General features: G+C 39.0%; 1 pseudogene; it reads left to right on the forward strand.

The window, feature by feature from the left end:
• The first annotated feature begins 615 nt into the window (after nucleotides 1–615).
• Nucleotides 616–4,582, forward strand: LOC139464741 (uncharacterized; annotated as a pseudogene).
• Nucleotides 4,583–72,089: the final 67,507 nt, after the last annotated feature.

Genomic DNA, 72,089 nt, shown 5'->3' on the forward strand with positions numbered 1-72,089 from the left:
TGCTAACATCATTGTGAGTGGGCTTCTTTAAGTGCAGAACGAAATTCATGACGCACATGCAGCATGCACTAAAGCAGGAAACATGATGTCAGTGAAAGGCTTATCACTCACCAAAACAAATTATTGCTGCTCTTTATACAGTTAATGTTGTCTGGAATACGTGAAGGAGAATGCCCGAAAACTCGAAATAAGTTTCGCACGTGAAGCAGGTTGGAGGCCTTCTACGGCCTCCAACCTGCTTCACGTGGGAAACTCGTGAAGATTCCGGGGTAGAATACGTCTTCAGCAACCATGCTTGCCGCTAAAGGTGACTACCCTTGTCGTAAAAGGCGACTAACGGGATCGGGTGGTCAGGATCGTTGACTTGGTTGATGCATGTCGATCCCAATTGCGTAGATCGATGCTCATGATAATTATCCCTGGATTGTCTGGTCCAGATTCGATTATTAACAGACCGCCATCACACAGCTGGAATATTGCTGAGTGCGGCGTTAAACAACAAACCAACCAACCAATGTTGAGTTTAAGGATATTCTCCGAACTAATGTACTCGCACAATTATCGTGCGATACTAATGGAGGTCACGTGTACATGTTTCATCACTTCTTCGATCCAATGATTTCATGTCTTGAGTTGATCGTGCTAAACTATTGGGGGACCACATGCATGCGACTCGATCGAAATTAGGTCAAGCTTTCTTTCTGTGACGACTGTATCGGAGACAACATGTCGGATTGTGGTGATGAATTGATCGCGACTCATTTTGTAATCAGTCTGATTTGGTTACAGTACTTTATAGGGTTAACTTACAAGAAAATCATTGTCAGAATTTTGAATTAGGCAGGTTATTTTCTGATGAGGACACTGACATTGAACAGTATAATGCAAGTCAGGATAACGTTGGTGATAATGGCGACACCGAACTATACTTGGCAAGTCAGATGATAGAAGGATCAGGAATTACAGTTAAATTCCGAAATACTAGATTTGTTAAAAGGTCACAATAAAGGTTTTGAGAAAGCTGTACAGGTAACGCAGTTGGAAACCAATCTAGACAATGAAAAGCATTGGTTCGGTACTGCCCTTTCTGTAACGGATATGGTACACATGTGCGATTCGGCATATTCTGTGAACACTGAACATAAGAGTAGGTAATTAAGCTTTGAATATTTCAAGAATTGGTTTGCGAGGCAAAAACGCAGTAATGATGAAATTCCATTGTCAAACCGTAGTGTCGTCAGCTGAAAACGAAAATGATCTGAGTAGAACATTGATGTTATTTCTGACGGAGGTTCTATACCAAAAGCCTGAAGAGTACCGCGGCTAAACTCTTTACGAAATTGTGTCTTCTCTTCAATATTACTTATATAAGACTGAATGGGGTTGTCATCAATTTCTTTGAGATATCTTGTTACACCGGTATGCGATCAGTTCTTGATGCAAAGATGAAATTAATAGCTCAAAAAGGGATAGGCGTTAAATTTTTGTTTGTTTGCTTGTTGTTTAACGCCGCACTCAGCAATGTGACGACGGTCTGTAAATAATCAAGTCGATCAGGAGCATCGATCCACGCAATTGGATCGATGACATGCATCAACCAAGTCAGTGAGCTTGACCACCAGATCTCGTGAGTCGCCTTTTACGACAAGCATAGTCGCCTTTTACGGCAAGCATGGGTTGCTGAAGGCCTATATATTCTTCCCCGGATCTTGACGGGGTTGAAAAACAACAAGCGGATGTTATGACTGAACAGCAGCAACAAGACATATGGTCACACCCTGTGTCAGTATACTATGTAAAATATAAATAGTATACTGACAATGGGTGTGACCATATATATCTTCCCTGAAATAATGGAAATATTATTTGTGATTCAAACCCCGGGACTCTTGATCAAAATTTTGACAATAGCCAAAATGCATGATCGCGTCCTCTAACATCCACGGTAATGTAAGGTACACCACAGAAAGTCTTGGACACCCTCGTCTACTAGTATTTAATGGGGTTGAACTTTGCTCTTAGGACAGGAGATGAACACAGATATTCTTACGCAGTGGTTCAAATTTCACAGTTACAGTTGTTTACGTCAAGCAGTTGAAATAATATACTGAGGACATTTCCAAAACGAACAGAGGGGTGGGGGGTGGTGTGGCTGAAGCACGGGAAGGTAGAAAGAAAACACCTGACCATCACTAGTAATGAGGAACACCCTGGAAGATGCCTTGTCAGACTGTACGAAAAGTACATGTCATTAAGGTAAATATAACTTAAATATAAATGATAAATATAACACAAGTTCACAACTAATTTTGTGTAAAGGAAGAAGTAGTTTCTGTGCGACGTTTCAGTCATTGGAGTTCTACCTGTCTGTGTAACATGCGCCTGAATAATATATATTGGATGACTTTACTTATATACATTCTAATGCTCTTCTGCACAACGAACTGTGTACGGTCAGCTGCATGAACTGATGACAATTCACTTTGTTTTCAGACCAGCACATGGAATGTGTGACGCCTTCAATATACTGCTGGCAAGGTTTGGTATACTATGCTGATGCGGCCGTTGGGATTCACCCACTCCGGTCAACTTTTACCCGTCTCTGTAAGGCCGCTAGGTTTAGCGGATTTTACACAAATCACTCCCTCAGAGCTACAACAGCAACTCGGCTTACGACTGCGGAGTAGACGAACAGCTAATTGCCGAGAAGACGGGACATAAATTGGTTGCAATTCGAAGTTACAAGGTATAAACTTTACCTATACGTTCGTGTATTTCCCACAATTCTTTAATCTGGTACATGGTGTTTTCTCATCGCAACATTACCGTGGATGGTAGAGGACGCGATCAAGCATTTTGGCAATCGCTATACTTGTGATCAAGAGTCCCGGGGTTTGAATCACAAATAATATTTCCATAATTTCAGGGAAGATATATATGGTCACACCCAGTGTCAGTATGCTATGTATATTTTATTAGTATACTGACACTGGGTGGGACCATATGTCTGCTATTTTTGTTACAAGTTCCTGTTGTACTACTAAAACTAAGCTGACGAGGAAATGAAAGTTGTATTTTGATTTAATGGAAAAGTAACAGAATCGAGCAAAATAGTCTTTTCAATTATCAGAGGACGTCCAAGGAAATTGTGAATACAGTATACTCAGTCGTTCAGAGAAAATCAAGACGACCCGGCGCTTCTGTAACTGGTCTCCCGGACGCAACCTTTCAACCACCAGGCATTCAACCACCCACAAGACCGACGCTAAGCCAATTAAGATGTGAGCAGGTTCACGACACAAGTGACAGACGCGATTTCACTATGAAACTTGGTGACGGCACAACATTTTCGTTTATGTTCAGCATAAAAATTTGTGAAATAATTTGTTTTGTTGTCTTTGTTTTATAATTGATTTAGATTGTCAGTTTGTCTGTACCGAAACGCACTACAACTTGCAAGGGCTGAATCTGTTGATTGAAAACGCAGAGCTTTTGCATTACTTATGTCAGAGTTCCAGATAACTTTTTGAGCAACTGAGTTTATATTTCTATTCTAAGGTTTCTATTTTAATTGGTTATTACATTTTTCATTATGTAACCAATATTTTCTTCACTTATCTAATCATCACTCTAATGGGGTTTTTTCCCCAAATTAGTAAACAAAATATGTCAATGTGTTAGATGTATATAAGGGTTCTAAGTATAGGCTTGACCCGGAAAGTAAATTAACGTAACTGTGTTTTAGAAATTAGCTCCGCTGTACGCATGCTGAAAACGCGTCAATGGGTATTTACGCATGCTGTTTTTAAACATTTGAGTATTTCATTTAATGCGTGCGTTTTTGTACGCAAGTTTATTGAAAGTAATTGGGGTCTGGGGGGTATTGTACGCAAATATGCTGCTTGTCTGAAGTTCTGTAATGTACAGTAAATTATTCGACTAATGGGGGGCACGGGTGGCCCAGTTGTCTAAGGCGCCGCCATTCTCTGTGCCGAGTTGCGTCCCTTATGCTCGTCAGAAACCTATGATTGTGGGTTCGAATCCCGGTTCTCCCCGATTATGTTTCTAGGTTTGTCAGCACCATACCCGTGCTCGTTGGTTTCACCGAAGTGGTAAACGTCCGAGACCTGCATCACTTGGGGCTTTCCTCCCACATTAAGCTGACACGCCGTGATATAACTGTAATAATGTTAAAAGCGGCGATAAACCCAACTCACTCACTCAACTAATGGAAGTTGACTATTGGGAGGATTTCTGTACATTATCTCAGTAATGGAGGATGTTGTCCAGTTTTGGAGACCTCTTAAAATGGCTACTGTTCATGTAACTTTGTTTAACTCATAGGATGGTCATGGATTAAGTATGTTAGACCAGTCGGAACCAACTGTCTAATCCTTGAAATGGTTACTTAATTAACCGTTTCAACGATTAGACACTGGGTGCTCGTGGACTAACCTATACTTAAACAGTTTTTCAGCTATATCACATAACGGTGCTTTGGGGAACTTAAATATCATTCCGCACTTTAACAGCAATGATACTAAGTAAATCTGAATCATTTCAGTCTTTTGTGGTTCCTTAGAAAATATAATATTCAAATAGCTCTTTGAAAGACATTTAGAAGTGATACACATAAGGAAGAGAATTTAAGGATGTCAACTTCTATATTATGAGGAACACAACGTTTCGGTTGGTTGGTTGGTTGTTTAACGCCACAATCAGCAATATTCCAGCTTGTATTGACTTGGTTGATACATGCCATCGATCCCAATTGCGTGGGTCGATGTTCATGATGTCAATCACTGGATTGTCTGGTCCAGACTCGATTATTTTACAGACCGCCGTCATATAGTTGGAATATTGCTGAGTGCGGCGTTAAACAACAAACAAAAAAACCGTTTCGGAGTAGAGTACGTACAACATACATGCTTCATCCTTTCACCCAATGAAGGAGTAAGCATGTACTCCGAAGCGTTGTGTTCCTCGTAGTAAAGATGTTGACATCCATAAATTCTCTTCCTCATATTAAAGTAGTTCCCATCACTTATGGGGCTGTGCTTATGTGCATATTTTGTCAGTTTGAATTGAACTGAGAAGGTTATTTCTCACACAAAATGAAACAGGCTATTTTGTATTTGATATTTCTTTGATAAACGTTACTTCGACTATGTTGTTTTCTTACGGATATATCTCAGTTTTTCTTACACATGTATAATGTCTATATCATTTAAGGTATCACACCGGGTGTTCGTGAAAAAAGTGAGTAAGCAAGTCCTGCTCCAACGGTGCACACAAAATAATCATGAAAAAAGTTGCTCAACTGGATAATTCTATGTTGTCAGCAGTTTATAATTTCAATAGAAAGTCACACGTATTAAGAGCTACTGTCAACGCTGATTTTCATTTTCTAAATGAATACTGAGGACTAAACCTTAACACTACAATGTTATGATTTGAACAAAATAGAATATAAATTCAAAAGTACACTTCCTTCAGGCTGGCAATTTTCAGGTAGAACGAGTTTAAGCCATATATTTTATTAGAGAATTTAGGAGCATGGTCGAAACAAGGTCTATACTGAAACTCGCCTCTTGAACAATTATAGGTGTCCTAATTGGTGGGAATAAGTATGTGCAGTTTCAGATTCGTTGGTACAGTGTTTCCGGGGAGAAGAAATGTTTGACAGATCACAATTAGTTTTGTATTTTTCCAATATTGCCACTGGCAGCCATATTTGATTTCCGATAAGATACTTTAACAGATTTCTTACTACATGACGTGACCACCTCATCCACAAAGTTAGCTAACATATGTTCCAGTATGTCAGGAGGAATGGAAAAGTTATAGTATGGGATAGCATCAGGCGTTATGTCGGCAAGCAACGTGTCACATTTGATAACTACCTAAAGAATATCTACCATTACATTTCTGGAATGACATAATCAGGTATTTGATGGTGAAACATTGATTAAAATGTTTGTTGTAAGAATAATGTGTCCATGAAATACTAAGAGAAATGTGCATGCTCTAAAGTACATAAATAAAATTTAAGAACTGTATTCTTCGACATGAAGGGGAAATTCCTTATTGAAAAATCGAAAACGTCCCTCACACATGAGGTTTATAACATAACCATAATTATCACTTGCTTGCTTGCTTTCTTCATCAGTATTCCAACTGTTTCATCGAGGACTACATTATTCATATGGCTTGCACTAGTCTTCTTTAACAGAACACGGAGGTCAAAATCAAATCTCTAAGACCAGGCGCTAATCGGGCCCACACTGGCAAGTTCTCCCATGTCATGAACCCAGGCGTATCTCAACTGACGGCATTCATGAGACGGCTTGACGCGTAGTCCCTTTATTGGCCAGCAGGGATCTACAACTAATCTCCCTTGGCGAAAAATACTTAAATGACCCAGAAACCCTGATGATTGATCACATGAACTGCTTTTTAAAAGAACTCTTTTCAAATTCATTTCATCAGCACGTGGACAAATCGGGTTTGGGAAGTTTTAGGTCAAACAGTGTGAAACAAACATTCCCAAGGAATGGGTTTTACATATGCAATTCAGTTATTTCTTAGTATTCCGCCGGAAAATGTTTATCAAGACGTACGTTGCCTCCAAATACATCTATGGGTTTCGACCAGAACTGTGTTCGCAATAAATAAAAGTTAAATAGAAGTAATCGTGGCGCAAGCCGATCGCAGTCTACATGTATAGAACACTGAAGCGATGACAGCCAAATCTCTCAGGTAGTTTTCTGGAGTATGTTCAAGAATATTTTTCCTGATAAGACTTATGAAGGGATGTTATTTACAAGTATACGGGGTCATAATCATGGCGAATATTGAAGCGCTCAATCACACGAACATGTCACACGTACATGTAAGAGAAGAAACCTGCAAAGAGAATTGCGGTGCCTCAGAGGACTTGGGCGCCCGTGTGCTCTAAACTCCAACAAAAAAAAGGAAATGGTATATTATGTGCATGTTTTATTGTATTAATGTGCATGTTTTATTGTATTAGCGTTCTGTGAGCTATTAGATTTATTCATGGAAAGTCAGCAGGCGTCCCAGTGATGTGAACGCATTGTTGATAGGACATGTTAAGTAAGTTTGTGTGACAGGATTCTTGGATATTAAATTATAGGTGGTGGTGCCGGACGTCGAAAAATACACAGAAGATACGGTGCTTTGTCAGGCTCAACGGATCCAGAAAACATGACAAAGAATACATCTGTAATGTATAAGGCGAGTCACAGCAGACTGTCGAAGTACTGACTGTTATCAGTAGCAACAATTAGTTTGTTTGCTGTTAAACGCCGCACTCAGCTATATGACGGCGGTCTGTAAATAATTGAGTCTGGACCAGACAATCCAGTGACTGATATCATGATCTCAATCCACGCAATTGGAAGGCGTTGATATGCATGAAATAAGTCAGCAAGTCTGACCACCCGATTACGTTAGTCGCCTCTTACGACAAGCAGGCTAGCACATTGAGATACTATGCCGCTGGTTAACATGAAAACCCCACTCAGACACAGTATACTGTCTTCGAGCCGACCAGTCCTTGTTTTAGCCCTTTAATGCCGATCGCCAGACAGGGTAACAACAGGGTCTTTCGGTGTGACGCGACCGGGGATCGTAGACAAGACCTTCTGCTCCCCGTGCGGACGCTATACTACTATACCACGGAGCGATCAAAATGTAATGTGACTTTGTACCAAGGGACCATGGTTGCAAAAATGTGCTCCTTGAAACAGAAACAGAATCCAATGTTGGCAACCTTGCACTCTCCACTAGGTTATATTTTAATGTTTACGGATAATTCCTCTAGACCAAAATGTAACGCTCTTGTCCTCCTGATAGTGTTTGTTTGTTTGTTGTTTAACGCCGCACACAACAATAGTTCAGCTGTATGACGGCGGTCTGTACATAATCAAGACTGCACTGCACCAGACAGTTCAGTGACTGACATCGTGAGCATCGATGATAGGCATCAACCAAGACATTGAGTCTGACCTACCGCTCCCATGAGTCGCCTTGACAAGCATTATCGCCTTTTACGGCATATATGGGCTGCCCAAACCTTTTCTAACCCAGATCTTCACGGGCCTCTCCTGATAATGACACCAAGGTCCTTAAAAGTGAATTTAGTTTCACGTATAAGCACCAGTTACCAGTGAGATGACGTTAATCGTGCTGGGGCGTCAAGTAGGAAGCACAGGTACCGTCAGTCCCTCTGAACCTCAGTCAGGTGGTATAAAATGTACATATAGATATGGATACAAGATATTTGTTTTCAGTTACAGCTGCAAAACCAGATTTACACAATTACAACTATGAGCATAAATCTAAAAAACATTTTGCATTAATGTATTTTTTGTGACAGACAATTCCTTTTTTGCAACAGTCCTAAGCGAAATTATTTTAAGCCAGCATAATATCAAATTGACGATCCTGATTTCTTTCCTCATAGAACACCACTACTGTTAATGGAGCAATGAAGTTTAAGTAGTTGAGAGCGTTTTTGAAATTCCCTTCATCAATTACACCCTAAGGTGCATCCGTGTCATTGTTCATGTATTTATTCAATACTCGTGTGGATGCAAGAGAGCAATTGATATCGTCCCTGAAGGAAGTCATCAAAAAGACCCTGAAAACATCCACTGATGCACTGTAAAATGGTCCTTGGGTACTTTCATTTCCGTGAACTGGATTCAGAAAGACCTTGAAAGGTGAGAAGTACAAAGTAGGGAAGTAGCATTCAGAATAAATACTAAATTAAGACACCAATGCATTTGAGATGTTTCAATATTTCATTTTTTTAAATGGGGTCTGTTTCAAAATAAATATGCTGATTCCAACAGGGTTAGTTTTTTCCCTGAGGAAACAGATTTATTAATAAAGTTAATAATGTTCATCTTCGATTTCATCAGCCTCGTGCACAAACTATTAAACATAGGTTACTTCAAACTGGTATTCTTCGCCCGATGTGCAAACTTCGACTCGGTCAGACATTAAGATCGTATAGTAACTAATTCGTTTGTGAATTTAAATTTTACTAAATTATCATGGTAGAATACATAATTGAGTGGTAACGTTGATCGTGAGCAAAGGTTCAAGTTTGTTATGCATTCGTGCCACACAAACACAACACGATAATTTGAAATAACACATTCAAGAAGAAGCAGCCATGAAGGGGACACATTTTTCAGAGGAATTAGATTTTTCCTACTTCAGTGTTTTCTCGTGGAACTAAACAAAATATCACTCAGAGCATGTAATACTAACTTTTCCATGAGTAATTTTAATTCGGCTCAATCTCTATTTATTTATTTGTCGATGTCATCGTCTTCTTGATTTAGGTTACGTTAAAAAAAGTATAATATTATAAACCTGAACTGACATAATCATTTTACACCTAACAAATATAACTGTGTTTAAGTAAGTTGCGTTGTTATTAATAATACAGGGCGTATAGACAACTGTATCTTCCAATTCTGTGAAGGAAATACACTAAAAAGAAACGGAAGACACAGTTGTCTAAACTAACGGGATCGGGTGTCGAGGCTCGCTGACTTGGTTAATGCATGGCCTCGTACGCCAAAATCGCGAGACCCGTGAAAATTCCGGTGTAGAATAGGTCTTCAGCAACCCATACTTGCCGTAAAAGGCGACTATGCTTGTCGTAAAAGGCGACAAACGGGATCGGGTGGTCAGGCTCGCTAGTTGATACATGTCATCGATCCCATTTGCGTGGATCGATGCTCATGATGTCAATCACTGGATTGTCTGGTCCAGACTCGATTATTTTACAGACCGCTGTCATATAGCTGGAATATTGCTGTGTGCGGCGTTAAAGAACAAACCAACCAACCTTTAAGCAATATTCCTGCAATATCACGGAGGACAACACCAGAAAAGGGCTGCACACATAAAACCCATGTCAGGAATTGAACCCGGCTCTTCGGCGTGACGAGCGAACGCTTTAGCCACTGGTCTACCCGACCGCCTCTAGAAAATAATCGAAGTAACGAGAGAAATATTACAAATTACGAAAAAATAAACAAACATTTGTATGAAAAGAAATTTTGATCTAAGCAAATAAAGATATGCCCCCAAAGTGGAACCATTAGGGTTTCGTAGGATAGTAGGTAACGAAGCTGAAAAATCAAATGTTTTAACATAATTGGCTCCTTTCTGAGATGAGCAAAATCGAAGATGTTTGGAGAGTCCCAGTGGTATTAATTCCACTTGTCTCAAATATTTTCAGTGAATTTAAGTCCTCTATTGAGGATTATAGTCAATCTGTGGGACAGGGATTCGGTGGTACATTTGCTGGATCCAGCTATGTATGTATGGATGGCTTGGGTTTTGGAATCCGGTACAAAAGAGGAATGGGCGCATGTGTGCATGTTTTAGAGTCAAGTCACAAGGTAAAGTACTGACGCGTGGTTTTGGCAGATTTCGAACGTTCCAAATCTTGACATACATTCATTTTATCTGGGCCTATTCATACATAATTTCGTCCTGTCAATCACTTCTACATACATTGGCATAGGTTCCCGGTATTTCAAACTGAACAATGTGTAATCACTCAAGATAAAGATAGCAATTAGAAGAATAACTATCAAAATGGAACATGTCTTGATAGTCTTGCCAAATGTTGACTATCTACATCCTCTTGTCTGTATACACACCAGACATCAGAACATATCAGTCTGATTCATCTGCTACATTGTCTAGGTTCCATCTATTATGTATAAACTCATGACTGCGGCTATGAATGGTTAAGCCCCAAGACAGAATGCCAGTTTGCTATACCGGTCGCGGGAGCTGTATTTGGAGGGACACCCACATGCATGATTATAAGTGTATTCTAAATCCAGAAGTCACATCGTCAAAAAAAACGTGCATATACATCCTCATTAAAGCTGGAAAACTTCAACTGTAGTAAGCATGATTTACTTTTGTTCTCACATGTAAGAGTGTTGTTTAACGCCACACTCAGTAATGTTCCAGCTGTATGACGGAGGCCTGTAAATAATCTAGTCCGGACCAGACAAACCAATAATTGATATAACGAGCAAGAATCCACGATGTCGGGGAGTGTTGACATGTTTGCAATGGTATTATAATGTTTGTGGAAATCTCACTTCAGCGAGGAACAGGTTATTATTTAGTTTGTAAACACCCACGAGAGGCGACGAGAACAGTTGAAACCCAAATATGCGTTACAGGATGTTTCTAAACTGAGCATGTACACACGTGGAAGGAACATGTTGGCTATCATATATCCATGCAAACTGCCAGAAAACAAAGACTATTCATTTTAGCTCACCTGTCCTGAATGACCGTGTGAGGTTATGCCGTTACAAGTCGTCGGTCTTCGTCGAAGTTCATAAACATTTTATATTTCTCCGAAATTGCTTGAAGGTTTCTGCTGACATTTTGTGTATATGTATGGTTCTATAAAGAGGTTCAAGTTTTTTCACGTCCTACAAATTCGAATTTCAAGATGACCACCGGGTAGCCATCGCTGATTATTTAAAATTCAAATATCTTCTTCTCCGAAATCCCGGCCAAGAAATCATATGTAGTTCCTAGTTTGTTCAAAGAATCTTACGCGGAAATCAAGTAAGGCTGCTATCAACCATAATGGAAAATACAAGAAATCATTCGTCTAAAACAGTTTGAAACCTCAAATATTTGTCATTAAACTTTATTTATGTCCATTACTGAGTAATCTTCTTTAAATATATAATGGAATCTGGTTAATGTGTAGCAAGTAGCTATGATAAATTTTGACCTTAATTTGATCTTTGCAATTTGACCACAATGAAAGCTGACACTTCTTAAGGCCATTTTTGTTAGCTTGTAATGAACGTTAGTAAATGTGTTGTTAACAGCGGGCCATATTTGCATATTTTCTTTTTTCGTGATATGTTTTTACGTACTTGTCTCTATTTGACCTTTGCACTTCACCACGTTTTTAAAGTCTCAAAAACATTTTCCTTTCACTGTATACTTTTCAAATGGACATGCTAAAATAGCCAGACTGAGAGCGCTTAGCCTTTCGCATATAGGTTTTCAGTCTTTAGTATTGATTCCGAATATATTTGAATATAAATGCTAACAACAACTTTTGTAAAGTGACTGTCTTTAGTGCCTTTCCATATCGATGTCTACATATCCAGGTGAGCTACAGTGCCGTGACGCTATTTTTAAGAAGAATTGAAATTGAGTGAACTATTTGAGTGTCTAGAATGACATGTGCAAGTATACATATCACTTATAAATCCTCTTATCTATTAGGTTGGCAGTAGTTATGGTTGTGCCAAGCCCCGAGCTCGATTTCCAATATAGTGAGTGAGTGAGTGAGTTGGGTTTAACGCCGCTTTTAACAGTATTCCAGTTATATCGCGGCGTGTCAGCTTAATGTGGGAGGAAAGCCCGAAGTAATGCAGGTCTCAGACGTTTACCACTTCGGTGAAACCCACGAGCACGGGTATGGTGCTGACAAACCTAGAAACATAATCGGAGCGAAACGGGATTCGAACCCACAATCATAGGTTTCTGGCGTGGCCAAGGGACGCAACTCTGCACAGCGAATCGCGGCGCCTTAGACGACTGGGCCACCCGTGCCCCCGATTTCCAATATAATGAAGACCATTTGTATTTTCAGCTATATTACTTACGGCGGTGTAAAAATGTTCACTCAGTCATCGACCTTATCGGTAAGTTTAGGAAAGTTGGAGATTTATTAGAAACTCATTTCTTCACCTTCGAACCTGAAGTGTAAAAATACTCATAGCACCAGTGCTGATGGGGCACTGCCTCACTGTCCTTTTTGGTTTCTTGCCAAGTTCCATTTCTTAAGCACGGATTTTGATCGGTTGTCAAATAATCGCTCCCATAAGCATTAAAGCTCACAGATCATAAACATCAAAGGTATTATAGAGCAGTCTGTTCGTATTGTGAGTAAACACACTGAGATGTCCGATAGACGTTACACGGTTCACTTCAAGATAAAGGTTTGGAAAGATAAATCGAATTGGCCGATTAGTATGGAGAGGATTTGTACCAATGTCACTTAATCAATACGCTTAATATACCCCAACATTCATGTTGCACTCGTAGCTCCGATTATATAGGGATATATGTCATCATGATTATGAAACTCACGGATATGTGCCAGAAGATGCCGGGAACAGAATACGTGTACAAACTGTCTTGGATCATTTTCGATATTCAACGAGTTTACCTTATCTTTCATGTATCAATCACAGACTAGTGTTAACTCCTCGTGATGCTGGTTTTATCAGCATGTCGTTGTCGTGAGAAGCATTGTATTCTAATACTTCGTTATCTCTGAAAACACACGGTTGTACCAAACGCTGAATTAATTGATCTTTAAAAGCTCATTCATGTGTTTTTAGATAGGTCATGTTAATGTAGAGCTACTTGGTCAAGACTAAGTCTTGTACATGTGCATTGCACATTCAAGTCCTGTTTCCATTTTTATAATCAGTGTCGTGTCGTGTTTCTTACAGGCTTCAGGTGCGTGAATCGCTATTTCGTTTAAGGCACTCCAATTCGCACTGCAAAGCTGCGTCCGTTTGAAACCTTTGATCCTGCGTTTGAACCCAGATTCGCCCGGGGGCGGTTGGGTAGCCTAGTGCTTAAAGCGATGACTCGTCACGTTCGATTCCCCACATTGGTACAAAGTGTTAAGCCCATTTCTGTTGTCCCCCGTCATGATATTGCTGGAATATTGTTAAAAGTGGCGTAAGACCATAGCCACCTCACACTGATTTCGTCCCTGGTTGTGTTTTTAGGTTTGTCAAAACCACACCCGTGCCTGTGGCTTTCGCCAAATTTGCTTTCACCCTCTGCATTTGCCTCCCGCGATGGCTTATTTGTTCATAGCAACGTTAAAACACAACTCACTCTTTCATTTTGGTTTGAAAATATTGTTTGCAAGTTTACCCAGGAGTTTCTTGAAATATTAACATTCCCTGATGAAAGAAAACCATTATTGATATTGCGTGTATTTCGTTACATCATTTAATCAATACATATCACATACTCATGGGGCCCCGTATGCTTTCATGATATAGTCGGAATCGTACAATGGAGTTCCATTTCAATGGGAGATGATGGAAGTGTTTTTGTCGTTTTTATAAAATATTTATTTTATATCTGGGATGGTTTCCTGAGGCTTTGGCTGTGAATTGCACATACAGTGTACAACAAGGAAGTTACAACTGTTTACAGCTTCTTTTAATTTATGTTTGTTTGCGTGAATTGTTTCACAAAAGAAATTCCCAAAATTGTTGTTATGCATATCATATTAAAGTAATAATGTAGACAGTGTACAACAAGTATTGTGTTAGATTTGAATAAAACACTTCTAATCCATATGCATATCTAACCCATGTACATGTATACCGGTATACAGCTAAATGTACATATTCCCCAGTATCCCGACCGAGTCCTTAATGTAACATTTAAGCGTACACAAGTATTGAGATTTATAAAGAGAGAAAAAAAAAATTGCATAAAGGATGTTTATCTTACATCGGAACAGGAACAGCCTATGGAACAGTAGTTGGGCTATAAAGAATGTTTTAGTCCATAAAATAGCAAAGCTAGAGGAACAGTTATCTCTTTTAATTATAGTATTACATTTGAAGAATAAACAACCATACATGTTTTACACACTGATACATGTATATGGCACCAACCAGTATAAGCCAGACTTCATCGAAAAAGAGGAATTGGAAAGTGAAAGAATAATTCAATGTAAAGACTGGAAAGCACAGCATGTGGTGCTTATAATATACTTTTGATATTAAACGATGTAAGGGACCCTTTGGGAGAATGGGGCGTCCAATAAGTTTTGCAATTTGGGAATTTGTGTTTACACAAGCAATGTCAACTTGTGGCAGGTGTGACACGTGTCATAACATCAGGTTGACACGTGTCATAACAAGTTCCAGACAACAATAAGTCAGATCTTATGGCTTCATTCACCTAAAGGTGGTCACAATCATGGATTCTCTCAACCATGAACAACGCGCTGTTATAAAGTTCCTCACATGCTCCGACTCACAAGTCGAGAAATGCACAGGCCGCCATATGTGAATGTGGATTCGAACCGTTATATCTACCACCCTACAGCCCGGTCTTTGCCCCTAGTGAATATTTCCTGTCTATGAAATCTGCCCTCCGTTTAAGACGTTTCAAGGATGACGAGGACATAAAGGCTGCCACAGAGGCGTGGTTAGAGGGCTAATCTGCGGATTTCTAATAAAAGTGGTTATAAAGGTTTGAAGGAAAAATGGAATGTGTATTGAGGTGAATTAATTAACAAAATAAAAACACAAGAGATGTCTATAAGATCAAAGGCAATGTGGATTGATCAGGGGAAATACTAAATATATGTAGAGTGAGTGAGTATGGTTTTACGGGGCTTTTAGCAATATTCCAGCAATATCAAGGCGGGGGACACCAGAAATGGGCTTCACACATTGTACCTATGTCGGGAATCGAACCCGGGTCTTCGGCGTGACGAGCGAACGCTTTAACCACTAGGCTACCCGACCGCCCCAAATATATGAAGAAGCCAGACAAGTTCTGAATAATTCTTTTAAGGAACTAAAGGAAGGAATGTAATTCATCAACAGGAAGAAATACTAGAAAGTTGTATTCAAAAGAAAACTGTAAGCAAGTTGATCTTTTCAGAAACTGATGTGCCAAAATTATCTGAGAACATTTGAGTGAGTGAGTTGAGTTGAGTTAAGTTTAACACCGCTTTTAACAGTATTAAAGTTATGCCAGCTTAATATGATGTGAGAGGAAAGCCAGAAGCAGGACTTTTACCACTTTAGTGAAACCCAGGAGCAGTTGTATGGTGCTGACAAACCCAGAAACATAATCTCGGCAAACCGGGATTCGAACTCACAATCATGAGTTTCTTGCATCCAAAATGGACACTACTCTGCGCCTTAGACAACTGGCCTGACTAACCTATACTAGCCACATAAAGAAACTGTGCACGGAGAAAATATATTCTGGATTGAAATACAACACAGCAAGAACAAAATGATGCAGACGCTGTAGCAGCTGAATGATCGGACCATAAGAAAATGTCAACGGGACCTGAACAACATCTGTTACGATGACGTCAGAAGATCAAAATGGAGAAGACAAAGTCACAAAGTCAATAACGGGTATGACCACCCTGTGCGTGAATCACAGCAGTGCATCGGCGACACATGGAGTCCACCAAATGGGCATGGAAGGCTTGGGGAATGGCCTGCCATATCCTCCTCAAATCCTGTGCCAAGTCACGGACGTTATCTGGAGGATGTGGAAGACGACGCAGACGGCGCTCCATTTCATCCCACACATGCTCTTTTGGGGAGAGATCTGGAGAAATTGCAGGCCATGGCAGTATCATGACATTGTTATGGTGAAGGAAATCCATTGCGACCCTAGCCGTGTGAGGACGAGCGTTGTCCTGTTGAAATGTCAATCCCAGACCATGCCGTTGCAGGAAAGGAATGACCACAGGCCTCAGAATCTGATCTCTGTAGCCAACACCGGTGAGATTGCCCTGAACAACCACCAAAGGGGTTCGGTGCCGTGCTGTTATCCCACCCCAAATCATCACAGAGCCACCCCCAAAACGATTCCTCTCCACAATACAGTTGCGGGCATAACGTTCTCCCAAACGCCGGTAGACACGTTGGCGCCCGTCACTGTGGGAAATGTTGAACCTCGATTCATCTGTAAAGACAACATTTTTCCACCATATTCGAGGTTGGCGAACATGATTTCGACACCATCTTAGACGGTTCACTCGATGACGGTGTGTCAGGATGGGAGGTATGGCAGGGCGTCGTGGTCGAATCCCGTACTGACGTAAACGATTCCTGACAGTTTTGGGATGGATACGGCGCAGTCCAGGAATTGTCTGGGACGTCGTTACTGCCGTTTGGAACCTGTGTCGGAGATGTGTAACTCGAATCCATCTGTCCTGTCTTGGCGTCGTTACTCGGGGACGTCCTGAACGTGGGTGGTCGGCAACGTCATTTGTGTTCTGATAACGCCTCACCAATGCCGACATCGTGTTACGATGGCATTGGAAATGTGTTGCCACCTGTTGTTGCCTCATTCCCGCTCGGATCATTCCAATGGCTTCATGACGCTGTGCAGCTGTCAATCTTGGCATGATTTGCTTGTGATATGCTTGTGTCTGCGCCTGAGAAGTTTTGAATTTTTGAATGACCACAGATCATGCTTTCCAAAGTGACAGCGAATTTTGAGTTGCACATGCTGTGTACAGCTGCACAGGATGCACGTGTAGTAACACATTGCACGTCCATAAGCCCCCATCAATGGCGTCATATCGCATGGCACGTGCATGAGCGTTTGAATGTCTCCAATAATTGCTGTGTTCAAACCTATATTTCATATATGGACGGTGTGCCCTTATATCTATATTTTCTTCGTGCACAGTTTCTTTATGTGGCTAGTATATTTAGTAAATGCATCGTCAAATATTATTTCTTTTTATGATGATTATGATTATTTATATTATTATTATTATTCTACTGTCGATACTTTTCCTAAACATCATTCCCGTGATATATTGAAATGAAAGGTTGCTTCCTAACAGTTATTACACTGACAGGGGAGGGTCAACCATTCCATATTCTTTGTCACACGAGACAGGGATATATCCAAGGAAATTGGAGAAAACAAAACTTTCTGCTCCATTTTCTTAAAGAAAATAACTTAAAACTATACTGACTTGTTGACATATTTATGTTAAAGATACATTCAAGTATTCTGCTTCCATCTGACAAAAGGTGTAATGAAACGTAAATCACAGCAGCCTAGCTAGTATGATACAATGATATCACCCTCTCTTATTTTCATGACAGATTAACTTTTGTCGCATTGTACATATATTGGACATTTCACAGTGATTTCTTTTTCAGGCTATCAAATTCAGCCACAGTGAAAACTGCCATCAGAGCTGTCATAGACCTCAGCTGACCTGAACTTGTTTAGTTATCTCCCTTAGGATGTTCTGTCAAATGAGTGCACTCACACCTCCGTCCCCAGAAAGTTCAGATAACACCACATGGTAACATTTAGAGAAAGACACATAAGTCTCCATCCTGTGAAACCAATTTTCATACACAGAATAAGAGAAACCAGACACCTCACAATTTATAAAATTATTTTATTTTGAATAAGATAACAGTGCAATATATTAAAGTTCAATTACATCATATATCCTTCAGCAGTCTATAGGTTTCTCGTTGTGAGTACTACATAGTACAATTAGATGTAATTGTTTTAAGTACATGCACTGTCACTGCACTGTTCCTACCCCTGTTGCAGATGGTTTTGTTGTGGAGTTCATGAGGGTCAGGCATTATCAGTCACCTGTAAAACATAGGGTTATATTATTACATATCAACCCTCCGCTAAAGTAAAGCTTGCCCAAAATGGTATAATTGTCAGTATTAATCATTATTCAACATTATGTATTATTATATGGGCATTCCTTAACTAAATGTTAGTGATGTATTAATGTACGTATTCAGAATTTATAAGCATCTACATACATATTTCCCTAATTTCAACTGACAAATAATGTTGAAGCACCAAACAATTGGGAATTGTTTTCGGTGATCAATTACTTTACACCTCTATTTGCCGTTTACGTCCAATGGAATCTGTTTCGGCAGATCCTCGGGACTGGTTATTGTCTGGCGTAGACGTTTTACATTTATTTGACATGTTATTGTATATTCTAAAAATATATACAATTAATATAGGTTTAATGCTTAAGATCACCCCTTTGAGAATTTATGAAACTTGAATGAAAAATACAAAATATGCATATAAAGCAACCCACAAAATGTAATAACAACTCATTACAGTACATTTTACATGAATTTATTTTACTTTAGTGTGATAAAATGGTATATGTTGTCATTATAAATATTATTACAGAATGAATAAACTTTGTCACATTGTTCTTTTTCTATATGTTGTAACTGAATGGACATACTGCATATGTCGGTTACACTGTGGTTGGTATTCTGGTGTATCCTTCAGCACTTCTGACAGCAAGTCCAAAAGGCGTGAGAAATAAATGAAAAGAGATTATGCTTATTCTCAAAATGATGTAAATCTGTTGCATGCATGCGATGATTTATACTGCAATACAAGATAACTTAGTTACACATCGTCACTCACCTGGAAAGAATATCGTCTTTATATCACACCAGTACGATACTGAAATTTAATTGATGGACTCAGTCTATAAGAATAAATCAGATCTTAGATCTAGTATTCATAAAATTTATATTTTGGCTTACAAGATTCGGATTTTTTTCTTCACGATAATCTTATACATACTGTTAAAAAAGTGAACAAGTCATATTTTTTATGGTAATAACGAAGATGACAACCAGTTTTTCGGAATTCTTTGCTATTATTTCCTTATTTTCAACGGGAGACACGTTGGTTAATCTTCTACCAATACCCCGCCAAATCGAAAAAAACACAACCAAAAATTAGTTTGTGTTTTCATGTAAATTGGCAAAATAGTTTGAATGTGTTAAACAATCCTATAACCGAAGGGCAAAGCGTAACATTGCCCGTTGAAAAAGGTTCAGGTAACGATGAACGTGCTGGTATTCTTAGGACCCGTGAAGATATGGGGTAGAATAGGTCTTCAGCAACCCATGCTTGCTGTGAAAGGCGATTATGCTTATCGTAAGAGGCGTCTAACGGGATCGGGTGGACAGGCTTGCTGACTTAGTTGATGCATGTCATCGTATCCCATTTGCGTGGAACGATGCTCATGATGCCAATCACTGGATTTTCTGGTCCTGACTCGAATATTTACAGTAAGACCGCCGTCATATAGCTGGAATATTGCTGAGTGCAGCGTTAAACAACCAACGAACAAATAAAACAAAACCTAGTTTTAGTTTACAGGCTGACAATATTTTTTATGTGACAGACGTACCTCGACTTTAGCAGACAATTTCACTAATTCATGATGCTGACATTTCAATGCCTGCAGGTTCATCCGAACAGATCATGCCACTCAGTCGATCCGAGCTCCAATCCGATGATATGATCTGACATCTGCAGTTTACTTCCCAGTTGTTGCACACCTTAACATTTACCATAATTACCATCTCATGTTCTCAACACAGCTGTAAAGGATCGGATACCGTTAGCATGGGGGAACAAGATGGCGCCCTAGTGACAAGCTATGCGAAGAGCCGCGCCCTGATTGGTTAAATGGCTTCCTATCGGGTGGTTAGACTCGTTCACTTAGACGATTGCATGTCGTCGTACCCGACGGATTGACTTTGAAGCTCATGCTATGTATATAGCTGGGATATTATTGAGTCTGGCGTTAAACAACAAACGAACAAATCATTTTTACATATTTTTACCATTAGAAGTATGGTTTCACTGTAAACAGATAAGTGACACCGACGTCAGATACATGTAGCTGGAAGATTGCTGAGTGCGGCGTTAAACAACAAACAAAGATAAGTGACATAACCTACGTGATTGCCATGGACACACATCAGGCTCGCTATGCGAGTCACTAGCATACTCCATTACTTTCTGCTCACTAATCCAGCAGGATCGTTATTTCAACCAATTATTGACCAGTAACGGGCACTGCGTTTTTAGAATCACATCAACGATTACCCTCATTTAGGCACATCAATCCAACATTATTCCCACGGGCCTTCAAATAAGTAAATTACCAGGTGTGCGATAATTCAGTGAGGCAGTGTGCCAACCTGTACTTTATTCCTGTAAAGCTCGGGGATCATAAGTTCGTACACGTATATCATTTCGTCGTCTAAAGGCATTTATAAATTCAATTGCAGAAATGTTTATTTTATTTTTGATCAAAACGATTAGAAATTAGCAACAGCATAAATATGTCAGCAGATACTCTGCAATGGTATTATGTATTATGGTCGAAGTACGATATGTGGTACTGAACTACAAAAGAAACACAATTTGTTAGCATTATGAAAATATAATACAGAAAGGTTGTAATCCAAAGCCGACACGAAGTGAGTGAGTGAGTTAAACTTAAACGTCGCATCGGCATTATTTCAGCCATGTAGCGACGAGATCAAGTTAATATATTCACAATCGAGTAATTAATGCAAAGGAATCTTTAAAAACAATTTATGAAATCAATTTCAGCATTCTATGTTTAAAAACAGTTCATGAAACATATTTGAGCATAACAATATCATGTATACAAATTTAAAACAGGGCTATAGGCCACCATGAGTAACCAAAGCTAGGCCCCCTCGTTGGGAATCATGGGAACTTATAGTACCTCGGCTTCCTGCATGATCCCCCAGCAGGATTTACGTCATCACTTTAGCCACTAGTGGTTGTGCATAATGCTAGCCAATACTCATTAAATGCACAGGCACAGCAAGTATAGCATTTGGTCAGCTACCCAATGTCGTGTTGAAGAAGCACTGAAATGGAGCATCGATATGCATAAGCAACTGTTGCTCTTGAAGATCGAAGTGCATGTCATGTCAGGGCAATACAATGTCAGCAAACAATGTGACCCTGTCATTCAGAATAGTGACTTTTTCAAAACAACATCGAGACGTTTACACATCCACTTTAAGGCAAACTATCGCCTCCAGATATTGTTTCTAAACAATTAACTGCATGATGATGAGAGGTAAAGGCCCTCGCCAGGACCGACACATCGATCGTCGGAATCGGTTCGCAATTTACGTAATCGGTTCTGAACTGCCACAGAGAGAGCTGCAAAATGACCTGTTTTGGACACACCCAAACACTACTGAAAATGAGAGTGCGAGAGTGAGTTGGGTTTAACGCCGCTTTTAACAGTATTACAAAGGACGCAACTCTGCCCAGCGAATGGCCCACCTGTGCCCCCCACTACTAAAAGAAATCATATTGACATCATTTTGGTACTTGCGTTTCTTTTGCGGTTCAGTATATATGTATATGGTGCCAATCCCACAATACAACAAGAGCAATCTCGTATTATTGTTATTAGTCTTAATTGGATTCATTCCCATGAGACAAAGCCCGCACGTCATCGAGGAAATCTTCGGGGTGATTTGTATGGTCACAGGCCAAGTGGCCATCAACCTTTCACCCGTCCGGGTTAGGAGCACGGAGGATCAGAAATGAAGGGTCAGGTTCGTGATGTTTCAAAGAGGCCGAAATAGGCACAAAGAACACAACTGTACACGTTCATCTGGACCTCGTATAACTCTGTCGTTTTTTATGAAACAAAATAAAAATCTAGTCCCTTTATCGTGTTCTGAACTTTCTTTAATGACCACAATTAAAGCCTCCAGATTCCATACCAGTTGGCATGTTAACGATGACGCTGCACAGAGAATTGTGGCGTCTTATACGACTTGGGCACCGTTCCCCTTGAAAGAAGAATTTAGGATGATAAATCAGGAAAACACATGTCACTTGAGCAGGATTACAAGTCTTTGATTCAGACAGTATATAACACAAGAGCACATTGTTTTCCATTTGTTTCAGTGTACCGCTTGATGAGCATCCCAAAACCAATAGCACTAAAACCTTATAAACATTTAAACTGATTGGCGTCCTGCAGTCTGACGACTTCATTCTCCATTTCAACAGTCACACATCAGATAACATGTTGCCAATTATGAACCCTCCAAATGTCGGTATCAGAGAATAGTCTTTCACAATTATAACTTTTTCGTTGAACTGCTCTCACGTGTGGTGACGAAGGTTATATGGTTCAGTACAAATACAACCCTTACTGTGATTGAAGTGACGAAGATATTTGATTTGGCCTGTTATCGAACAACAGAGGGACTTAACTACATTATTAAAATGCATTTCCCCTGTCCAGTCCTTGGACGGCTATAATTTGAAACCCTCGGTGAGATACCAGACTTGATTCCGAATATTGTTTGATTAGATCAACTATTAGAGTCCATTTCGATTTGGTTATTAAGTCTTCCTGACAAGCATTTTTGTAGATACTACTATAACTGACAAATTAATGAGTACAATTATATCAATTTCTCGATGCATGGGGACACTATGTCTATCTCTAGAAAGACAAGAATGCATCTTGAATGATATAAATATTTTAAATGCAAAGCACTTTCAGTTTGCAACTACCTCAGCCGACATGTATACCACAGATAGGATCGGCTTTGGCGTACAAGTTATACTCCAAATGATTTGGAATAACGTTAAATGCTGTACTTCATCATTGATAACATATATGTAAACTTTGAGGATGAGACCTTCAGGCAAGTGGTAGGCATCCACATGGGCACCAGTTGTGCTCCCCTTTTGGCGAAAATGTTTTAACTTAACCATCAGGAATATCGATGATCTATTATCATTCAATAACCATCTAACAGCCAATTCCACTGAATTACTCATCTGAACCCGAAATAAAGGAGACCAATGAAGCGGTTCCATATTTAGATCTATGTGAAAAACAAAACAAAAATCTCTCCATAAGACTGTATTACAAGAGGGATTATTTCAATTTTCCAACTGTCAATTTTCCCTTTATGTCGAGATATATTCGAGCAGATTCAACCTTTGATGTTCACATTTCACAACTTTTGAGGCACAGTCGTGCGGCGCTTTTCCCCAAGATTTGAAAGACCGTCATACGATTCAAAAATTGTTTGATCAGGGTTGCAACATTCAATGCCCCAGGTGTATCGCATGTACATATGGAGGACATTTCAGTGACAAAAATGTCCGATTCAATTCCCTTTTTTGAATGGACCACATATTCCCGCGTGATTTTCAGGTGAACAGTTGACGTGCCTTTGCATGTGTTTCACCTTTTCGTGGACACCTTGTATCATCACTATTTGATAGTGATTCCAATCAACACATGCTCATATGATATAGTAGGAATCGTACAATGGTTGGTTGGTTGGATGTTTAACGCTGCACTCACCAACATGCCAGCTGCATGACGACGGTCTGTAAATAATCGAGTCTGGACCAGACAATCCAGTGAATTATATCATGAGCATCGATCCACGCAATTGAGATCGATGACATGCATCAAACCAAGTCAGCGAGCCTGTCCACCCGATCCCGTTAGTCGCCTCTTATAAGCATAGCTGCCTTTTACGGCAAGCATGGGTTCAAGACCTATTCTACCCCGGGTCTTCACGGGTATCGTACAATGAACTCTGCTTTTAGCACAGATTTCTTAAGAATATGGGAAGGGTCTTGTCTCTTTTATTTAAATGCTTACGTCTATTTCGTTCGATTACATACATGTGTATGACGTTTATTTCCAGTGAGACCTCTTATGTTTGAAAACCGTCTTTATTTTCACACAATCTGAAGTTCCGTGTTTTTTTTCTGGTAATATCTACATTTGACATGGGCATCATTTAGATAACCGTGTGCGATATCTCCGTCACGTAAGGGACACTTGGCTCAAGAGCAATGCACGTTACTTCAGATGGTCACAAGGACTGGTGCTCGGCATCAAGGGGATAAAACAAAACCAGGTCGGTTCGGAGTCAGTATACTGTGTGTGAGTGGAATATTGGTGTTACATTGTGGCATGGAATCGCAGTGGGCTAGTGCTATGAAGCCGATGTCGTTCCGAATAGTACTGGAGTGTGCACACACACACGCATGAATGTCGCGATATGCATGTTAGTGCAATAATCTTGAACTCCATTTCACCTCACCTCTTCAGGACTGGGGGGCACGGTGGCCCAGTCGTCTGAAACTCGTCCCAACTCCCTCACTCACTCACTCTTCAGGACTGGATCATTTCGTATGATACAAAGAAGCAGAGGCTTAATCAATTGGAAGAATAGTCAAATAACTAATACCATAGAAAGTAACATTAGTGCGGAATACTACAGGAGTGCGCAGACACAAGTTACATATTATGTCATTACGTAATCGATTATCGTTCGGTTTCTGTATTTCACTAAACATATGCGCATACCACATAGTAAAAAGCATCAAAAGTGTTTCGTCATAAAATAAAAACAAGACACGGTTTTTAAAACCTGTTATAGTTAGTGATACTTAACTGTTTACCCTTTGTATCAGTACAAAAGGCATTTCTCTGTACCAATGATTTGTTATACTGAATTATCATAACTTTGTACGGAATATCGGTTAGAACTGATCCCCTGCTGCCTTTTCTTGTATGAAGGATTTAATGGACCGTGTGGCCGGGTTCGACCACTTCGTTGCTTGTATGTCAACATTCCCCGATGGCGTGGATCTTTGCTTATGTTATCAATGACCGGTCACGGATTTTGTAGCACAGACACGATTATTTACAGGCCGAACTCGTACAGATGGAATATTGCTTTTCAACAAACCAAACCAAAGATAATTCAATGGGGTTCAACTGTGTATGTATTTGTGTTGGAATGAACCATTGGAAAATGAATGGCAACTCGGGCTTTCTTCAGCGTCTATGTGTTTATGTTTATGTGGAGTTTCATATGCGTGTGACATTGAAAGTATTCGTAACCACACAATTTTCGGCGCTCTTGTGATGTTTAGTGTTCTCTTAGTTCGTCTAAATGGATATTCTTCAAACTGACATACTTTGCTGTACTGAACACTGTCACATGTATACAGCTAATTGTGGATCTCCTGCTATTCAGTCGACAGTTAAACCGGTACATGTACAAATCAGAATAAACTCATTTCAGAGTTGTTTTACTAAACCACATATGAATGAAATGTGAGGCAAGTGGGGTTTAATGTTCAAGACGAATTCGCTTATATATACAGGCGATGTGCGTGCACATGTGTTTGTGGCTGCTTGTACTTGTCCAGACCAATCTAAAAGTGCTATCCCACTAAGATACCATACCGCAGTTTTACATGCATACATTAGAACAACTCCGAAAAAGAAAAAGAGCGAGTACCGAGCAGTCATCAAGTTTTTTACTTCAGAGAAAAACTCTCTCAGAAAAATTTATGACCGCATGTCACAAGTGTGTGGGGATAAGTGTCCTAGCTATTTCACTATTAAACCTCGTGCAGCTACATGTATGTTTAAGGCTGGAAGAACAAACCCTGATGACGACCCTAGTTCTGGACGTCCCTTAATACTTCCATCAATGAAGATACAATCAAGGAGATAGAGAAACTGACACTATCATATAAACGTGTTACCATTGCTGAACTTGAGGAAGACATATGTCTAAGCCACTGACCTATTGAAACTATTAGTCTTGAACATTTACAGATGAATAAAACATCTGCATGTTGGATGCCCAAGTTTCTAAATTCTGAAAAAAATTGAAAATGCCAGACAAAATTTAGACCTATTTCAGCAGGATTTCATCAAATTCAAAAGATTAACCGGCGATGAAACGTGGATCTACCACTATGATCCCGAGTCAAAACGTCAATCCACGGAATGGTACAATTCCACTTCTCGGGCACCAAAGAAGTTCAAGTCTTCAAGATCAGTGAAGGAAGTTATGGCCACTGTATTCTGGAATGCAAAGGGTGTGATCCTGATTGATTACTTAGAAAGTCAAAAGACGAATACCCGTGCCTAATGTGCTAATTTTCTTCATCGCCTGAGAGATTCTATCAAAGAAAAACGGCGAGGAAAGCTGACTGCTGGAACTTCTTTTCTCATAACAGTGCCTCTTCTCACACCTCTTCACTTGGCAAAAGGCTGCTGTGAGACAATGTGCACACCCTCCATACTCGCCACACATGGTTCCAAGTGTTTTCCACCTGTTTCTTAAACTGAAGAACACCTTCGTGAAAAGAACTATGACGTCAACGATGACCTCAAAGCTGCCTTGAATGAGTTTTTCAGGGTGGTTTTAGACTTATTCCTGACTGGAAAAGTAGGGAAATTATGTTGAAAAACAAAATAAAAAACACTTGCACAATTGTTTGTTTTGTTTGTAAGGCTTAGAACTTTTCTACTACACCATGAATACGGTAGTCATTTGAACATAACTAAGTTATGAGAGTACGTAATATGTATGATAACGTACCATCGGAAACGCTCAACATGTCGTTATATACATTCATATCAATATTTTGTATTCATGAAAACAAAAGGTGGGGTAAAATGTTCTTCTTTTCATTGTGGGCTTGTAAATCTGCCAATGTTCTGCATTGGAAGTGAAGTGGTTCGTAGTATTATTGGTTTACATAGGCCTGGCGGTCATATTGAATTGTTGCTATGAAGTTATATTGTCGTAAGTCAGTTGCACAAAAATCAAACTGCGCAGATAAATGCTATAATGTCAAAGCAGCGAGGATCCCATTTTCACGGAAAAAGAACATTGATTGTAAACAAGACTTGTTTTTTTTATCCGAAGAAATAGGACTACAGAAGAAACGTTCCCAATGAAGGAGAAGAAAGATTCCCCAGATGTGTGCAAACATGCACTTAAAACCAGACAAATGCTTTAGAATGATCATCAAAGACCAAATTGTGCCACGATAGTGTTTGTCAATGCATGCTTCACACGTTGAACAATTTGTCAAGTACTGTGTGCTCTGATGAAAACATGTACAGCTACACGACATCAACTGGGTCTTAATATGAGGAAATCAAACATTGCATCACATTCAGGAATTGACTCCGTCAAATCTAGAGATTTCTGATAATGGCGAGACTTGTTTGCAGCAGATATTCAGAAACTTAAGGAATCTTTTAAGGCACATTTCACTCTCCACCATTTAAAAGTGAATACAGTAAAAGTTATTAAACTTGACGAATTTTATCCAATGTGAATATAAGTATTCATCTGTTTAAATACATGTAGGTACTCCCATTAGTTGATGAGGTCAGCTGTCATCTCATTGCACATTTCCTTTTAAATGACAACCGAATGCCCCAAATTGAGACAGTGTGTAGATAGTTATTGGGATATCACATGAGACTTTTCTAAATATGTGCTTAGAAAACGTGTGGGTTAAATAATTTGGCTTCTATCACACCTATCCTAATAAGTGTCATCAGTTTAATTATAATATGATTACCATGTGAACTCAAACGAATTCCATCACTTGTGATATCTCTAAGAATTGTCCTGCCAATGCCAAAGGTGTTTACAGAAGTGGATTCCTCATTTAGTTTGACATGTACCATCGATCTACTCAACCTATGCTACTACGCATGTCTTAATGAACGTCTCGAGACGTAAGGAGTAGGACTGCAGTTCTGATAAATCTGACATATGTCTCATTTGCATCTTAACTTAAGGCGGATCGCTCTTCCCTGAAATCTATACGCCAGAGGAGGTCGAAGAACAGATTCACAAAGATCATGTTTGACGGTCCCTTAATATGTAAAGAATACCAAATAACATACTAGTATGTTGAAGCTTGTTTCTGTCCCTTGTTAGACTGTCCCACAGCTATAGCCTATCATTATTACATCATTATCATCGTTATCATCATTGTTATTATCTTTACATTTCAAACTTCAATGCTAAAATCCTTTGCAAAATCAATATCTACAACTTTTTTTTTGTTGGAACCGGCAGCAAAGAAAAAATATATTAAAGTAAAATAAACATTCCTGTACTATTCCAATTACCTTTCTTGTGATGTAATTATTTCAAATGTTTCTTTGAGTTCCTGTGCGCAACGCGTGCAAATGACACTCTATTAATAACTCACAGGAAATAACAACACGTTTTATTACAAATTTCTTACACGCCTACATGAACATGTGATTAGTCAAACTCACGGGTAGGAAGTACAAATATTTATGCTTCTGGGGTTTTTTATGTTAAATTTAATACATTGAGAGAGAAAAGTCCCTGGAATTATTTGATTATCCAGGAAAAGGGGTCTCAGGTTATTTGGCATTCCAGCAAATTTGTATTGTTGCATCTCATAAATCAGGTGTCGCTCAGCAACGTTGGTCGCGGGTGACCCACACAGAAGCACATGTAACACATTTGGAGTCTCCTGCGGCAAATGACTCTCTTCGAAATTTGTCCCTTTTCACTCAACGTTGAAAATATATTTATGTATACCCATCTTACAGTTGTTTATAAACCCTTAATACATGGAAACATTGTTTCAGTGTCATATAAACTGTTAATCATAACGTCAACCATAAATAGAAAATAGGCAACAGAGCATTGCCCAAAAGCTTCCCCAATCCAACGTGGGATACCAGTTATGTCATTCATTCATTGTACCGATGTGCGGAAACCAAGTCTTCAGGGAAAAGACAGAACTATTCAACCAACAGGATACCCTACTGCCCAGTGAAACATTAATGAATATATTTTCCTGTAGAAGGATGTAACGTTCTTCTTACCTTATTCATTTTTTGTGCGTCTTACGGCCACATTGAACAGTATTTCACTTGTATCACAGCGTCTCAGCGAGATTTTGGAGAAAAGCCCGAAGTCATGCAAGTCTTAGACGAGATGAACTGAGATGAACCCGTATTGAAGGAGTGAGTGAGTAAGGCTTTACGCCGCTTTTAGCAATATTCAAGCAATATCACCACGGGGGACACCAGAAATGGGCTTCACACATTGTACCCATGTCGGGATTCGAACCCGGGTCTTCGGCGTGACGAGTGAACGCTCTAACCAGTAGGATACGCGACCGCGCAACCGGAATTGAAACCATGATCATAGGTTTCTGGCACGTGTAAAAGACGAAACTATGCATTGCAAAGTGTGGTGCCTTAAATGACTGTGCTGCGTTTTATTTATAAACATTAATGGCCACAAAGTGGTAATATTCTATTTGACCCCTCCTTCAGCACAAGAGTAGCTTGCTTATTTGTAGAAATCAAGAAAATAACCAGCCAATTCGTTTGAATGCCTTCAACACCACTCGATACAAATCTTTACATGACATAATTATGATTTGTAAATTCTTATTAATAGATGGTTTTGTACACTGATAATTTGTGCATGTAAAATACATATTAAGTTTAGCTGGGGTAAAATTCCCTTGCCAGACTTATGCTAAATTACTAAAAAGACGTAACACCCATACTTCAACAACTTTAGGATATTAATATCTGTCTACAGCAAGTAACACAAAATGTTTTGAATATTTATTGAACAAATGTCAGTAACAACAGTTGTTTGCACAGAACAACATGGTATTATATCAAGCTGAATTACATACAAATGAGATCAGTTCACAGAAGGAACTGAGAAATACGAAGTTGTCAGGGAGAACGGTTCATCGCACGACGAGGAGTACAAGTCTTGTTGAAGTCAATTTGCATCAGCAGTGTCGCTATCATGGCACTGTATGAAACCCTGCAGACGAAAATCAGACTAAACGTTAGATCGTCAAATACAAATGGCGTCCAAGATTATTGCACTTATATAGCGACGTGCATGCACGTGTGTGTATGTGGCTGCTTGTACTAGTCTCAACTGATGCCGATTTATTGTGCTTGCCCACTGAGATACCATGCCAGTTTCACTTGAATACCCCACTCAGACACAGTATACTAACTCCGAGCCGAATAGTCCTTGTTTTAGCCCCTTAATGCCGAGCGCCAAATTGAACAATAACAACAAGTACTATCTTTTACCGTCTTTTGGTAATACGCAGCCGGGGATCGAACCCAGGACCTTCCGCTCTCCGGGCGGACGCTCTACCACTAGACCACGGATGCGGTCAACTGACGCCAGAGCTTCAAGAATATTAGTTCCTTACTCTAATTTAATAATACGAAACGTGACCTGTCGGAAATGAGAATATACAATGTTCTGTTTGATATAATGAGTCGACGTATTTTTGACGATCTCACGTTAAGTCTGATGTTTGTCTGCAGCGTTTTATACAGTTGATACATTAGTATTGCTTATATTTGTCTTTGAAGATTCCCGATACAGGACTCTTAGATTTGTTCAGTCGAATAAAACCCTACCAGTAGACTTCCTCAAGTGGAGGAAGGAAATGTTTCAATACAATACCATATAAGACTGACAGTGCAGGTTATGTCCAACATAAATCCTGAATTACCAGACCCATGAAGATTCCGGGGTAGAATAGGCCTTTAGCAACCCATGCTTGCTGTAAATGGTGACTATGCGTGTCGTCCAAGGCGACTGACGGGATTTTGTGGTCCGGCTCGCTAACTTGGTTGATGCGTGGATCGATGCTCATGATATTAATCACTAGATTATCTGGTCCAGACTCGATTATTTACAGACCGCTGTCATACAGCTGGAATATTGCTGAGTACGGCGTGAACAACAAACCAACCATCCAAACAATCTGAAATACCATGTACGTGGCCATAGGATATCAGACTGTTCAATGGCATACGTGTTTTGTATGTTTTACACATAGGATCGCACATCTATCCGCCTGTCACTTAGAAGAGGTCCATGTTTCACACACAATTTATATTCCCAATCGGTTGGTAAGTGACAAAGTCAGTCTGATGCCTCTTCCCCTCCTCAAAACATTAAGCCTTCCTCACCATCATCGATTAAACCTTGTTCCTTACAATCAAGTAGATCCTACATGTCCCTAAGTGATGATTGCAAGTAAAAACGTCATCATTTGAGGGCATCCCTGGGCTGCTCCATTGTAAGTCGTGTTATGTTTCCTTTCACTCCTTATATTGAGAACTGGTGTAAAGGTATTCCTCGGACAGTTGGATGACTCGATATTTAAACTTGACACCTTGTGCACGTGAATATCGTACTCATCTAGACATTGCCAACTTACACTTAGGCGTTTAATCAGATCCTACTCACGTTCCGAGCTGTCTAATATGTGTTGATAAATACTGACATTCGTGATTGTGGCTGATAGCAACCACCGCGCATGCTAATTGACTTCAACACGACTTGTACTCCTTGTCGTGGAATGAACCTTTCTCCTGGGGTTCATGTCAGAGAAACCCTGACTACTTGTATTTCTCAGTTCCTTATCCAAACTGATCCCATTTGTTTGTAATTCATCTTGATATAATTCCATGACGCAACCCTTCTGTGCAAACAGATGTTGCTACTGACATTTGTTCAATAAGTATGACCATTTAAAATATTTTGTGTGTTTTGACGATTGGTATTAATTTTGGTATTAATTTCGGAAAGCGTTTAGTTCATGAAGTAGTTAAAGTGTGGGTTACGTCTTATGAGTAATTTAGTATACGTCTTACAAGAGAGCTTATTTTACAAGAGAGCTTATTTTACATACACAAATTGTCAGTTTTACGTACGAAAATGTCTATTAATAACAATATCTAAATTATAATTATATCATTTAAATCGAGTGGTGTGTTGAAGCCATTCAAACGAATTACATTCATTCAAAACGGTAACATGCTTGATTTCTACAAATTAGCAAGCTACTCTTGTGGTGGAAGGAAGTGTCAAATAGAATATTACCACTTTGTGACCATTTATGTATATAAATAAAATGCGGCTTTTGAGTACTGGTAGTGAGTTCCTGAGAGCAGGGGCAACAACAGAGGTACTCAGTGAAAAACTGAGCTTTGTGAAAGTCGGCTGATTGGAGAAGTCTGATGTCAGGAAATGAGGTATTTCTGATATAAGTTGGTGATTCTCTTTCATTTATTGGCACATAGGCGAGGTTAGGAATTTTGATGCCTTGGTTTTCAGGAAGCTTGTGACGCTTCTGCAAGACTTGTGTAATGAAAATGTTGGATAAAGCGAAGAAATGGTATAACAAGGGACAGAATTAAACAAGTTTCTACTTGTAGACTTCAGGGAAGATCGATCCGCTTTTAAGTTAAGATGCAAATGATACATATGTCAGATTTATCTTTGCTGCAGTCCCACTCCTAACGTCTCGGGACGTTCATTACTACATGCGAAGGGTTTAGTTGAACACCCAGTTAAAAATAAAAGCGACAAATCCCTTCCCCATACCATAAGTTTTCTTGTTATATCAAGGACGTTTAATATCTAAAAACGATAGTAAAACATCCAGATGATAATAATACATGTGTAACAGTAAATGTTTCTTTAAATTCAATTAATACATGTATGATGACCAGCCAATTAGGTCAAGGGTCAGGACGACAGTTGTCACATGATCAAGAAATGTTCTTTATTGTTATTTTACAAAGACTGCAAATTCAATAGTCAAAAGAGGGTTAAAGGTCAGGCAGACTGAAGGAGGAATTCAAGCAAGACGATGGAATGGTTAGGTTGTTAAAAGAGATATGTCAAGGGGTACACGTAGTCCATTCAAAAGGTTGTCTTTGACATGACATGAGGTTTAGTAGATCGATGGTACATGTCAAACTAAATGAGGAATCCACACCTTTGGCATTGGCAGGGCAATTCTCAGAGATAACACCACTGATGGAATTAGTTCGAGTTCACATGATAATTATGATATAACTAAACTGATGGCATATATAATGATAGGTGTGATAGAAGCAAAACTACTTAACCTACACGTTTTTTCAGCATATAATTAGGAAACGCTCATGTGATATCCAAATAACTCTCTATACACAGTCTTATTTCGGGGCATTCGGTTGTCATTTAAAAGAAAATCTACATTGTGATGACAACTGACCTCATTAACTAATGGGAATACCTACAATGTACATGTATATAAACAGATGAATACCTTTATTCACATTGGATACAATTCGCCAAGGTTAATAACTTTTTACACTTCTAAATTGAATTGACTGATGTTTCATGTATCACTGTTTGTGTAAATGATGTTTTAGGCCTCACAACTGGTCAATCGCTGGCGCTCGTAAATAGTCGACTGACTCTCTCGCTCTGCATTATAATAAGAATTCCTCAAATAACGAGTCCCTTTCGTACCCTATTAAAACATAATGACAGGAGAGTGAAATGTGCCTTATAGGATTCCTGAAGTTTCTGAATATCGGCTGCAAACAAGTCTCGCCATTATCAGAGATCTCTAGATTTGTCATTCAGTTCCTGAATGTGATGCGATGTTTGATTCCCTCACATTAAGACCCAGTTGATGGTGTGTAGCTGTACATGTTTTCATCCGAGCACACAGTAACATTGACAAATTGTTCAATGCGTTAAGTCTGCGTTGACGATCACTATCGTGGCACAACTTGGTCTTTGATGATGATCATTCTAAAGCATTTGTCTGGTTTTAAGTGCATGTTTGCACACATGTGGGGCGTCTTTCTTCTCCTTCATTGGGAACGTTTCTTCTGTAGTCCTATTTCTTTGGATAAAAACACCCGTCTTGCTTACAATCAATGATCTTTTGCCATGAAATCGGGATCCTCGCAGCCTTGACATTATACCATTTATCTGCGCAGTTTGATTTTGGTACAGCCGACCTACGACAATATAACTTCATAGCAAACAACTCAGCATGACTGCCTGGCCTATGTAAACCAAGAATACTATGAACCATCTCACTTTCAATGCAGATCGCAAGGGGCTCGGTGGGCATTGGAAGATGAACAAGTCCACAATGAAAACAACAACATTTTAGCCCACCTTTTGTTTTATGAATACAAAATGTTGACATGAATGTATGTAACGACATGTCGAGCGTTTCCGATGGTACGTTACCATACATATTAGTTCTTCTCATAACTTTGGCATGTTCAAATGACTACCGTATTCGTGGTGTAGTAGATGGAGCGTCTGCCCGGAGAACACGTAGTTCCGTGTTTCGATCCCATGCGGCGTCATACCAAAAGAGATTAACTGCTGGTATTTGCTGTTAATGAGGGCTTGTCGAAAGTTCTAAGCATAATATACAAAACCAACAATTGTTAAAGTGTTTGGGTGTTTTTTTCAACATAATCTCCCTGCTTTTCCAGTCAGGAAGACGTTTTCTCAAACAAATCCTGAAAAGCTCATTCGCGGCAGCTTTGAGGTCATCGTTGACACCATAGTGCTTTCCACAAAGGTTCTCTTTCAGTTTAAGAAACGGGTGAAAAGCACTTGGAACCATGTGTGGCGAGTATGGAGTGTGAGGAAGCACAAGGTGTGCACATTGTCTCTCAGCAGCCATGGTAAGTCAAGAGTCGTGAGAAGAAGCATTGTTATGAGAAAGTAGAACACCAGTTGTCAGCATTCCTCACCACTTTTCTTTGATAGAATCTCTCAGGCGATGACGAAATTCAGCACAGTAGGCACCGGTATTTGTCTTTTGGCTTTCTGAGTAATCAACCAGGATCACACCCTTTGCATCCCAGAATACAGTGGCCATAACTTTTTTTCACTGATCTTGAAGACTTGAAGAAGTGAATTAATCTGGAACGTTAAACCCCACTTGCCTCACATTTCATTTAAATGTTGTTAACTAAAACAACTCTAAATTGATTTTCAGTTCATTCTGATTTGTACATGTACCAGTTTGACTGTCCACTGAATAGCAGGAGAACCACAATTAGTTGTTCGGTGTATTAAACATGTAATAGTTGGGGCATGTCCCAGTAGTTTGAGTCACCGCTGTGCACGTTGCCATCTAAGAAACGGAGATCGTTGGTTTGAATCCAAGTGCGCCGTTAGTTCTAGGTTTGTCGACACCATACCCGTGCTCGTGATAACCGTCGACTTGTATGGCCTCCATCATTTGAGGGTATTTCCCACACCATGATATTACTGAAATACTGTTCGAAACCACGTAAAACACAACTCACTCACTCGCGCTTAACAGTACAGAATAGCGTGTGGTTTTGAAGAATATCCCTTTAGACGAAGTGAATCCTAAACATCACAAGACCGCCTTGAATGTTTCTAAAGGAGATCATGGGGATCGCGTAAATCAAATTAAAGGTTCCTCTCAGATCAGTTGTTGTGAAAAGGAAAGCAATTTCTCTCCTGCACAACGAATATGAAAAGATTAAACACGATTGATCCAACGTTTGAAAGACATTTCTCTCCCTGATCGTTTAATTTTTTTATGTTTATTTCTTTCACCGTTTGACAAAAACTGAAACGTGTGGGGTTATGACTACTTTCAATATCACTCGCATATGAAACTCCACAGAAACGTAATAACTGACAAGATGCGGAAGCAAACCAAGAATTTGCCATACAATTTTCAATGCTTCATTCCAACACTAAAACATACACAGAGGAACCCCATTGAATTATCTTTAGTTTGGTTTGTTGAAAAACATCATGATCACACTCCGCAATATTCAAGCTATATGAGGGTGACCTGTAGATAATCGCGTCTGAGCCACACATTCCGTGGCCGGTCATTGATAATATAAGCAACGATTAAATCCATTAAATCCCTAATACAAGAAAAGTTTTGCAGGGGATCAATTCTAACCAATATTACGTACAAAGTTATGATATTTCACGATAACGAATCATTGGTACAGAGAAATGCCCTTTGTACTGATACATAAGTTAACGTGTTAATATCACTAACTATTGCACGTTATAGAAACCTTGTCTTGTCTTTATTTTATAACGAAACACATTTGCTGTTTTTACAATGTGGCATATTCTTATTGAAATACAGAAACCGAACGATAATCGATTATTTAATGACAAAATGTGTTACTTGTGTGTGCGCACGCCTGTACTATTACGCACTTATGTCGGCTTTATAGCACTAGCCCACTGAGATTCCATGCCACAATGTAACATCAATACTCCACTCACACACAGTATACTGACTCCGAGCCGACCAGTTTTTGTTCTATCTCCTTAATGTCGAGCACCTGTCCTTGTGACTATCTGAAGTAACAAGTGTTCCTTACATGATGGTGCTATCGCACACAGTTATCTACTGGAGGCCTATGCCTATTATAGATATTTCCAAAACAAACACGGAAGTTCGGAATGTGTGAAACTAATGATGGTTTTCAAACAAACAAGTTCTCACTGGAAATACACGTCACATACATGTGTGTGCTTATCAAATGGAACGAAATAGACGTAAGCATTTAAATAAAAGCGACAAGACCCTCCCATATTCATAAAAAATCTGTGCTAAAAGCAGAGTCCATTGTACGATACTCGTGAAGATCCGGGGTAGAATAGGTTTCAGCAACCGGCGCTTGCCGTAAAAGGCGACTATGCTTGTCGTAAGAGGCGACTAACGGGATCGAGTGGACAGGCTCGCTGACTTGGTTGATGCATTGCTGAGTGCGGCGTTAAACAACAAACCAGCCAACCATTGTACGATTCCGGCTATATCATAAGCATGTGTTGATGAACAATATCAAATAGTGATGATACAAGGTGTCCGCGAAAAGGTGAGCATATCCTGCCACACATGCAAAGGCACGTCAACTATTCACCTGAAAAACATATGGTAAAACTTAAAATAGGGAATTGCATCGAATATTGTTGTGACTGAAATGTCCTCCATATATCCATACAATAAATATTTTTGAATGCTTTACTAAGGCATTGAATGGTGCAACCCTGATCAAACAACTTTTGAGTAGTATCATCAGGATGCTCTTTGCAATTGAAATCTTGCTGGTCAACTGTGCCACAAAAGTTGTGAAATGTAGGCACCAAAGGTTGAAATTGCTTTAATTTTGCTCGACATCAAGGGAAAGTTGACAGTTGGAATGTTGAAATAATCCCTTGTCTCTTGTGGAGAGATTTCTGTTTTGTTTTTCACAAAGATCTAAATATGGAACGGCCTCATTGGTCTCCTTTATTTCTGGTTCAGGGGGGTAAATCAGTGGATTTGGCTGTTTGATGGTTATTGAACGATAAAAGATCATCAATATACCTGAAACTTAAGTTTAACATTTTCAAAAGAAATATTATCAATGATGAAGACCAACATTTAACGTTATTCCAAACCGTTTGGAGTATAACTTGTACGCCAAATTAAAGCCGATCCTAGCTGTGGTATACATGTCGGCTGAGGTAGTTGCAAACTGAAAGTGCTTTGCATTTAAATTATTTATATCGATCAAGATGCTTCTTGTCTTTCTAGAAATGGACATAATGTCCCCATGCACCGAGAAATGGATATAATTGTACTCATTAATTTGTCAGTTATAGTAGTATCTACAAAAATGCTTGTCAGGAAGACTAATAATAACCAAAGCGAAATGGATTCTAATAGTTAATCTAATAAAACTATATTCGGAATCAAGTCTGGTATCTCACCGAGGGGTTTCTAATTGTAGCCGTCCCAGGACTGGACAGGGGAAATGCATTTTAATAATGTAGTTAAGTCCCTCTGTTGTTCGATAACAGGCCAAATCAAATATCTTCGTCACTTCAATCACAGTAAGGGTTATACTGGTACTGAACCATATAACCTTCATCGCCACACATGAGAGCAGTTCAACGAAAAAGTTATAATTGTGAAAGACTTCTCTGATACCGACACTTGGGGGGTTCATAATTGGCAAAATATTATCTGATATGTGACTGTTGCAATGGAGAATGAATGCGTATGACTGCAGGATGCCTACCAGTTCAAATGTTTCATGAGTTTTCGTGCTATTGGTTACATACCAGGATGCTCTTCAAGCGGCCTACCAGTTCAAATGATTAATGAGTTTTCGTGCTATTGGTTACATACCAGTATGCTCGTCAAGCGGTACACTGAAACAATGGAAAACATTGTGCTCTTGTGTTATATACTGTCAGAGTCAGAGACTTGTATACCTGCTAAAGTTACATGTGTTTTCCTGTTTTGTCATTCTAAATTCTACTTTCAAGTGATACGGTGTCCCAGTCGTATAAGACGCCACAATACGTTGTGCAGCGTCATCGTTAACGTGTCAACTGGTATGGAATCTGGAGGCTTTAATTGCTCGTCATTAAAGAAAGTTCAGACGGATTCCCAGAGGAACGTGTGCAGTTGTGTTCTTTGTGTCTATTTATGCCTCTTTAAAACATCACGAACGGAACAGTGCTTCAGATTACCAGGGACCCGGAGTCATTAAAGATACTTCGAACCCCCCATTTCTAACCATCCGTGCTTCTAACCCGGCCCGTTGACAGGTTATTGGCCACTTGGCCTGTGACCATACACATCATCCCGAGGCTTTCCTCATGCGGGCTTTTTCTCATGGGAATAAATCCAAACAAGACTCATACCAATATTACAAGAATGCTTTTGTTTGTTGTGTGGGATTGGTTCCATATACATACTGAACCGCATAAAAAACCGCAAGTACCATAATGATGTCAATATTAATAGGATCTGTTTTGGTAGTGTTTAGATATGTCCAAAACAAGTAATTTTGCAGCTGTCTCTGTGGCAGTTCGGAGCCGATTACGACGATCAATGTGTCGGTCCTGGGGAGAGGTGGTCACTCTTGGTTGTCGACTATGCCTCCCAGTTAGTCGTGTTGAAACAATCCTGTAGGCGGTAGTTTGCCTTAAAGTGGACGTGTAAACGGCTCGATGTTGTTTTGAAACTTGTCAAGTCACTATTTTGAATGACCAGGTCACAGTTTTTGCTGTCACCAAGGAACAAGGAGATAACGTAGGTGATGGTACTTATCTGTTGACAGTAAAAACCATACTTCTAATGGTCACTTTGTAAAATGATTTGTTTATTGTTTAACGCCAGACTTATCAATATTCCAACTATATAGATATCATGAGTTTCAAAGCCAATCCGTCGGGTACGTGGACATGCAATCGTCCAAGTGAACGAGTCTAACCACCCTGTGGGAAGCCATTTTACCAGAGCGCTGCTCTCCGCTCAGCTTGTCACTGGGGCGTCATCTTGTCTTCAAAGCTAATGATGTTCAAGGTCTTTACAGCTATGCGCTGTATTGTTGAGAACATGCAATTTAAAGGGAAAGATGGAAATTGTTGTGAATGTTAAGGCGCGCTACCACTTGGAAGTAAACTACAGATGTCATATCGTCGGGTTAGAGTTCGGATCGAATGGGTGACATGATCTGATCGGATGAACCTGCAGGCGTTGAAATGTTATCATTATGAATTGTCTGCTGAAGTCGAGGTCCGTCTGTTGCATAATAATTATTGTAAGGCTGTAAACTAAACATGGTAGCACGTTCATCGCTACCTGGACACTTTTTAAACGGACAATATTACGGTTTGCCCTTCGGTTATAGGATTGTTTAACACATTCCAACTATTTTGCCAATTTACGTGAAAACGCAAAATGATATATGGTTGTGTTTTTGTCATGTTGGCGGGGTATTGGTAGAAGAATAACCAACGTGTCTCCCTGTGACAGGGAGAGAGCCTAAGGAAATAATAGCAAACAATCCGAATTAACCGGTTGCCATCTAATTACCATCATAAATATGTTAATATCTTTTTTCAGCTGGTAGTTAACGTTGTTATAAAATTATCGTGAAGAAAAATCCCGAATCCGTCTTGTAAGCCAAAACATATTTTTTTTGAATACTTGGACTGTGAATTGATTTAATCTTAAAGCCTTGTCCTTCAATTAATTTTCAGTACTGTACCAGTATGATATAAAATCGATTTTGGCTCCAGGTGAGTGTTCATGAGTGACTACTTTATCTTGTATAGCAGTATAAATCCTCGTATGCATGCTATATACGTACATCATATTGAGAATAAGCATAATCTACTTTCACTTATTTCTCATGCCTCTTGAACTTGCTGAAGGAGACACTAGACTACCAGCCAGTGACAAGCACATATGCAGTATATCCTTTCAGGTACAACTTGTAGAAAAAGAAATGAATGACAATGTTTATTTTTCTGTTTTAATATTTATGACTACACATATCATTTCATTTTAATATGTAGAATAATAAGAAAGTAAAATAAATCTATATAAATATACTGTTATGGATTGTTATTATATTTTCAGGGTTGCGTATTTTGTATTATTCAATCAAGTTTGAAGAATTCTAAAAGAGTGTTCTCAAGCATCAGGGGCATTAAGTCACCTCTATTAAGTGTATATGTTTCTGAAATATAAAATATACAAATTAAATAATATCAAACGTCTACGCCCGAGAATAACCATTGCCGATTATCTGCCGAAACATATCCCATCGGACGTAAACGACACAATAGTAATGACAATTATATTAATGGATAACAGAAAAAACATTACCAACATTTTGGTGCTTTAACATTTTTTTGTCAATTGAAATTAGTGAAATATGGATGTAGATACTTATAAATTTTGAATACATACATACATTAATATAAATCAATATAAATCAATAAATACTGAATACTGATTAATACTGACAATTCTACCATTTCGGCCCAGCATTATTCTAGCACAGGTTGATATGTATTAATATATGTAGTAATAGGTATAACTGTATTTACAGGGGCTCCACGACAAAACCATCTGCAACAGGGGCGAGCTGAGTGCAATGACAGTACAAGTACTTATAACATTGACAATTAATTGTACCATTGTCTTCTCAAACTTACAGGCAGACACTCATGGATTGTGTTAATGATTCAGTTAATCATACAAAGGCACGTTTTCATAACTAGTATTCACACTGTTACCTGATGCGAAATAAAATAACTCAATACATTGAGGTGAGGTGTCTGTTATTCTGAGTATGAAAATTGGTTTCACTGAATGAAGGCTAATGAGTCTTTCTCTTAATCATGTTACCATATAGTATTAACTGTACGTTCTGGGATAGAGGAGTGCACTCACTTTTCAGAACACCCTAAGGGAGAAAAGAAAACTGGTTCAGGTTAAAATTAGTTCATGTCCGTGACAGCTCTGATGACAGTTATCACTGTGGCTGGATATGATAGTCTGAAAAAGAAATCACTGTAAAATGTTCACATACATGCGACAAAAGTTAATCTGTCCTGAAAATAAGAGAGAGTGTTCGATTTTCGTTCCATTACACTGTTTGTGTTGCAGAAGCAGCATACTTGTAGTTATGTTTTCAAAAGAAATATTTCAACAACCATTCAGTCCGTCTTTAAGTTATTTTTTTTCTTAAAAGTTTTGTTGTCCCAAACTTCCTTTGAAATATCCCCGTCTCGTGTGTCAAAGAAGATGGATAACTGGTCGGGAGCAGCCTTTCATTTCAATATTTCAATTGAATTTGAAGGTACCGTATTCGATGTAATAAGCACCCCCGCTCTAATAAGCGCCCACGGCGATATTTGCTAAAATATTGGCTAGTGAACAATCCCAATTAGCACCCCTTTCAATTGATCAATGTACAAAAGACTTATTTATTCACGAATAATACACACTCGCGTGTTATATGCACCCTTAATTATGGGCAATTATATTCTGGAAAAAATTATGTGTCGTATATAAACATTTCAGGCTGTCAGCATTAACCTAGATATGTATCTTTCATCTGTTTTTTTTCACCAAAATGATATTCTAATAAGAGCCCCCAATAAGTGCGCCTATTCTGTCGAATACGGTATTCAACAAAGCTGGTACCACAAGCATGTATATTAGCAAACAGTTTTACAGTATAAACGATGGTTTGGAAAAGTATTGGTGCGGAGAGTAGAATATAATAGGCAATGTAAGTACTAATTAGGTTAGCTGGGCAACGTCAGGTGAAGGGAACACAAATAAAATGTAACACGAGACATGTAACTATTGTTTATTAATATCGCAGTTAGTGACTTGGGTATCTGAATTCTTGTATCTGATAACATTAAGTGTAACCAATTACATCAATCTTGTTACCTCGCCAATATATCTTCCTGTAACAAATCATTTTTATCCTCCTTTATTGTAAGAAGCAACTATTTCCCCAGGTCATTCGAAAATATGTTTTAAAAATTCTGCAGTGAATCCATCAGGACCTGGGCTCTTTTCTACCGTTCATCTTTGTTATTGATGAATGGACTTCTCCATTTCTCAATTTTCTTCTAAAGTTTCTGAAATGTTATCTGGAGTCACAGGTGACCCAGTTTTCTAAGGCTCCGCAATTAGCTGCAAGAGTTGCGTCCCAGGAACATTTGAATGTAAGTTCGAATCCCGGTTCGCCAAGATTCTGTTTCTAAGTCTGTCAGCACCATATGGGTGGTCGTGTGTTTCACCAAACTGGCAAGGGTCTAAAATCTGCAGCACTTCTGGTTTTCCTGACATTAAGCTGACATGCCTTGATATTACTTGAATACTGTTAAAAGCTTGTCCTAGGGCAGTATGCAGTTCCTGGAGTGAAAATGTTTCATTGGAATCCTCAACATTATCAGAGTAAAAGTTCACATTTTTTTCCTTTTGTTGTTTAAATCTCTGAAATTGAAGGCCATAATTAGATGATGAGGAATAGTTGACCAAAGTTTCACGAAGTTTGTTGGCAATTTCAGCATTAAGTTGCATTTGTTAATAGTTTATTACCATCTTTATGGTGGTTATCTCCAGATTTTTATCCTTTGCCCTAATCTTTAAAATCACGTTCCACACCTTTGGCATGGGCATGCGAGAATTGATTCTAGATACATAGTTCTTCCAGAATTGACGTGTAATGTGTTTAAAAATACGTTGTGCTTGTAAATGTAACGTTATTCGGATTGTGCACGGAAAGATGTGGGCGGCAATATTTCTCAGCTTTCTTCAGCTTTTATTGAGTTTGTTTACAATCATTACCAAACCATGGTTTACTTATATGAGGGTTTGCAAAGGCCTTAGGAGCGCTTTCGTCTCCAAAACCATTTAATTGATCTGAGAATAGTTGTATAGGATCAGGATGGTCACTGATATTGTCAGGTTTTAGATTTCAGTACATAGTGTATGGAAAAAAACTATTTGCATTTGTAACGTTCAACATTGTTGAAGGTTGTTCAGCAGGGGGGGGGGGGGGTGGGGGGGGGGTTCTATAGTTGTAAATGCAAAATGGTCACTTCAACAAAGGTCAACATGGACAGACCATTCTAATTCGTTCAAAGCATTGAAATCAGTAAGTGAAAGATCAAGGATGGAGTGGGTTCCAGTGGCAGGGTGCAGATATATTAGATCCATAATCGAAGTTGCATAATTTTTGTTTCAGATAAAATCTTCAAGGACTATTCCCTTATTATATGTGTCAGTACTGCCCTATAGGGAACTATGGCCTTAATGTGAACACTATGTTCAAAAATACACAGAAGATTAGTGATAATGGAACAGGGCTATGGATTACGTCCTGCCTTAACAGGAACCACCTGTAGTATTATCACCAGGGGCAGAAAATGTGATGTCAAATATTTCGGGGTTTGGGTTTTTTAAGTTTCTTGGAGACATAAAAATGATGGTTTAAAATCGTGAATCAATAACTGTATTTCATTAAAATTCTTCTTTAAGACCTCTGCAATTCCATTGCATAATATTTTGTGGATTCATGGTGCTTCCACGGGAGATATATCACGCGAACGTGACTCAGACCTTCCCGTACTCATTTGTGTCATGTGGAGATGGAGTTACCACCATGCTTAGAGGACCAGAGGAGTTATGGACCTCTACGGGGACCTCTAAAGGAGAGGTGACCTTTGATGGTGTTTTTTGCTGCAGCTCTCGTTGTTGATTCTGTCATAATAATTTCCTTTCTTTCTTCGTAAATGTACAATTTCTGATTTTGGTTCAGGCATCGTTTCTGGTGTCTGAGACTCAACAGTTTTTACATTTTTGGGCTTTTGAAGGTGTCACAGCTGTGTTTTCTAGTGAAGCGGTAGATGAGACTTGACCCATGTCAGATCAGTCTGGCAGACAATAGAGTTGGTAGTAATAGCAGGACGGGAGCAGAGTAAGAAATAGTTGAAAAAGTGGTTGCAGTCAGACTGGCAACCCTCTTATCAGCTTCTTGGAAGGAAATATTTTGTGTATGCTTAACCTTCAGGATTTGGGATTCACGTTGCACACAGGGCAAGATTTAAAAGAGGCCATATGGTATCCACCGCAGCCGAAACAAAATATAGAGGCATGGCAGGACTTGGATCATGTACAAACGCTTGCCAGGTAAAGCACCGAGGTGGATTGTGGATATACACCTCAAATCCAACGCTACAATAAACAGTCTTGATAGATTGAGGGATAACCGTTCGGGCAAATGTGAAGGGTTGGTGGGTGTTGGTGAAATATTATTAAAGTACTCAGTGTACCCAGCAATTGTCTGTCATGGCGCTTTGTCCATCGCCAGAAATGAACTTTATTAATTGTTGAACATACCAGACAAGTAATACATATAAATTCAGATAACACATGGAAAGCACCAGTTTTCCATTACTCGTCTTTTACAACCAGCTTGGAGTACTGATCATGAGGATATGTCCTGCCACAGAATCACCATGAGAGAAAGTTATAGGCGTACATGCATGAGGGTGTAAATGGTTGATCGAATGATCAAAATTTGATTTACATTTAATGCACGTTGCAGCGTAAGTAGTAGCCCACTGCTCGCTCCACATCGATATGTATTTGTGGTATTTGGAAGCTGAACTATTTTCTACTGTTAATCAAGTAAGAGGCCCACTTCACACCTTGAGTGCAGTGATGCTGCAGTTTGAATCCGATATCAAACATATCTGCCGCATTAAAAACATTTCAACTGGAACTGTCAAGGTAGCACAACGAATACGGACTAATCATTATTATGACTGAAAGCAGAGGAAGCATTGCAGCGTATATGTCAGATATAAAACGTATGCAATTGACGAAGAATTCACACTTTATCATTATCACCCCATGGGAGTACAATGTTCCAAAGCAGGACTGTTATTCAACTTCTATACAATGTCTATGATTCCTGTAGACAAAGTCGACCAGTCTTATATATACTGAGCAATATGGAATCTGCATCTGCTTGGTAGGCATGTAAAAGTGGTACACATAAGAATAAAGTTGAACGAAACATTATTTCGCTCATATGACCATGTGCATACGTGTGTTTAATGCTAGCCCACTGAGATGCTATGCTGCAGTATAACAGTTAACCCCACTCAGACACAGTATACTGACTTGGCGCCGTCCAGTCTTTGTTTTATTCCTAAATGTACATATAATATTTTAACGCATTTTGGTATGTCACGGCTTATACGACAGACCTTCCACTGAAAGAGCAGATGCTCTACCACTAGATCACGCAGACGCTTTCATGTTTCTCTTTAGTGGACACTGAACCAACGACCAGCAGTACTAACACCCATACCTATCCACTTGACTTCTTATTATCTAATAACGACATCAACCTTATGGTCATCATCGTCATTTAAAACTTCCATGAAAGAAGGATACAATATTTGCCGAATCAATATCTACAACATTTGATTTGATTGTTTTGTTGGAAGGGGCAGCGAAGGTACTGAATTATATAAGAGGATTCTTCATTTTAAAACATCCATGTATAATTCCAGTAACTTTTATTGTTGTGTGTTGTGATTATTTCAAATGTTTGTTTAAGCTCCTGCAACGACCCCAATGACACTCTATTAAACGTTCCACAGGAAATAACAACACGTTCTGTTACATATTTCTTACTCGCCTACATATATGTGTACATGTGATAAGTCAATTTTAACTCTGTTTTTTCAATGATTTAAACTGTAAAGAAAAAATACGACCCTTGAAGTAAATGGATTATCCAGTAAAAAGGTTTCTCCTTTCAAATGGCACGTGGTCCTGTGTACAGCGCAGAAATCAGGGGACATTAAACAACGTTGTTCGCGGAGAGTTGTTGGATGGGTTAGCTAGTTCATAGCATGATTTCTCAGAGTTTCAGGGGCTTTGGTTCTGTCCCACCTTGAGCATATGTAGCACATTTCAATTTCTCCAGGCATGTCAGCTAGAAGTGTGAGTAAAGTGACGGAGGTTTTCAACGTTTAATACTTTGGTGAAACCCACGAGCACTGGTATGGTGCTGATAAACTAGGATCAACTGGAATAGAAACTAGTCTTAGGTTTCTTGCACGCGTAAGAGAGGCAACTGTTCACAGCAAATTATTCGTAGAGATCGTGAGTTGAGCAAGCCAATTCGCTTGAATGCTTTAAACACCAATCGAACCGAGTCTTTAAATTATACAATTGTTACTTCTAAATATCCTCATTAATAGACGTCTTCGTTCACAATATGTTTACATATACATCTCAATTTTCCTAACATGTGTAAAATATATGTTTAGCAGGGATGAAATTCCTTTGCAAGACTTACGCTTTATACATTCACATAATACCATAATCTAAACGATTTATGAATTGAATATGTATGATCATCATCACACTACAATGTTTTGAATGGTCATAATTATCCAACAAATTTCAGAAACGAGATCTGTCTGCACAGCTTTAAAAAGCGTTACATAAAGGAATTTTGAGAGGAATTACAAAAAAGGTGGAATGTCTGGTTTATAACTGCCATGTTCCCATTTAGCGGAATCACAGCTTACCAAGGGTTAAGTTCGCAGCAGGATCTTGAACGGATACGATGCCAGGGTTTCTTTGACATGAACCCCAGGAGAAAGGTTAATTGGACGACAATGACTATGGGTCTTGTTGAGGTCAATTAGCATGCCTTGTTGTTGCTCTCAGCCACAAGAATGAATGTCAGTATTAGAAAACTCGGAACTCGAGTAAGGTCTGATTAAAGTGTGCTTAAGTGTAAGTTGGCATTGTCTAGATAAGTACGATATTTACAAGGTGTCAAGTTAAAATATCGATTCATCCATCTGTCTGCAGAATACCATTACATTTATATACACAATATAACGAGTGAAAGGAAAAACGACAACCCAGGGATCCCCTCTAATAATGAAGTTTTAACTTCAAATCATTTCTGTTTAACACACAGCATCTACTTGATTGTACATAGCACAAGGTTTAAGCGATGATGGTGAGGTAGGCTTATTGTTTGGAAGAGGAGGCATCAGACTGACTTTGTCGCTTGCCAACTGATTGGGAATTAACATTATGTTTGAAACAATGACCTCTTCTCAGTTATAGGCGGATATGTGTTATGTACGTGACAGCGCATATCATATTGCCACGCACGTGGTAATGCAGGTTTTACGTTGAGCTTCACTGTCTGCAGTCTTTCATATGGTAATGTATTGGACCATTTCCGTTCTCCTCTGACCACCTCCGTGGTCGCCCAGAGAGCGGAAGGTCCGAGGTTCGATCCCTGGCCGCCTCATACCAAAAGACGTGAAAAGATTATTCGTTGTGACACTGTCTGGCGCTCGGCATTAAGGAGCTAAAACAAGGACTGGAGTCAGTTCACTGTGTCTGACTGGGTATTCATGTTAAAATGCGGCATGGTATCTCATTGTCGCTTGACCAAACCGAATCAGATTAACGACCCAACATTATTGCCATTAGTATTATTAACCCCCTCATTTACCTATGTGTATTGCCCTACAAATAGTAAAACTATTTTAAATTGACTAAATCATCTGGATTGTAGAAATACCCATCTTAAACAAAGTTTAACACTTAATACAGAACAGCTGAGATCTTTGATACGCAATATATACATGTATTACGCGATACAGACATTTGACACGCATACCTAATTACCCCAATATCACCTTGCAGCACACCCAAAACAACCCCCTGTTGTATGTATGACTATATTAAACTTTTATAGTGGGGTCAATATGGTTTTTCGCCTCTTTTAGCAATATGCCAGCAATATCACGTCAGTAGACACCAGAAATGGGCTTCACACATTGTACCCACGTGGGGAATTGAACCCGTGTCTTCGGCGTGACGAGCGATCGCTTTAACCACCACTGCCCCTATACATGTATATAATCATGTGCACTTTTGTACATGTGTAAATCTTCAGCTCAACAAATTCTATGCTGAGGTTAACCTCGTATTTCCTCCTACAGGCTGTGGATCATTTATCAGCTATGCAGAGTGACGAATGAGGTTTCAACGGGATAGCACATAATGGTGAAAAATGGTTAAAGGCAGCCCTTACACTTGGCACGTTGACGGGAAATCGAACGTAAAGTGTGGTATTGAATAACCAAAAGGTGACCGCAATCCCTGAATCCGATCAGGTCGTTACCTTTACAATATCAATAACTCCGTCCACTTTGCAGCTGACACGCAGAGAGCTTTGTGCGATATATTCGATACAGAAACATTGTTTCCAGAAAGTGGCACGGAATTCCAGTCGTCTAACTCGACATTTTCCTTTCAGTGCCGGACATTTACAGGGTATGATCGTGGGTGACGACATTTCCAAATTTTACGCATCAGTTTCAAAAATGATGTCCGATGCAATTCCCTATTTTGATTTGTACCACATGTTCCCGTGTTTATATATTTGAACAATTGCCTTGCCTTTATATGCGCTTGTGACGGGTTGCACCGGTTGGGCAGGATAGGCGCACAAGTGAGTACTTGTTAAAGAGCTCAGTGTATCCAGCATAATTGCCTTATGCCACGGCACGCTGTCTGTCCATCACCTGCCATGAACTACATTATTTGTTGAACATACCTTATAGGCATGGCAGGACTTGGATCCATGTCCAAATGGTTGGCAGGTGTAGGATCGGAGTGGATTGGGCATAAACACATCCACTCCAATGTTACAATAACCAGCTTTGATAAATTTAGGGATAGACGTTCGGGCAAATGTGAAGAGACAGGTGTTGTTGAAATATTATTCAAGAACTCAGTGTATCCAGCAATAGCCTTATGTCATGGTACTTTATTCACCTCAAAATATGAACTATATTATTTGTTTTACATACCTGTATATGTTTTCACCCCTCCTGCCATCATGGGACCTAGTGTATGTTGCTAAACGTGTGTATGTGTTTAAGCCATATCATGGCGGTCTGTATACAAATGTTCGTACTCGGATCAGGCAGATGTAACACATAAAATGAGGTCACACATTGAAACCACTAGTTTCCCATTACTCGTCTTCTACATCCAGCATGATGTACATGGGACCAAAGCCACCTCAACCGCATCCCAAATACCCGGACTTCGCAGAATCTCCGACCAGACTGTACGAAACCGTTTAAGAGCAGCAGGTCTAAGAGCAAGACGTCCTGTTCGACGCGTTATATTGAGTCGACAACATCGTCAACAACGACTGCATTGGAGTCGTTAAAACAGGGTATGGCCTCCACTGCGATAGGGAGATGTCTAGTTCAGCGACGAATCAAGTTTTCTCCTCCGTCGTGGCGATGTAAGAACACGGGTATACAGACGTCGGGGTGATAGTTACGCCGGAAACTGCGTACAGGAATTGGACAGGTTTGGTGGGGGTAGCATTATGATGTTTGGCGGCTATCTCTCAACATGGCAGGACAGGTTTGGTCCATATCCAGAGCAATCTTACGGCTCAACGATTCATCAAGGAAATTCTCCTACCAAACGTCCTCCCAATTGCAGCCAACGGCAACGGTGTATTCTAGTAGGACAACGCTCGACCGCATACAGCATGGATCACAAGAGCCAGTCTACACAACAATAACGTTTCTGTTCTCTTCTGGCTCTCCAGATCCCCGGATTTGAAACCGAGAGAGCACCTGTAGGATGAATTGCAAAGACGTTACGCCGACGTCTACCACAACCCCAGACGTTGAAGCAGTTGGCTTTTGCGTTGCAGTCCGAGTGGGCTACCATTCCCCAGGATGTGAATTGCATACTCGTCTCTTCCATGGGCAGGAAATGTTAGGGGGGACACATTGATGGTAGCTGACCTTCACCTAGGATTTTTCCTACGTACCGACAACTGAGATGACTACAATCACCAAGTGTTCTCTCTCCACTTTATTTTGGCTCAATACCTTGTACGGTTTCTTATTTTGAAGTGTATACTTGTCTGCAACATTATATTTCAGACTAAAATCCCTGTATCGTGTGCACTTCCCTCACAATAACTTCTGTGAAATTGTCTTGGGATCAATTCCCATTAATAATATTTCAGAAGTATGGTAGTTTTTATCCCCCCGGCATATAATGCGGGGGGGATATAGCGATCAGCCAATCTGTCTGTCCGTCCGTCTGTCTGTCTGTCCGTCCGTAATCATTTCCTTTTCCGGGGCAGAATTCCAAAACCATTCAGTGTATTTGATCGAAACTTGGCAAAGCTATCAGGCACATACCGAAGTGGTGCCTTGTGATATTTTTCTTTTTTACAATTTTTATGGAGAGAAGTTGGACCTAGACTCCATTGGGGAACGGGTTCGTTTCCGGGCCAGAATTCGAAAACCATTCAGTGGGTAAACAATGTATGCTTCTTAAAAAACATTCAACTGTTGACTCATTACATACAGAATTGCACATTTACTAGTGGTTACTTTACAGACAGCTGCCGGGGGGATATATCATCTTTCTGATGACTCTTTTTTATATATGTGCCATTCAGTTACTTTTAAAATGATCTGATGGAATGAAACGCAACTGAAGGAACGTTCACATTTGATCACCACCTCCTTCGTTTCGACACATGTCTATGGTCCCTTCAGACCAAGTCGGTGAGCCTAAAAGATACTGAGCAATATTTAGGACTGGCACACAGGAGAAGAAACTGTTATCATTGTCATCAGCTTCTTTAGTGTAGGTCAGAAAAGAATGTTTTAGTATACACACGCATCCTTACTCCTTTAGGCACAATGCGTTTCAGGCATGGTGACGCAAAATGGGTCTTAAAGTAACACCAGACATTTTACTTACATGGTTAATGCACGCGATAGTGTGTGACTGTACTTCACACACCTGACTTATGCTGGTTTTATAGTGCTAGTTCATTGCGACGCCATGCTGCAGTTTAACATAGATTGCCCACTCAGTCACTGAATACTCCGAATCGACACTCCTTGTTTTATCCCTTTAATGTGGCTCTGTAACCTCTGCAAACCAAAATCCTCACAACGAACCAGCATCGTTTTAAGTCTTATAACATTGCATTTGGACGTGTGCCATGTAAAGAGCCTAAAAAGAATTTGTCCAGACGACGCGTGTTGTTTTTTATCAGATTGGTTCTGCTGTGATACATGTGTATGATCCCATAGAGCCTACAACTATGCCTGACTCGTGAAGATCTGTGTTATACTTGGTCTTCAGCAACCCATCCATGTCGTAAAAGGCGACTATGCTTGTCCTAACAGGCCACTTACATGATAGGGTGTTGAAAGGTTGCTGACTTGATTGATACACGTCATCGTAGCCAAACTGCCTAGATTGATCTTCATGATGTCAATCGCTGTGATGTCAGACTCGATTATTTATTTTCCTCCGTCATGTAGCTGGAACATTGCGCCGTTTAACGGCAACGAAAAACAATACAATGATGCCTACTGTGTTACAAGCTCAGGATCAGCTGTATATATATATGTACGACATAAAAAAAGTATTCAATGATTCTTTTGACGGAATGTTGAGACCAATCAAAACACTTTCCGAAGCGGGGCATACTTCTAATTTTCCAGCAGACAACTCACGTCAGCAAAAACCTCATGGCATGATGATCTTTTAGAGACGGCTGCGTGTGACTGACTGCATCTCTGGAATCTGACAGTTGAAAATACTGTTTCGAAAAATACTCATATCAAGTCATAGAGTCATCCAGCTGAGATTTTATTTCACCAGAAAGAAATTGAATTCATGGGAACTAGTCAGATTTTGATCGACACAATGTCATAGGGAACACTATTTTTCATTTTCTGAGCAATACAATAAGAGAGTTAATCTGGGTACGTGAGTGATTAGGTTCAATGACACTGCATAACGACTTGTGACGCCAGACTACTGCCACAGACCCAGTTTCTGGCATAACAACCATCAACAGCCATGGAATGTTGCTGTCATTGTAAACGTCCAAAGTACTAATGTAAATAAATGGCTTCGTTGTATGTAGAATATATCGAGTAAATCGGAGTCTGAAATAGCCGTGCGACTCAATGATCTCCTCTCCACGTGGCCTCGCAAAAAAGCCATTCCTAAGTCGCTTAGAGGTTGAGAACATTCCAACTATTTTCCTGTTCTGTTCTGATATCGAATGCTAGAACATTTTAATCAGTACCTTCTGTTCAGGGCTTGTTTTCCATTTTGAATCCCATACAAATCAGAAAATATCTTGAAAACTATTTAAAAATCACAATCTGAGAGGACCAATACAAAAACAAGCTTAGTACTGCTGGTGATTATCCTTTTTTTCCAGGACACACACAGTAATTTAACGTATTCATCCAAAAAAGCTGATTAGTTACTTTCCTAATGTTGACAAATTACACGAAATAGCACGTTCTGAAGGACTGTGCCCCTGTGTGCATCGAATCAGGCAAATTTAAGAAGCTTTAGGTTGCGGAGATTATGTGGCTGAGTTACCGTGATCGGCAAGCTTGACTCCTGAGTTTACAGGGTTTCGGGCCTGCCCAACACTGAAACATATTAACTTATGTGCATCCATTGGTAAGTTCACACAGAGGTGATCATGTATCCGGTAGGAAGAGATGTTAATGTAAAGCTCGCCTCAGTTTTGGCTGCATATTCCCCCAAGGGAGCTGAGAATGAAAAAAAAGGGACTTCAATAGTTTCGATGACAGTAAAAATAATGCATTGTAAAAACATTCGCTTGATAAGTGAGTGAAAGAGTTAGTTACTACGCAGCTTTATCAATACTCCAGCAATATCACTGCGGGGACATCAGCAATGCTCTTCACAGAGTGTATCCATTTAGGGATTGAACCCAGGCCTTTGGCGTTATTCGCGGATGCTTTACCCCTAGGGCTGAGTAAGTTAAGTAAATGAATGGAGTGGCGCATTTTTAAGAGGAACCTGTTGAATGTCTTACAAAGTGGGTTGAATCAGTGCGTTGTCATTGGTAGAATGCACACACACTGAAAAAAAGAAAGAAACCACATTTTGAAACATTCTGTCCCATTCAGCTGTCATCCAAAGTATGGCTGCCTATATTTACAGTTTAGTTTTATTACTATTGCCAAATAGTTGGTTGGTTTGTTGGTTTACGCCGCACTCAGCAATATTCCAGCTATATGACGGCGGTCTGTAATATAATCGAATCTGGTCCAGACAATCCAGTGATTGACATCATGAGCATCGATCCACGCAATTGGGATCGATGACATGTATCAACCAAGTCAGCGAGCCTGACCACCCGATCCCGTTAGTTGCCTTTAACGACAAACATAGGCACCTTTTACGGCAAGTATGGGTTGCTGAAGACCTATTCTACCCCGGATCTTCACAGGTCTGGTCTCATATAACATAACCATTATATTTAAGCAGTAGCACATTAATTGTTTGATAAAAGAATTTGGTATAAGTGACATATATGTGGCCAGTTTGTTAACTGGGAAAGAAGTATGTCCAAACCATGCATCAGTACTGTCAACTTCCGGCTTGACTCTAATTACCATTCCTCTTTTAATTTGTTCTGGATTCCTTTATTGAGTTCTTGATTGCTGTAACCTGGACCAAACAACTTCTGAGCAAATGTCGTATGATGCTCTTTGAAACCTTTGCAGACAGAACATGCTGATCAATCTAATTGTACCTAAAACCTGTGAAATCTTGACTCCAACCGCTGGAGCTGCTAGAATATTGCTCGACATAAATTGAATGTTGACAATTGGAAAATTGAAGTCATCCATCTTGCCATACAGTCTTGTAAAGAGTTTATTGTGACTCTGAATCTTTATGGACAGATTAAATTATGAAACAGATGAGCCTTGGTTCTCCAAGCTTCATTCCAAAATCAGCAAATCTGTTAACTCTGGCAAGCCGGCAAAAAAACAAACATCCGTTACACAAAACATTAACATTGAAAGCAGCAAAAGTATCGGGAAAGCGGTCAAGAGTTTTGGAATTTCGTTATCCAGGGATTCCACGTTCAAACAATATGGTGTCATGTAACAAAATGGTTGTTGTGCCTTGAAAGGAATGTTGATCCCTTTTCAACTGATCTAGAGCAAGGTTTAGATTTCCTTGCAAAATTCAGAGGCGGATTAAGCTGATCGGCAATAAACGATGCCAAATCACCATTATCTATTGTCGTTAAGTTTCAATCGTTTCAGTTTGGGCTGTACCCTACAGCGGTCAGGATTTTGAAGGGAGTGTTTATTTTACGACCAGAACAGCCCAGGTACAAAGTGACATGGGATGCTAGCTTAGTCCTTAATTGTCTCAAAAGTCAGGAAGAATGTGATTCCTTTATGCAGCTTTCTCAAATATTCCTTTCAGCACAAAGGGTTCAATCATTTGATTGACTATAGGGTGTGCTTACATCACAGAGACAAGTCTAAAAATCAGATTTGGGGATTTGTTGAAACAGAGGAGACGTGAGTATCATCAAAGTGTGATAACCCTTCAGAATTCTTGTGATAAGTCTTTTTGTATGGTTACAACAATGAAGAGGTGGATAAAAAACTGTGCTTTTGAAAGCTGGCGTTAATATGGAGATCTTTTAGCCTCATGCCATTATGGTCAACATGAAAGGCATTTTGTCTCAATGTGCCTTTGAAAACAATTCTCCAAGCAGCTGGATGGAGTACGGAATGGACAATGTAGAGATGAAATTTTAGCCTTGGTATGTGAACCTATCCTGTGCTTTAATACATGAGATATCACAGTTTAGTATTATTGATTTTAATAAAGGGAAGTGTATTCGTGAATGAAGGCCATGAATTTATAAAGGTAAATGTCTTTTTAAATATATGGACAGGTTTTTAATAACAGAATCGTTTCTGGAAGATAGAAGACTGATACATTATGGAACAGATGGTTGCATATGGTAACATTTTGGAATTAAATTTTCTCTACTACTTTTATAAAAAGGACAACTTAACAAAATGGCATTCACTTTCTATTTCATATCGGTTACATTGCGTACATAAACTAAACGATGACTATGTGGTTGTATTAAATCGAGTTTTCTTTACATTTAGATTATGACTTCAACAACGAAATTTATGTAAAGCTCTAAGAAGATCTCTTTAAAATGCTAAAGTATGCAAGCTAAAATATTTTTCTGGTTCGAGTAATGATTTTAAGATGAATAAACATCAAATAAAGAAGAATTGGTGATTTTGTAATGCCAGTTTTGGAATTCTATATCTTTACATCGTTGTTTGAATATAACCATGAAGCATAACAATACTTGTCTTATATAAGAAACCCAAGTAGTTGGACCATTTTCGTCAAATGCTTTTAACATATGGTAACGGGCATGCAGATATCTTGTTTCATGTAATCTAAGTAGTCGGCTGTAATAGTGTACACACAGTGATGTTCTTCCCAGCTCTCCTAGAATTGCATTTTTTGATGTTCTTTTACCAACGGAAAGACCACTTTTTAAGACATTACTCTGAACCTTTTCAATTTTTTTTTTCTATAGGCACTCCCCCAAATTTCTGAGCCACATAAAATAACAGGGGCAATCTTTGAATCAAATAATTTAGCAGCAGTAGAAAATGGGAGAGATGGGAATTTCTTTATCATATTTAACACAGGAAAAGTCGCTTCCCTTGCTTGAATAGCTGGTGAATCACATTCTTTAGTCCAAACAAACCTTGAAGAGAATAGTAGACCAAGGTATTTAAAATGATAAGATATAACTTCAATTTGCGAACCTTTATAAAATCATTTCTCAGTTTTCCTCAGATAACCACCCTTTCTAAAAACTATGACTTTTGTCTTATCTAAATTAACTTCAAGGCACCATTTGTCACAATAAGAGTAGAAAGCATCTTGCTTTCTCTGCAGTCCAATTACACAATCATCAACAAGAGTGACATCAACAAATAATATTAAAAATGATTTCTTCAAAATTATCTTTTACAAATATGCCTCTAAGCCCAAGAGGGGCGGTCGGGTAGCCAATTGGTTAAAGCGTTCGCTCGTCACGCCGAATACCCAGGTTCGAATCACTACATGGGTACAATGTGTGAAGCCCATTTCTGGTGTCCCCCGCCGTGATATTGCTGGAATATTGTTAAATCAAACTCACTCACTCACTTAGCCCCAAGAATCTCCATTTCATCTATCCGATTGTGGAACTCTATTCGGTTATCAGATCGAAATTCTGCGATTTCTTGTTTTAAAAATTCGCTACAAAAGCACCACCCCACGTCACATGCGTACTTCGCTTATGGAAAAAGAAAATATAATATCTTACACTCAAAACTGAGATACATGTGCAGTCAGTTGAATTATGATTTATATAGAATTGGTATAAAAGATCACCTGAACTGTACATGTTCGAATACATGTGAAAATGCATATCATTATCTCATGGAATGTCCATTGTTTAGTCATCAGCGTGAAATTATGTTAAACAGCCTTAAACATATTGTTCATAACATACCTATTGATGTACACTTACTGTTACACGGCAATGCAGATCACGTTGTTACAGAAAATGAAGCTATATTTAAGGCAGTACAACATTATATATGTACAACTAAAAGATTTGTGTAAAGAACTGTTCATTCAACAATGTCTCTCTCTCTCTCTCTCTCTCTCTCTCTCTCTCTCTCTCTCTCTCTCTCTCTCTCTCTCTCATCTATAGTGTTTTATGTTTTATGCATATATATTGAATTTGAAATTGTGAAAATTTTGTAAATACCAGGGAGAGGGCATTCTAAGTTGGAAGAACTTGTCCCCCAATCCCGTTCACTCCTTGTGAATAAATATGTTTAAATAAAAAAAATCTCCATTTCAAGCACGTTTATAAAAAGTATAAAAAGAACAGGACTCAACATGCATCCTTGTCTAACACCACTTGGTGTGTTAAAAAAACGTGTTTCACATATTCAACCCTTACACATGCTTTTATATCTTTATACATGTAATAAACATTTTCCCATGAACACCTCTATTTAATAACAACTATAAAAAACTTATTTCAACCACATAGTCGAAGGCTTTTCTAAAGTCTAAGAAACAGGCATAAAATCTGTGGTTTAATTTTCTAAGATATTTCCTTCATAGAGATTGTAGATAGAAAATGATCAGCGGTGGAATAATCATATCTAAATCCCACTTGCGCTTCGTGTATCATATCATTACAACAATATTTAAAAGCGAAATTCCCCTGTAATTGTCCGGATTTCATGCGTCATCTTTTTTATACAGTGGGACAATCATTCCTATATTCCACTCACCTGGAAATTCGCCTCGATCAAAATCAGAATTATAAAGTATATATAGATATGACACAATGGAAAGAGCATTTTTATAAAAACCGGAAGGAACACCGTTAATACCATATGCTTTACCAGACTTTAAACTTCTAAAAGATGCCCTTATTTCATCGTTAGTAATGGCTTCGGACAGTATACATTGTATCTGTAGTATTACAATTGTCACAGTTATCATCATATTGTTTGATAATAAACTCTTTCACATTGATATCAAAATCACTATGTGATTCTGTATCCTTGATATTTAGCATTTTTAAAGTAGTTGTACCAATCAGAACTTGATACACTGTTGTGAACACTGTCATAGTGTAGCAAGGACATTTTACAGTCATTTGACTGTACAGCAGATTCGATCTCGTGTACGACAGACATTGTAAAAGCTTTTTTCGTTTCATAACATAATTTATAACGGTATATCTTCTTTACTGTCAGGTAATTTTCTACATTTTCTCCAGGTCTGTAGTTCCTTAGAAAATCTAAACACATATATTTCTTTCTCTTGGCACATTCAGAGTCAAACCAAGGAGGTTGTCTCACTCTTATCATATGATCTATTTCTATTTAAAGTGATCGCCAGCATATTGGAGTAATTCGACAATTTAGCAGTCGCTGCATTTACATTCGTATGTACAACATCAAGAAAATCATTTACTGTATGATTGGTCGTATCAGAGTTTAATCGACTTTTAAACTCTTCATTACCGTGACCATGCCATTTGAACATGAGCATTGTTTCAGAATCAAGATCAGCCTGCCTGTGATATGGCGCACCACGGGAAATACATGGAAGTTTTATCTGACATGTAACTGGTTGATGATCAGAATCTGGTCAACACTAAACATCTAGATCTATGATATGTAAATGTTTGATAATGCGATAAAGTAGTCTACCAAGCTAGTACCCCTATTACTGACACATGGAAAACTTCCCTCTTTGTCACTAACTAATCTCCCATTGACAATCTGTATACAGAAGCTTTTACATAATTCGAGAAGTAACAACCCATAGCTGTTTAAAATACAATACATTTGTTGACAAAGGTCGTCACATACATATGTATATACGTATCATCAAATGGAATATAGTCCGAGTCGATTTCGTTCTCCACTACAAAATCATCGTTATTTCTCACTCTGCCATTAAAGTCTCCACACAGCAGTGCATCTACATTTTCGTCATGTTCTGATTTCGAGATGGCTAACTTTAAGTGTAAGTCATCCATACCATTGTTATCAGTATCCGCATGAAGCGGGGATTTATCTTGGAGGATATATACAAAGCCGAAGATTAACCTTTTACTTGGTGTGTTTATGCATATTAAGAGAGAATTTATCCAGTCTGGATGAATGTGTTCAACATATTATAACAGTTCCTCAGATACACAGCCACTCCGCCTTAATTCTCCTGACAGGTGATGCAAAACAAATTAAGTCTGGGAAAATATTTCTAATCCTCTCAGTGACAGGTTTCATGGTCTCTATCAGGCGAAATATTTCATATTTCTGGAAAAAGTTCAAAAAGTCTGTTTCGTGAATGTGTGAATGAATGCCTTGCGCATTGCCAAGCGCAGACATTTACGTTAAATGTCGAGCTGAGAGGCGCTGAGTCTTGACGGGGTAGTTGACGTGACTCGGGCTGGTACTTCAGTGGGCCGCGGCCGTCTTCCCACATGTCTGAAGGAGAATAAAGAGAAGGGCGAGAAGAAGAGCCTTCGGTGCGTTTCCCTTTTACCCTAACCTAGGGTCCGGATTGGCTATCCGCCCTGTCCGCAGGAGAATGGTGACGGGGTCTGCCTCGTTTAAACCCATTGTAATCCCCAATTGCTGTCTAATACAAAAAATATCATCACCTATGATGAGCTTTTCATAAGATAAGTAGGCTGTCTTGTCTTCACCTCTAGCGTCCAGCATCTGGTGGATGAGTCCGGTGTCACGAAATATATTCGCCCCCAGAATAAAATCTCCCCCCGGCGAATTTATACCGGTACAGTTCCGCCCCTCTCGAAATAAACTCTCCCCCACCCTACGAAATAAAATCTCCCCCCAGAATATTTCCTCCCCCGGTCGTTTTTTTAAATACTTGCCATGCAGTTGCCAATAATTTTAATGTTAATTTGTTTATGTGTTTTTTTATTCATTTTTATCGTCTTTATTTTTTCTGAGTTATACATTTAGTTACTTGTGTGTGTGTGTGTGTGTGTGGGTGGGTGGAGGTGGGGGGTGGGGGTGGGTGCGGGTGGTGGTATTTGTTGATTTTTATTATTATTTTATTGATTTTGAGGGTGTGGAAGGGGGGTGGGGTGGGTGGGGTCCCACCTTTCCTTTCGTTTTTCATTATAATATATTTTTAAGTTGTATATAACGTATGAATCCCTTCTCAGATTACTTTATCTCAGTTCTATATGACGTACTATTTTACTTCTCTGTGTCGTTCTTGTTTTCTCTTCAGTGTGAGATTTAACTGTATCATTTTTACTATTTTGATATTTTGCAATATGTTGTGGTCATCAGTTATGCAAATCAGTTTCGGTGTGTCTTTTTAACAAGATGTTCTTCATTAATATTCACCGCCAGCCCCATTGTAACAATTACATGTACACTTTGCTTTGACAATGCCGGTTGATGTTGTTCAATACTGGTGTTTTTGAATTTATTCTACATGCTAATCATTTCGGGAAGATGATACACATTTATCTATATTTTGGGTTACTTTGCTTATAAAGATTATACATATAAACGTACGCAGTCTTAGTAGATTTTAAAGTAGATTTAATCAGTGCTGAATTAGATAGTTATGATGTTGTATGTTTAACAGAAACCTGGTTGCACCATGATATTCTAGCCCCTGGTTTTACACTGATACCATTTTCAAATCGTAGCCTGTATTAAGGAATATACTTTAGATCTTTAATCAGAGTATAACGGCATGAATATGTTGACAGTTTTTACGTAGTTAGTGTTAAAATTGAATGTTTGCGAGGATTAATAAGGCGAATTTATACCGGTACAGTTCAGCCCCTCTCGAAATAAACTGTCCCCCACCCTACGAAATAACCCCCCCCCCCCCCCCCCCCCCGGTCGTTTTATAAACACTTGTGTTTGGCTTGTTGTGTTTGGTCCGACTTGGCCCGGACTGTCAAAATCCACTTTAAACACACAGATGTATCATCAAATGTGTTTACATCCATAGGGCTTCTGAACAAGTTTTACTTGCGTGCATTATTGCGTGTATTAATGGTTGAAGAATTTTGAACTGAACTGTCCGAAAGTTTATATCTAACATTTTGGAATTGAAGACAGTGATAAAGTCTTATATCAATATGTGGTCTCATAAATATTGGTTTTATGTTTTAACGGAGATATGATATTTTCTTATGAAATATCGCGTAATAGAGTAATTTGCATGCTTTACCATTCATTGTACCATTCTAAACCATGTGAATGTTGTATGTCAATGCTGATTAGTCAAACCGCTATGTTGGGCTTACCATGCGGTTCAAGATAATCGAGCACTGTTCGACTTGTTTTTAGCCGAGCGGTCCTAACAGCGCCTATGGAAATACTACACCATAAATGAACTGTTTCGATGTAAGGTGTAAAAAGCTTTTACATAAAAGAACAAAATACATAGGGGAGAGTAAATACATAATTCTATATAATTTTCTTGAATGGAGCACATTTGAGAAAAAAAGATAATCCAAGCATATGCGATATTACCATGTTGAAAGAATTTATATCAGTCATATATTTCTAACTTAGATCACCGGTATGTAACCCAGGTAAAGCATGCATATCGGGGAACATTGTAATGTTAGTACAGTGTATCATGTCTTCGGCTTTACATTGGCTTTTCACATTCCTCAAGGTTTTAATGTTTATTTGTTTATGTACTTATTTGTTTATTTTTTTCTCTCCTTTACTTTTTCTGGGTTAAATATTTATCTAAATATACATTTAGTTACTTGTATGTGTGGGGGTGTTTAACAGAAACCTGGTTGCACCATGATATTCTAGCCACTGATACCATTTATAAATCGTATAGCCTGTATTAAGAAATATATTTTAGATCTTAAATCAGAGTATAACGGACAGCCTGAGCAGGAGGCGCGCACTGTTGACAGTTTTTAAGTAGTTAGTGTTAAAACCGAATGTTTGCGAGGATTAATAAGATTTCTGAATTCAGTTACAACAGTAACTGTACATGTATTTGTTACATTAAGTCATTTCATTCAAATTTGTTTGGTATGATATATATCTTATGATTATAAGGGGGAGAATCTGTACTGGTATAAACTCTCCGGGGGGAGAATTTGTACGGGGGAGAGTTTATACCGGGACACCGGCTCTGGTCTGTCGTGTCTTCAATGTGTAGGCTTCACCCACTCGTAGGATCTCATTCTTCTTTAACTTGTCTAGATCTCTAGCACTTGAAAACACTCTGGATTTGTCTTTGTAAGAGAGGAATTTGCAAAGAATAGGTTTTAATTTATTTTTGCTTTTTAACCGGTGGGCGCGTTTCGCCCGGAGACCCCTCAATGCCATTGATTATAATATTTTGCGTCTACTATGAGCTTCAGCCTTATAAAAGCTAAATCTGTCACACGTTTCCTCAGTTCAGTTATTTCTGATTTCAGCGTATCAAATTCCTTATTGAATGAATTCAGATTTCACATTATCAAACTTGTCGAGTTGGTCATTGTCAATTTAAACAAATGCAGTTCACATGTATGTTGTCAAAGCTCAGAATTCGCGTCACTTTGTATTAACTTTAAGCGAGACGAGCTTTTGAACTTTTAGATTTTGCATGTGTCATCCCATGTGGAAACAGCTGTTACGCGCAACCTAGCTGTTCACTCCCGATTTTATGAGTCTAAAATAGGTTCGCAATATGAGGAGGGGAAGGGGGCGCCAGAAATGGGCTTCACACATTGTTACCATATGGGGAATCGAACCCAAGCCGGGCAAATGCTTTAACCACAAGGCTACCCCAACGCCCAAATGACGATGAGTCAACACTTTGATCAATAACTGCGGAAACATCATTCCCTGGTACGGAAGCAACGACGATTAAAAATTTAATGTTTTTGGCCTGTCTAAGGGATGTGCCTCGCTCAGCTCATCGAATTGCGGCGCCTCAGATAACTGGGTCGCCCGTGTCCCCGTGAAGGTCGTGAAGGGCGACTTACTAGATCACGACCGGAGACATGGTTGATAGCGTTTCATCGTACCTCGACGACATTCGACGTCGTTCGTAACATCAATCTGTTGATGGTCTTGTCCATACACGATATATATATTTACTGGCCAGCGTCAAATAGCTGAAACATTGCTGAGTGTGGCGAAAACAATCCAGAGGAAACCAAATAATACGATCATGTTGGTGTTTCTTAATACCAACTTTCGTCAGAAGAAAACTGAATTTTTTACTTGAATAAAGATTTCCTTCTTCGCATGAAAGTGCCCTGACCTAAATATTTTGACAGGCCTACAGCTGACGTGTTTGCAAAGAGACAGTGACAAGTATTAATGTTCAATGATTATATATAGCATTCGAATGTCGTCTTTTTATTTTGTATGATGTAATGCAATGCAGTCATGTTTTGAATAATCTTTAATGTATTCTTTATTGTGAAAAAGTGGAACTGATGACATTTCAATAAGTGATATAGCATGTTCTTGTTACCGCGGTTTTGATTTCGCTACCGAGGTGGCTTAAGAACATTCTTAGTACGATGATTGTTTGTATTATTTTTAGGTGACAGAATTGTCATTCAAACAAAGGTATCTGCCAGTAGCATGTAGTTGGAGACATGCCGTAAGATATCTCGTAGCTCGAATTACACAAGGACATCATAGGCTGGGGCTTAGCTTGATAGTGGATCGTCACAGTCTCGTTTATCAATTTCGAAAAATTGAAATACGACTTCTTTAACGTGGCTTTGATAATGTAATATATGTATTTATATATTTAACATTCCAAACTATTTGTTGTCAGTTTGTTTGTTTGTTGTTTAACGCCACACTCAGCAGTTTTTCAGCTATATGACGGCGGTTTCTAAATAATCGAGTCTGAACCAGACAATCCAGTGATTAATATCATGAGCATCGATCCATGCAATTGGGATGGATGACATGCATCTACAAAGTCAGCCAGCCGTTTGTCGCCTCTTACGACAAGCACAGTCGCCTTTTACGGCAAGCATGGGTTGCTGAAGACCTGTTCTACCCCGGATCCTCACTGGTCCCAAACTATTTGTGAACACCTCATGATCCATTTCCCTGTTCCTAATGTGCCACCCAAGACTTATAAACCAGCACTTGAAAGAGTGCATAATGGCAGTCCTACATGTATCTTGATGAGAAACCACAACACGGAAAATGGACGACCTTGATATCATGGTAGAGGTTGTGACCCCAATATTCTTTAAGTTAACAGCCGTTTCAGCTGGGCTCCCTTGACACGCAAGAGAATGCCCCAAGCTGGTTTCTCGACTGAAATGTTGATCCAGGCTTTCCTTGTCATCAACACGTAAGGTTAGGGGCATTGGCATGCGACCATACATGATCTTCAATCTGTCAACAGGTATATACCTGTGTTCGTGACTAGTACTAAGTCAATTGACAGGTGGAGTTATCGCTATCACTGTATGTTAACAAGATGATAGTTTTGTATCTTTCATAACTGTATAATTAACCACCAGGCTACCCAATCAGCTCCGTAAATAAAGCAATGGTGTAGTCTAACATACTTGGTCACAGCGCGTTCAGGATGGCAGACAGTACGTGTACACTACAATGGAGACCAGGATTAACAATTACCACGGTCCCTTGAGGTTGAGCATCTTTTAAATTAATGGCATTTGAGTGACATATACATGGAACCTCTACATGGTAATGGGCCTTTTTAATTACATGTTCATTTCGGCAAAGGTAGTCTTGAATAAATGGCTTAATGACAGTACACCAGAGAATCACAGAACATAACTTCATTACGTTTAGACTCCTATCAGCGGCATAAATAGTACATGATATTTACTATTAAACGTGTATGTACAACATTCACGCATAGCAAGCTACAAACTAGTTTTCAAGAGGACGCTGATGTAAGTTACAGAACACATTGTAAGTGCGAGTGAGTGAGTGAGTTTAAGTTTAAACAAATGAATATTAGAGTGCACAGTTTTGGAAGTTTTCTTAAAATTCACTTTTTGCGCTGAATAGGTTTCACATTTTGCTCACACTTGGATAGTTGTAATAGTGTACTGGACATATGAAAAGAAAGTCGAATTCATCCCCTATATCGCCCTTTTCACATAGGTTATTTACAGATCCAAAAAGAATGTTGCATAGAATGTTCCTGTTTCGATAGGAAGATAGCTTTGCAACATCTAAATTTCAAATGGCGTATGCCATTGAGATAAAATTTAAGGATCCAAAGATAAATTGTCATTAATACATTTATTTGTGGCTTCTTTGGATGGGTTTGTTTTTATCAAATAACCACATTTGTTGATTAATATGTCAGTTTTGATTTAACAAGAGCATTAAGTGAGGTGGTGCTTTTAAAAGATTGGTTTTACCTAATATAGCAGAGAAATATTTCATAGAAAATATCCATCTATGATTAAACTTTTCAATATAGCCGTCATTGAAAAGTAATTTGTATACAATCAGCGATAATTTGGAACTTTCACCACTCAGAACCCTGGAGCAGAAAAATAAGCATGTTTTAAAGGGTTTGTTCTTCAAATTCCTTCCACTATATAGTTTGGCGCACTTTTCCTGCGTGAAGGCAAAATATTTGAGGAATCTGGAATGTATTTTTCAAGTGAGGTGAGGTGGATTGAGGTTTAACGTCGCTTCCAAGAATTTGTGTGTGGCTGTTTGTTCTAGACCGTACTAATGCCGGTTTTACAGTGCTAGCCCAATGAGATACCACACCTAAGCTTTAACATGAATATCCCACTCACACACAGTATACTGTGTCCAAGCCGATCAGTTTTTGTTCTAGCCCCTTTTAATGCAGAGTGCCAAGCACGGTAAACAAGAAGTACCATCTGTTAACGTCTTTTAGAATGACACGGCCAGGGATCGACCTTTCACTCACTGGGTGGACGCTCTACCCATAGAGGGGCGGTGGGATAGCCTAGTGGTTGAAGTGTTCGCTCGTCACGCTAAAGACCCGGGTTCGATTCTCCACGTTGTACATTGTGTGAAGCCCATTTCTTGTGTCCACGGCGTGATATTGCTGGAATATTGCTAAAAGCGGCGCAAAACAGCACCAACTCAATCCCTCTACCACTGGAGGTCGTATTTTTTCAGGACATACTTAACACGCTGGAACATGGAACATAATGTTTGGGATGTCAAAGACAACGAATTTTTTTATAGGAAATACTAAGGGATTGTCCTTCAAGTTCTACAAAATATATCGATCGGTGCACTTTTTCCTGAGTGGATGCAAAATATTTGAGGAATCTTAAATGTATTTATTCAGGACACTGTACATGTTTGGGACGTCCAAAGACAAGGAATCACACCAGATGTACCAAACGGTGTCCTATTGCACTGGCATTCCTTTGTCGTTTCCTTTACTGATGTATTATTCTGAAATCCTGCATATACATATGACATCTCTAACAAAAAAAATCGTAGCAACTGTAAAGGTTGCTCGAAAATATAATCGTGATACTACAACTACTACTACTACTACTACCAATAATTATAACATTAAGAAGAAGAAGTCCATTTATAATACGCCATTTTCCACCAAATACATGCCGATGACACGACATTATTATTACCCTGGTCAATGGTATGCACTCTCGGTTCCCCGTGGGGTGTACAACCTAAGCTACCTGTGAAGCGCTAGAAGGTTAACAGTTACCTACCAGGTACCCATTTACTGATGGGTGAACAGAGGTATGCCAGGACAGAAGCCCTAGAAACTCAGTCAAGCTGCTGAAGACGGTCACCTATATTAGTCCAGTCAATATATAACATTTGACCTCGAACAAATAGCAAAAGAATATATTTCAGCTGTATTGTTAAGTGGATGGATTGTATATGAACATATCAATAGTATAGAATGATGTAATTTGGGGGAAAATCCTAATTTTGACATGAAACAGGACAGCAAGAACGTTGAGATATTGTGTCCGGGTCGGCTACCGTAGGTGAAAAGGGGGATAACTCTCGGCATATTATGACACGATCGCTTCCTGTTGACGTTGCTTTGCAGTCTACATTTGCAAACAAAGTTTAGTTTTCTTGGTAAGTTAAACATTGTATAGATATATTTTGATTTCAGTTAACAAAATCAGATGAATCATCAAATCGATAACCTGAATCCTAGGAAAATAATGACCAAAATATAATGCTACATGAACACACACTGACGTTGATGAATCACGGTAATGTAAACGTTACACACATTTTGTTGAGAGAAATATCCGCTAATATGCATTTTGTTTACTTCTTTTTCTAAAATATCAACCAATAAGGACTACCTGAACAAGTAAGTGCGATTATTCTAACATTATTTGTCACACGTATGTACAAAAAAGTAACTAAGGAAACATTTTCGTACCAAAATTCAAGATTATAAATTTGTGCACCACATTTTACAACTTTGTATCTTTTCCTGATGTGTTTTATGAAGCAAATATATTCCTCAATGATAACATTATATAATTGCATTTAGTAGCATTTTCAGATGTTTTAATTATATATTTATGTTATTTCAGATGTAAATCAGAATGTCTCCACATGGATTGTTTCTTGGTGCTGGTACTAATTCTCAGTTTCCTTGTGCACATCTGACCTGTTGATGCTGTTAAACGATCTAACTCATTTTCCTTGGAATAACATTGCCTGCAGTACGTTTGATCTCCATTTAATTTTCACTTTCATCATGTTTAATTTGAATAATTCTATTGAAACTATTTATTAGTTCGTACTTATATCTGGAAGAGAAGTTAGATTTTGTTCCAGAATCACTGCACCATTTAGCTGTATATTTTCGGAGAAAAATGCAGAAGTGAAAATTGCATCTGTTGGCCTTCTGCAGCACAAACTCGAGGTACAAACATACCAGGAATTACGAATGGACACTTTCTTTAGTATGTAGCGGATAATGCTAATCATAACACTTCTATATTAGATGGATTTAACACCTTCCCCGGCATGACTCATAGCGGCAGTAACTCCTGGGACCACAGGAAAAGCACCCATATCCAGATGTTCAACAACCTCAGATGATGTGTCAGTTTAAAAAATTAATATTCACTTATATCGATCAACTGGTAACTGTCTTGCCACCCTTGTTTAGGATGATGATTGTGAATATCTATCATTGAATTTAGACGTCCTGTGGAAAGTATCATGGGCACTGCAAACAACAAGGATTGGATGGTCAGGCATGATGTAGACTCTGTAAAGGTACTCATCCAGGCATGTCATCCACTGTATTCTTGCCAATGATAGACATGAATGCCAGTGATAATAGTTGTGTCTACTCCACTCCTGATGTTTCCTGAGAAGAACATATTGTTATTCAGCTCAGGACACAGATATGGTTGATAAGGATTTGTCGTATGTTATTTAACTTTATGACAAGGTTATTTCTGGTGATATTTCATTGGAAGATGTTTGCTCAGAGGAATGTATTGGGAACGTGCATCAGAGACTGAATAGTACATAGAAAGAACTCTTGCACTCTAGAACAGCTCGTCTCTGGGTACGGTACATGGACATAGTGGATATTTTTCGGCAATTTATTAAGGCAGAGAGAATAGAAAACTGGCATATCCAAATTCATACTCTCAAATCTATGCTTCCCTATTTTGCTGCTGTTGGGCATAACCTATAACACCAAATTTGTACACATGTATCTACAGGAGATACAATTGGAGACACAACATCCGGTTGCATATGCCCTGTTCACAGATGTATACCGTGTTATTTGGCGCAGTGATCGCCTTTGGGCCGGTTTATCATCTGACTTGGTGAAAGAACAGGTGTTGATGAGAAGCACGAAGACAACTGGTTCATTGACTCTGGGTCGTGGATTGACAGAATCACAGCGTACACAGTGGCTACTGTCCCTGCCAGCTTGCGCAGATGTAAATGAAGCTATTTAGAAAATCGCAGGCACCTTTTATGCTACCATTGATCAACACTAAGACTGAAGCGAGGAAGATTTGAGACAACAAAGACACAAGATGCATCCTTGAATTCACCAGTGACAGAAATGTTTGGTGCCAACTGGTTGGGCTTCACTTTTATGAAGAAAAATAAAGTCATCAATTTGAACCAGAACATATCACCAAAGGTTGATTGCGATTCTATCCATGTAGATCCCCAATTATTGTTCCAACGTCTGGTCAGGGCTGCAAGGATAGTTTCTGAGGATCGTTTAGCTCTGATTAATTTTTTTTAGCTCTGTGGGCATCCATCTTCTCTATTTGAGACATCAGGACTTATTCGAGCAGCAAACAAACCTCAACGCACAAATACAATATGGAACCCTGTCCTTGGATCATATATGCCAACTCAAATTTTTGAAAAAATGCACTATGTACTTGATGGTGGTTCTCTCCTACAGCGATTGCCATGGCCCAGGGATGCAATATTTGATTCCATATGCACCATATAAATTGAATATATCCATAGGGAATATGCCACTCCCATCATTGTCTTTGATGAAATATCCTTTCTAGTCATATATGACCATATCACATGTAAATAGTCGGTTGACCACATTGTCTATCATCCAGAAACACTGATATTAAAAGATAGCACATGTAAATGCCAGAAATAGAAGGAAACGGGCAATGTTTTATTGTAAAAATACTTAAGTGCAAACTTTTTATGTTGACCTTGACCTGGCCTTATATCTCACTGGATAATATAAAGGTTTTGTTACAAAATTGAAGTGTTGTGTCACTAAAGAAACATTTAGATTTAATCACTGCAAAAATAACTATAGACAGTAGCCATATGTTAAATATTCCACATTTTCACAATTTTTACTTTTTTCAGAGGGGGTTGAAATGGAAACACATTTTGTATATGTTCCACCAGTTGCACACATCTATATTTTTTATATGTGGTAGAATAAACTTTACTGATTCGAAAACACTTTTTTTCGTTTCTTTTGCAATTTGTTCTAGGTGGGGTCATTTTTAGTCGTAGATTGACTGGACTATATGCTCTCCACAACTCTTTGCAGAATTCCGCGTTTTTACACTCATTTTGTGATGAAGCTTGACTATTTGAAGTAATATATATGTCACACTGACCATGTGTAAATGACCACATGATAATGTTAGGTAACGATAACTACAGTTACTGACCATATGCAAAAAAAAGTTCAAACTTATTTTCAATCTGCCGATGAGGTGTAGGAGGCTGTCTGAGAGAGGCCAAGATTAAAGTTGAAATCAAAGAAAACTAATTCTGAAATATGTTTGGGATGACACGTTTCGCGGAATGTCACATGAAATACAATGCTAATCATTAGCAAAGCAGTAAGGGGTTAAGCCACGGGGAATCTTTTTGAAATTCAAAGATCTAAACTTAAATCAGGCTAATTTCAATCTAAGCAAAAAACAAGACGAAACCAAGAACCCAATTGGTCGGAGTAATCCTTATTGCCACTGATGCCAGGATTTCATTTAAACTGGCTCGTGATAGAATTTCAGTTATTGATATTCTATTGAGTACATCGAACAACTCCTTGAATAAAAATGAAATGTGAAATTCAAAACATGTTATTAAGAATATAAATGACCCAAAGATGTTTGAAAACAACAAATAAAATCCTATATATTTCTGCGAATATAATCGGGTTTTGGGAACGACCATTTTATATTCGGAGGAAGGGGGTATGTGTTCCAGAAATATATGGACATAATTCGAAGTAATTCACAAATTGTACCCACTTATGTTATTCGTGACAAGGAGATAGACATATTGCATGTAGCACTTTTGTTGTCAAGAGACATAAATGGGTCGGAAGACGCATGGGTGGTTGATTGCCTGTCACCGTGAGACCTTGTTGATAATATCAACCTATTGTTTTATTTTATTAACAATCAAATAGCCTATTCTTTCCACTGGTTTACCAACGTGAACAAGAAATTAAGGAGCAAGATTCCTGCAGCTCCAGCCTTTGAAGTTTACATTTCACAACTTTAGAGGCACAATCGAGCATGCTCTTTCTACCAAGATTTCAAAGAGTGTCAATTTCTTGACATCAGAAAGGAACCAACCACTTTGCTTGCATGCCTTTAAACACCACTTGATACAAACCTTTAAATGATATAATTCCTTATGGTAAATCTCTTCGTTAACAGATGTCACCATACACAATACAGTTTAAATACTGACAATGTTCTCATCAGATGTAAACTACATACATTTATTTTTATGGGATACAATTCCATATTGCAAGACATATGCGATATTACTTTCACTGATACTAAACTTAAGGTTAACTCGTTAGATTTCAGCTACAATCGGTATACGACTAAACCGACCCTTCAATAACTTTATAATCTGATTTCTGATTTCTGATTTGAATATCTGTGATCATCATACCAAATCACACTAACTGTTTTCAACGGCCCTATTTATTGAACTCATTTCAGCAACGAGATTTGTTTGTTGATTTTCAAACAACGGGTGACATAAGGGACTTTTGAGAGGAATTACAAAAAAGTGGCATGAATGGCATTTAGCGGAACCACAGCTTACCAAGGGTTAATTTCACAGAAAGATCTTGAACTCAGAAGTAGTCATGGTTTCTCTGACATGAACCCCAGGAAAAAGGTTAATTGCACGACAACGAGTATAAGTCGTGTTGAGCTCAATTTGAATGCGTTGTGATCGGTATCGGCCAAAATGCAAAAGAATGTATGTCAGTATTTATCAACACATATCACACAGCGTGGCACGCGAACAGGATCAGATTAAACGGCTTTGGGTGAGTTGACATTGTCTAGATGA

This window comes from Haliotis cracherodii, unplaced genomic scaffold, assembly GCF_022045235.1.
Source record: "Haliotis cracherodii isolate W230 unplaced genomic scaffold, xgHalCrac1.p SCAF_17, whole genome shotgun sequence".
NCBI classification, from domain to species: domain Eukaryota; kingdom Metazoa; phylum Mollusca; class Gastropoda; order Lepetellida; family Haliotidae; genus Haliotis; species Haliotis cracherodii.